General features: G+C 39.5%; 2 pseudogenes; both read right to left on the reverse strand.

The window, feature by feature from the left end:
- Nucleotides 1–36,688: 36,688 nt before the first annotated feature.
- Nucleotides 36,689–37,379, reverse strand: LOC129011664 (ferritin heavy chain-like; annotated as a pseudogene).
- Nucleotides 37,330–46,849, reverse strand: LOC129011939 (ATP-dependent RNA helicase DDX39A-like; annotated as a pseudogene).
- Between the last annotated feature and the right edge of the window lie 25,240 nt (nt 46,850–72,089).

A 72,089-nucleotide genomic window follows, 5' to 3' on the forward strand; every position in this document is an offset into this window, starting at 1 on the left:
CTTTCCTACAAAGGCTTTAGCTGTCACCTTAAATTATTACCTTAAGAGCCCTTAAAATGTCATGTTAATAACAGCAGAAATATAGGAGGAAAAGACCTGCACTGGAGAGTAAAATATATTTTGGAAAATTTGTATTTTCTAGAACCTTGTCTACTACTAGAGGTTTTGTAGAGAGGTGGTGAAGGTGGTATGTGGGGTTGCGGGGGAGGAATGGAGTATATCGCTGGGGCTCAATCAGTGAAAGAACAAGACTAATAGAACTTTAAGAAACAATGTGCCTGATTTTACAGATGACTTCTGTACAAGCATCCTCTTGATTTTTGGAAATGCAGTTGAAACTTGAACAACACAAGTTTGAACTGAACTGGTGACTTGTATGTGAATTTTCTTCAGTTTCTGCCATCTCTGAGACAGCAAGACCAACCTCCTCTTCCTCCTCCTCCTCAGCCTACTCCAGGTTAAGATGACAAGGATGAAGACCTTTACGATGATCCATTTCCGCTTAATGAAGAGTACGTATAGTTCCTCTTCCTTATGATTTTCTTAATAACATTTTCTTTTCTCTAGCTTATGTCATTGTAAGAATACAGTGTACAATACATATAACATACAAAATATGCGTTAATCAACTGTGTATGTTATCAGTAAGGCCAGCAGTAGGCTATTAGTAGTTATTTTGGGGAGCCACAAGTTATATGTGGATTTTTGACTGCTTAGGGCCAGAGCCCCTAAGCCTCGTACTGTTCATGGGTCAACGGTGCACCTTTTACTCATGCATGTCTTTTATTGTAAATAAAAGATGAAGGGCACGGTGGAGTGCACCTGTAGTCCCAGCGACTTGAGAGACTGAGGTGGGACCAGGAATTCAAAGCTACAATGAGCTGTGATTGTACCACTGCACTCCAGCCTGGGCCACAGAGCAAGACCTCATCTCTGTTAAAAAAAAAATGATTAATTAAAAAAAATTAAAGATAATGAATGCATCAGGAAAATAGGATGATTTATTCTAAAGCACATTATATGCCCCAAAATGGCCAAGATTCTGAGGCTGTTTAACTGATTTCCATTGAGCGAGTGCCTCTGAATAACTGAAGTCTAACTGAAGTCCAGAATTCAGCCTACCTAAAAACACTTTGAACATTGATATTTCAAAGGCTTGTATTCCCAAGAGTTTCTTTGAATTTGTAAGAAGTAAATTACTAAATCAGATTTATATGTATGAGGTGATTTTATTCCCACCTGAGGATGCTGAAAAACAGATATAAATATTTGTCTATAGAGAATGGTATGCATATTTATTGAGATCTTTAGTTTACTTTTAACATACGTGTTCAAAGAAATCACAGGCATGCTGCTGTCAGTTTTCCAGCAGTTCTAAACATCAGTAAAAGTAACCAAGCAGGGTGCATATTTTTATTGGAAGCCTGGTTTAGCAACTTTAGAAATATTTTTAGTAGGAAAATATCATAAAAGTATCACAGCCATTCTGTTACAAATTCGGCTAATATATTATCTAAGGGAAATAACCCAAATTTCTCTCCTACTCACAGAAATTCCATAGAAATTTGTGTGTGCGTGTGTGTGTGCACACATGTGTATGTGCACACATTTCAGGCTTATAAGCTCAATCTTATTTCACAGGAATGAACACTAGTTCTTTTAGATTTTAAAGCAGATTAATGATATTAATATTGAAGTTTACCAGAAGATTCCTGAAATTTTCTATAACTGATTACAGAATGTTTGAGATGGTACACTTGACTCATTAACTTATTTAAATACTGAGTGATCCCAATTCCTTTTTAAGACCAAGACAATGCTGGTTTTCTAATTTCTCAGTCAGGAAAGGAAATAGAACAAGACCGGCTTTGTGATTTACCTCCAGCAAACTGCATGGTGAAAAGAAGTTTTAGAAACCCCACTGTAGAAGACTGTATGGAGACACAGAGAAAAGGAAGGAGCATGTAAAACAAGCTGAGCGTTCCTACCCCTGCTTGCATCTCAGGGACTCATAGTGGAGACACGATCCGCAGATAGCGGCCCCCAGAGACCCCTTTTGTTTCAAGACTTTCTTGAGCTAAGATTACTGACCCGGCCTCATGGAGATAAGAGAGACCTAAGATACGTCTCGTCTCTTGTCTCCACTCATTTTATTACAATTTATTTTGTTACCGCTTGCTATATAACATGAGTCCTGTTCTTCCCCCTTAAATAGGGGAGATCTCTAGGTAACAATGTGAGAAAGTAGAACAGGCAGTTTTCATAATTCTGCTTGATAAACCTTTTCCTGAACAGAGTTTCAATGCAGAGGAAAGAAGTAGATGGCATTTGAATGTGGAATTCTTATTTTTAGGGACAATACGCAGGTTATGTTAGACTCCTATAAAATCAAGTAATTACCTTCTCTCTGGCTATTAGGTCCCTTTCTCATTTTTTCTTTCTTTCTTTTTGTTCAGTTAATCTTTCAGAGAGACTTCAAGGCCCTAACTGTCTTCCTAGAAAACCCCAAAACTAACGAGGAGTAAGCTTTTCAATCAACACTTTCATATAAAAGCCCAGGTCAAGGATCACATTACCTAGAGCTTTGCTGACAGACTGGCAAACTTTTCTCTAGGAAGTGTAGCAAGATTCATTTCCCCTGGTTCTGGGTCAACAGGTATAAAACAATATGATTCGCTTCTCTCTTCGTTCCTATAGTATTTCTCCTAAGACCTGATCCTCATGCTTCCAAACAGGAAACAGGAGGACTGTTGGGATTAGCCTGTCACCTGGTCACTTAACCTCACTTTCAGCGGCCTCTAGTTGTGACAGATGGACCAACCAGGAACACCCCACAAGCTCCCTTTCCAGGGCTTCTACCCCAAACCGTTGTCATGAAAGACAATCAAGTCCAACTGCACTTGTTTATCACAGCGCTCCTACCTCATTTGGAAAGAAAAATGAACAAGAATTAGTCAATTTTTATAAACTGATTCTGCAGGAGAAAAATTAAATAGATAAATTATTACCACTTTGTTTTGGAGTCTTCCATGATCCTTCAGATAACAAATTCCACGAAAGAAAGGAAAACTTTCTTAGCAAGTCATAATTTTATATTTTTTTAAATAAAATTTTCAAAAAAAAGTAACATGTATAAAGTGTAAAAGCTTAAAGAAATATATCTGGGCTTTGAGACTCCACTGAACATATCAACATATACTTTCTATTTTGTGAAATAGATATTATTAGAATTTAGATATCTAGGGGTGCCAAGACTACAGATGTTTCCTTCGAGACCTTTTAAAAACAGAAGTCTAATTTTATTAAAATCTAATGAAAATCATAATGGCAATTTAAAAGTTCCAGATGTTAGAGTCATCAACATTGTTCATCTTTTCTTTGTTTTTTTTTTTTTTTGGAGACGGAGTCTCGCTCTGTCGCCCAGGCTGGAGTGCAGGGGCGCGATCTCGGCTCCCTGCAAGCTCCGCCTCCCGGGTTCACGCCATTCTCCTGCCTCAGCCTCAGGAGTAGCTGGGACGACAGGCGCCCACCACCACACCCGGCTAATTTTTTGTATTTTTAGTAGAGACGGGGTTTCACCGTGTTAGCCAGGATGGTCTCCATCTCCTGAACTTGTGATCCGCCGGCCTCGGCCTCCCAAAGTGCTGGGATTACAGGCGTGAGCCCCCGCACCCGGCCTGTTCATCTTTTCTTTCACCTTTATCACTGTGAGTGACCTTGTGATGCACAGTGTGGTCAAGGGGTGAATTTAAACAAGTATTTCCCATTAGTGTACAATACAATACTCAGAATCATAAATCAAGTGCCACACATGGTCACATCATCAAAATTCATCCATTTTTTCTGCACATTTAATTTTAAAATCACTTACACAAAAATTTAAAAAATTCAAAATTGTTATTATTTTTATTTCTCCAATGTGTGACTGACAAGCTTTTTCCCTCAGTCACTCTCTCTCTCTCTACCCGCCACCTCTCTTTTTCTCTCTCTCTCCCCCCGCCCCACACACACACATATACGTACACACACGTATATATGTACATATATATGTACTATATATATATAGTGTCAAATGAACAAATGAAAGAAAATGGCTCCTCTAACTCCCTCCAGCTCAGTGCTTCTAAATAAGGATGTCGCTTTTTTCGCCCTACCCTCCTCTGGGACGCTGGGTGCCATTTGGATAGCATATCCATAGCTCTCACTTGAGAAAGCAGGAAAACTTAAAAATATTTGCTATTTTTCAACATTCTCTCCTTTCCTCTCCCTCTGCACATCTGGGGTAGATACACCAAGTACTCATGGTACTGCTATTAGGACTTTCTAAATGCTGCCTACACATTAGTACTTTCTAAATGCTGCCTACACAGAAAGATGCCTGGCTGTGTGCTCCAGAGCTTAGCTTAGACCCAAGCTTCCCTATCAGAGTACTAGCAAAGATCTACACTGAGGTGGCTTCAGGCTGCTAGCCTACCCTATTTCCTGCAACACTCTTCCTCAGCCAGAACTTGGTACTCTGTCATATTGTCTGAGGGACACATGCCCCAGCAAAATCACAATTTTTTTTTCATTTAGATACTGTTATTCTAAAAAGTGGCATTATGCTATGGAAACCAAAAGTAACAACAATGTATTGAAATCAGATGACATTAGAGATGTAATGAGGGACATTTGTCCCATGTGAACCTTCACGGCCATGTAATTACAGAAGACCAGCATGACTGGCGTGTCTGTGTGGCCACAGACAGCTGCAGGAGGAGTGCCATATGAGCTCCAATGCTTGCCCCACATGCATATCTTTTACAAAACAAGCATTTGTTATTTGATTTTTCTGAGATGTGCCTTTCCCTGACTATCTAATATGCCAAAGAACCAGTGCAGAAGTTCCTTCTTTTGACTACAAATATGGCCGTAGATTTACTGAGAGTTTGTCTAAAAAGTGTAGAATTACACCAAAACAACGTTGATCTAACCCAAGGTTCTCTTGGAGACAAAGTAGGAGAAGCTCCATATCTGCTTCCTTCCCACAGGAGCCACAGATCTGCAGAGCAGCTTCAAGAATCCTTTTTTTTGTTTTTTTGTTTTTTTGAGACGGAGTCCGGCTCTGTCACCCAGGCTGGAGTGCAGTGGTGCGATCTCGGCTCACTGCAAGCTCCGCCTCCCGGGTTCACGCCATTCTCCTGCCTCAGCCTCCCGAGTAGCTGGGACTACAGGCACCCGCCACCACGCCCGGGTAATTTTTTATATTTATAGTAGAGACGGGGTTTCACTATGTTAACCAGGATGGTCTCGATCTGCTGACCTCGTGATCCACCCGCCTCGGCCTCCCAAAGTGCTGGGATTACAGGCGTGAGCCACCACGCCTGCCTAAGAATCCTTAGAATGTTCATCCCATCTGCTCCGACCTCTTGCCTTGGTCATCTTGTGGATTTCCAATACTCTGTAGCCAATTCTCTGAACTACTTTCCTAACTTCTTCACACTTTGCCTTAGCACTAGTTTGGAACTAGTCCAGGAACACTGTGGATTCTTCTTACGCAGGCAGAGATCAGTGGGAAAAAAATGAGAGTAAGAAATGAGACATCCTTGGCCGGGCGCGGTGGCTCACCCCTGTAATCCCAGCACTTTGGGAGGCCGAGGCGGGCGGATCACGAGGTCAGAAGATCGAGAGCATTCTGGCTAACACGGTGAAACCCCGTCTCTACTAAAAATACAAAAAATTAGCTGGGCGTGGGGTGGGAGGCGGAGCTTGCAGTGAGCCAAGATCGCGCCACTGCACTCCAGCCTGGGCGACAGAGTGAGACTCCGTCTCAAAAAAGAAAAAAAGAAAAAAAAGAAATGAGACATCCTTGAGGGGCATTCCTCTCTGTAGAAGGGAGCTTAAGTTTCCATGTGACCACTTGTTCCAGGTGGTTTCTGTCCTCCAGGAGACCCTGTCCCATCTGAACTCAGAATCCCGGGAATGTCAGACAAAATTTCTTCCTTCTGAAGAAACTTGAGTAAGAGAGGGAGTGTTCTCTGTATCCAGAGCCCACCAGGGACACACCCCTGGTTAACAAGTTGGTTTTATACCAGTTGCTATGAGGGGGAACACACAACATTGGCAGGTGTCAGAATGGCTTGACCGTGGGACTTGGACTTGTTTGATGATTTTGGGGAGACGGTGAAGAGCTGGGGATTTCCTCTAGATCGGATGTTGTCAGGAAATGGAGATCCATGATTAGATATCTTAGTAAATTTTAACTGAGAGAGAAAACCATTCAAAGGTTGAATCTTTAATTGGTAAAAAGCAGTAGTCACTCCTAGTGGCCAGGCTAGGGGGATGTTGGCTCACTCTTGTGGCTTGGACAATGCTAGTGTCTACCTGGATTCAGACATGATTACAAAGTGATCTTGCTTTTGACTTATCTGCCGTGATCACAGTAGTCTGGCCTGAAGTTGAAGTGGTTTATGTTCAACCGAGGGACACCATTGCCCAGCTGTGCGTGCCAGGCCAGCTCCTGGATGCCAGGGGCTGCTTTTCTCTTCCTCAGTCCCCTTGATTTGGCCAAAAGCAAACAAGTTAGCCCACAGGGTCTTAATCACTCCCTTCGGATTTTCACCATGCCTGATATTTTTCTGAGCAGGAAGTTGTTTAGAGAACACAGTCTGTGGTTGGACTTGGATTAATTTCTCCTGCTTCAGGAGATTTGTGGGATCATCGGACATGGCAGTAGCTGCCTAGTAGCACTTTAGGGTCTGTACAGGACACTTCAACTGATTGCAACAAAAGCAGTTATCAGGGAAAAAAAAAAAACAAACAACTCTTAGTCCTTGAAACAAGTTTTGAAGCCAGGGGTCGAGATCTTAAAACCCAGTGAATCCAGCTGAATCTGTTTTAGAGAACTAGGTGACTTTCTTTTTTCTTAGTTTCATCATGAGCTTATTTGTCCTGCAGTATGTAGATGTAATGAAAAGTGTTCCCTGTAACATGGATTTCCTCTTGGCTAGTTAAGGGGAAAACAAGCGCTATGTGATTATCTGTAAGAACAGTGGTTTGTCGGATTTTTAGGCTTTTGTTAGAGTCGAGGAGAGATTTTCGACTAACTTTCCATTTCAGTATTTCCAACACGACAATTGCTGTTGACCATTGCATGCATATAGATTTATCACAGTTGTCACTTCTGGAAATTTTATAAATAGACTTGTATAGACCTCACTTTAAAAGTTTCTGGGTAATTTTTCAATGAAAATATTATCAACTGGAGGTGTGATAACTTTAAATATTTGCAGACCTCTAACAATTATCCTGAGCACACAGAATGCTTCTGTGTGTGATGGGCAGGTGTCAATCTGTTGTCAATATAGGAAAGAATGATCTGGTGATACACGGACTGCATTAGGAATGAAAGTATTGTTTACTGCAATAAGAAGGAGCCTGTTTTGTGTCCCTTTATGAAAACAAAAAAATTTTTTTTTTGAGACAAAGTCTCACTCTGTCACCCAGGCTGGAGTGCAGTGGCACTATCTTGGCTTACTGCAACCTCCCACTCCCAGGTTCCAGCAATTCTCCTGCCTCAGCCTCCTGAGCATCAGGGACTACAGGCACTCACCACCATGCCCAGCTAATTTTTGTATTTTTTTTAATAGAAACAGGGTTCCACCATCTTGGTCAGGCTGGTCTCAAACTCCTGACCTTGTGATCCACCCGCCTTCGCCTCCCAAAGTGCTGGGATTATAGACATTAAGACACCATGCCCGGCTGAAGACAAATTTTTTTTTTTTTTATATATATACTTTAGGTTTTATGGTACATGTGTGCAATGTGCAAGTAAGTTACATATGTATACATGTGCCATGCTGGTGCGCTGCACCCACTAACTCGTCATCTAGCATTAGGTATATCTCCCAATGCTATCCCTCCCCCCTCCCCCCACCCCACAACAGTCCCCGAAGTGTGATGTTCCCCTTCCTGTGTCCATGTGTTCTCATTGTTCAATTCCCACCTATGAGTGAGAATATGCGGTGTTCGGTTTTTTGTTCTTGCGATAGTTCACTGAGAATGATGATTTCCAATTTCATCCATGTCCCTACAAAGGATGTGAACTCATCATTTTTTATGGCTGCATAGTATTCCATGGTGTATATGTGCCACATTTTCTTAATCCAGTCTATCATTGTTGGACATTTGGGTTGGTTCCAAGTCTTTGCTATTGTGAATAATGCTGCAATAAACATACGTGTGCATGTGTCTTTATGGCAGCGTCTAGTTCTAGATCCCTGAGGAATCACCACACTGACTTCCACAAGGGTTGAACTAGTTTACAGTCCCACCAACAGTGTAAAAGTGTTCCTATTTCTCCACATCCTCTAGAGCACCTGTTGTTTCCTAACTTTTTAATGATTGCCATTCTAACTGGTGTGAGATGGTATCTCATTGTGGTTTTGATTTGCATTTCTCTGATGGCCCGTGATGGTGAGCATTTTTTCATGTGTTTTTTGGCTGCATAAATGTCTTCTTTTGAGAAGTGTCTGTTCATGTCCTTTGCCCACTTTTTGATGGGGTTGTTTGTTTTTTTCTTGTAAATTTGTTCGAGTTCATTGTAGATTCTGGATATTAGCCCTTTGTCAGATGATTAGGTTGCGAAAATTTTCTCCCATTTTGTAGGTTGCCTGTTCACTCGGATGGTAGTTTCTTTTGCTGTGCAGAAGCTCTTGAGTTTAATTAGATCCCATTTGTCAATTTTGGCTTTTGTTGCCATTGCTTTTGGTGTTTTAGACATGAAGTCCTTGCCCATGCCTATGTCCTGAATGGTAATGCCTAGGTTTTCTTCTAGGGTTTTTATGGTTTTAGGTCTAACATTTAAGTCTTTAATCCATCTTGAATTGAATTTTGTATAAGGTGTAAGGAAGGGATCCAGTTTCAGCTTTCTGCATATGGCTAGCCAGTTTTCCCAGCACCATTTATTAAATAGGGAATCCTTTCCCCATTTCTTGTTTTTCTCAGGTTTGTCAAAGATCAGATAGTTGTAGATATGTGGCATTATTTCTGACGGCTCTGTTCTGTTCCATTGATCTATATCTCTGTTTTGGTACCAGTACCATGCTGTTTTGGTTACTGTAGCCTTGTAGTATAGTTTGAAGTCAGGTAGCGTGATGCCTCCAGCTTTGTTCTTTTGGCTTAGGATTGACTTGGCGATGCGGGCTCTTTTTTGGTTCCATATGAACTTTAAAGTAGTTTTTTCCAATTCTGTGAAGAAAGTCATTGGTAGCTTGATGGGGATGGCATTGAATCTGTAAATTACCTTGGGAAGGATGGCCATTTTCACGATATTGATTCTTCCTACCCATGAGCATGGAATGTTCTTCCATTTGTTTGTATCCTCTTTTATTTCCTTGAGCAGTGGTTTGTAGTTCTCCTTGAAGAGGTCCTTCACATCCCTTATAAGTTGGATTCCTAGGTATTTTATTCTCTTTGAAGCAATTGTGAATGGGAGTTCACTCATGATTTGGCTCTCTGTTTGTCTGTTATTGATGTATAAGAATGCTTGTGATTTTTGTACATTGATTTTGTGTCCTGAGACTTTGCTGAAGTTGTTTATCAGCTTAAGGAGATTTTGGGCTGAGCCAATGGGGTTTTCTAGATATAAAATCATGTCATCCACAAACAGGGACAATTTGACTTCCTCTTTTCCTAATTGACTACCCTTTATTTCCTTCTCCTGCCTAATTGCCCTGGCCAGAACTTCCAACACTATGTTGAATAGAAGTGGTGAGAGAGGGCATCCCTGTCTTGTGCCAGTTTTCAAAGGGAATGCTTCCAGTTTTTGCCCATTCAGTATGATATTGGCTGTGGGTTTGTCATAGATAGCTCTTATTATTCTGAGATACGTCCCATCAATACCTAATTTATTGAGAGTTTTTAGCATGAAGGGTTGTTGAATTTTGTCAAAGGCCTTTTCTGCATCTATTGAGATAATCATGTGGTTTTTGTCTTTGGTTCTGTTTATATGCTGGATTACATTTATTGATTTGCGTATATTGAACCAGCCTTGCATCCCAGGGATGAAGCCCACTTGATCATGGTGGATAAGCTTTTTGATGTGCTGCTGTTTGCCAGTATTTTATTGAGGATTTTTGCATCAATGTTCATCAAGGATATTGGTCCAAAATTCTCTTTTTTTGTTGTGTCTCTGCCAGGCTTTGGTATCAGGATGATGCTGGCCTCATAAAATGAGTTAGGGAGGATTCCCTCTTTTTCTATTGATTGGAATAGTTTCAGAAGGAATGGTACCAGTTCCTCCTTGTACCTCTGGTAGAATTCGGCTGTGAACCCATCTGGTCCTGGACTTTTTTTGGTTGGTAAGCTATGATTATTGCCACAATTTCAGATCCTGTTATTGGTCTATTCAGAGATTCAACTTCTTCCTGGTTTAGTCTTGGGAGGGTGTATGTGTTGAGGAATTTATCCATTTCTTCTAGATTTTCTAGTTTATTTGCGTAGAGCTGTTTGTAGTATTCTCTGATGCTAGTTTGTATTTCTGTGGAATCAGTGGTGATATCCCCTTTATCATTTTTTATTGCATCTATTTGATTCTTCTCTCTTTTTTTCTTTATTAATCTTGCTAGCGCTCTATCAATTTTGTTGATCCTTTCAAAAAACCAGCTCCTGGATTCATTAATTTTTTGAAGGGTTTTTTGTGTCTCTATTTCCTTCAGTTCTGCTCTGATTTTAGTTATTTCTTGCCTTCTGCTAGCTTTTGAATGTGTTTGCTCTTGCTTTTCTAGTTCTTTTAATTGTGATGTTAGGGTGTCAATTTTGGATCTTTCTTGCTTTCTCTTGTGGGCATTTAGTGCTATAAATTTCCCTCTACACACTGCTTTGAATGCATCCCAGAGATTCTGGTATGTTGTGTCTTGGTTCTCGTTGGTTTCAAAGAACATCTTTATTTCTGCCTTCATTTCGTTATGCACCCAGTAATCATTCAGGAGCAGGTTGTTCAGTTTCCATGTAGTTGAGCGGTTTTGAGTGAGATTCTTAATCCTGAGTTCTAGCTTGATTGCACTGTGATCTGAGAGATAGTTTGTTATAATTTCTGTTCTTTTACATTTATTGAGGAGAGCTTTACTTCCAAGTATGTGGTCAATTTTGGAATAGGTGTGGTGTGGTGCTGAAAAAAATGTATATTCTGTTGATTTGGGGTGGAGAGTTCTATAGATGTCTATTAGGTCCGCTTGGTGCAGAGCTGAGTTCAATTCCTGGGTATCCTTGTTGACTTTCTGTCTCGTTGATCTGTCTAATGTTGACAGTGGGGTGTTAAAGTCTCCCATTATTAATGTGTGGGAGTCTAAGTCTCTTTGTAGGTCACTCAGGACTTGCTTTATGAATCTGGGTGCTCCTGTATTGGGTGCATATATATTTAGGATAGTTAGCTCTTCTTGTTGAATTAATCCCTTTACCATTATGTAATGGCCTTCTTTGTCTCTTTTGATCTTTGTTGGCTTAAAGTCTGTTTTATCAGAGACTAGGATTGCAACCCCTGCCTTTTTTTGTTTTCCATTTGCTTGGTAGATCTTCCTCCATCCTTTGATTTTGAGCCTATGTGTGTCTCTGCACGTGAGATGGGTTTCCTGAATACAGCACACTGATGGGTCTTGAGTCTTTATCCAATTTGCCAGTCTGTATCTTTTAATTGGAGCATTTAGTCCATTTACATTTAAAGTTAATATTGTTATGTGTGAATTTGATCCTGTCATTATGATGTTAGCTGGATATTTTGCTCGTTAGTTGATGCAGTCTCTTCCTAGTCTTGATGGTCTTTACATTTTGGCATGATTTTGCAGTGGCTGGTACCGGTTGTGCCTTTCCATGTTTAGCGCTTCCTTCAGGAGCTCTTTTAGGGCAGGCCTGGTGGTGACAAAATCCCTCAGCATTTGCTTGTCTGTAAAGTATTTTATTTCTCCTTCACTTATGAGCTTAGTTTGGCTGGATATGAAATTCTGGGTTGAAAATTCTTTTCTTTAAGAATGTTGAATATTGGCCCCCACTCTCTTCTGGCTTGTAGGGTTTCTGCCGAGAGATCCGCTGTTAGTCTGATGGGCTTCCCTTTGATGGTAACCCGACCTTTCTTTCTGGCTGCCCTTAACATTTTTTCCTTCATTTCAACTTTAGTGAATCTGACAATTATGTGTCTTGGAGTTGCTCTTCTCGAGGAGTATCTTTGTGGCGTTCTCTGTATTTCCTGAATCTGAATGTTGGCCTGCCTTGCTAGATTGGGGAAGTTCTCCTGGATAATATCCTGCAGAGTGTTTTCCAACTTGGTTCCATTCTCTCTGTCACTTTCAGGTACACCAATCAGACGTAGATTTGGTCTTTTCACATAGTCCCACGTTTCTTGGATGCTTTGCTCATTTCTTTTTATTCTTTTTTCTCTAAACTTCCCTTCTTGCTTCATTTCATTCATTTCATCTTCCAGGGCTGATACCCTTTCTTCCATTTGATCGCATCGGCTCCTGAGGCTTCTGCATTCTTCACATAGTTCTCGAGCCTTGGTTTTCAGCTCCATCAGCTCCTTTAAGCACTTCTCTGTATTGGTTATTCTAGTTATACATTCTTCTAAATTTTTTTCAAAGTTTTCAACTTCTTTGCCTTTGGTTTGAATATCCTCCCATAGCTCGGAGTAATTTGATCGTCTGAAGCCTTCTTCTCTCAGCTCGTCAAAGTCATTCTCCGTCCAGCTTTGTTCCGTTGCTGGTGAGGAACTGCGTTCCTTTGGAGGAGGAGAGGTACTCTGCTTTTTAGAGTTTCCAGTTTTTCTGCTCTGTTTTTTCCCCATCTTTGTGGTTTTATCTACTTTTGGTCTTTGATGATGGTGATGTACAGATGGGTTTTTGGTGTGGATGTCCTTTCTGTTAGTTTTCCTTCTAACAGACAGGACCCTCAGCTGCAGGTCTGCTGGAGTACCTGGCCGGCCGTGTGAGGTGTCAGTCTGCCCCTGCTGGGGGGTGCCTCCCAGTTAGGCTGCTCGGGGGTCAGGGGTCAGGGACCCACTTGAGGAGGCAGTCAGCCCATTCTCAGATCTCCAGCTGCGTGCTGGGAGAACCACTGCTCTCCTCAAAGCTGTCAGACAGGGACATTTAAGTCTGCAGAGGTTACTGCTGTCTTTTTGTTTGTCTGTGCCCTGCCCCCAGAGGTGGAGCCTACAGAGGCAGGCAGACCTCCTTGAGCTGTGGTGGGCTCCACCCAGTTCAAGCTTCCCGGCTGCTTTGTTTACCTAAGCGAGACTGGGCAATGGTGGGCGCCCCTCCCCCAGCCTCGCTGCCGCCTTGCAGTTTGATCTCAGACTGCTGTGCTAGCAATCAGCAAGACTCCGTGGGCGTAGGACCCTCTGAGCCAGGTGCGGGCTATAATCTCCTGGGGCACCGTTTCCTAAGCCTGTCGGAAAAGCACAGTATTCGGGTGGGAGTGGCCCGATTTTCCAGGTGCCGTCTGTCTGTCACCCCTGGAAAGGGAACTCCCTGACCCCTTGCACTTCCCGAGTGAGGCAATGCCTCGCCCCTGCTTCAGCTGGCACAGGGTGCACTCACCCACTGACCTGCGCCCACTGTCTGGCACTCCCTAGTGAGATGAACACGGTACCTCAGATGGAAACACAGAAATCACCCGTGAAGACAAATTTTTTTGAGTCAATTTTAAATAAAGTGTCTCAAAGAAAACAAATTCAGCAAAATGGTCATGGTAGCCCCAATATTAGTGTTCTCAGGATTGACCAGTCCTTGTTGATAGGACTGTAATGACCTCAGCAGAATCATTTTGATATCACGAATTAAGGTTCATATCTTAGAAGACTGAATGTTGGTAGTAGTAATGTGAAGGAAATTTAGGTATTAGATGGCAATATAAAAAGGGAATCTATTCTGTGAAGGATTTGAAAGAACACCTTTGGGAGTGTGGTCTCAGACCCAGCAAACAGTATTTAAGAACCCAGTTTTCCCCATAGGCTTATAAAAATGTTCAGAGCTTTGGGTTTCCTCGTGTCAAAGAAGAAAACCACAGAAATAAAATATAAATATATTTTTATATATTATTATATAAATTATATATTATTATATAAATACAGTTGTATAATTTATAAATGTATAATTTGTAAATATATTAATATTTATATAATCATATATTTATATAATGTATATTTACATTGTATATATTTATATTTTATATTATAAATATTTATATATTTATTTATATTTTAAAAAATTTGTATGTATATATGTGCAATAAAAAAGAATGATTATTATTAGTGCTCTAAAGGTGGCCAGATTAGTGGTAGAGCAAAGAGACAGAAAAGTGTGTGAATCAGAAATTAATCTTATTTTATATCTCAGGTGGAAAATATCTGTTTCTGCAGTCAGTGTCTTCTGAAAGCCTCCAAGGAATCCTTGCTCAGGAAGCAGTGAGGTATGTCTTTTATGTGAATCTGAAGATCAAAACCTTGAATTTTCCTGATACGTCAGTCATTCACAGTACCTTGTGAGATATTTTTCATTGAGGCTCAAGGGCAGCTTTTCTCTTGACACCTTCACAGTCTTGCCAGGGTCGTACCATTGGCGGGCAGTGTGTGCCTTGGAAACATTGTCTGCAATGCATCTTGCAGTGAGCCCACCAATGTCAGGCCATCAGTCTCTGCTCTTGTGAAAAATATTGTGAAACATCTTTGCTAAAATTCGATTTTCAGAATAGCCAACTTCTTAGATAATCTTAATGCATATCAAGGCTTTTTAATTGGCCATTTATTTTAGAGAGGTTGTTGGAGATGTTAGGCCATCTCTTGGTTTCTGAAGCAGGTTGAAGATACTGACACATCTAAAATCATGTACCTACTGGCCAGGTGCAGTGGCTCACACCTGTAATCCCAGCACTTTGGGAGGCTGAGGCGGGCAGATCACAAGGTCAGGAAATCGAGACCATCCTGGCTAACACAGTGAAACCCCGTCTCCACTAAAAATACAAAACAAAATTAGCCAGGCGTGGTGGCGGGTGCCTGCAGTCCCAGCTACTCGGGAGGCTGAGGCAGGAGAATGGCGTGAACCCAGGAGGCAGAGCTTGCAGTAAGCGGAGATCAGGCCACTGCACTCCAGCCTGGGCAACAGGGAGAGACTCCATATCAAAAAAATAAAATAAAATAAAATAAAATCATGTATCTACTATCAATATAAGTGTGTGTGTGTGTGTGTGTGTGTGTTTCAGGATGTCTGGAAAGTGGTGAGGACATTTTTGTGTGTTCATAGATTATTTAATGATTCTCCTTCAGTCAGTTGTTTTCTGTATTCAGTTACTTAATTCTTACCCATATATTCTGGTCTTACCTACGAAATCTGAGAAAAGGACAGGTTCTGGAAAGATTTCTTAACATATAGACATATTCAGTAAAGAAACAGTCTTGGGATGACCAGGCTGAAATGTTAATAAGACATGGAATGGCTAGCTTAAGAGCAAATATACGGAAGTTAATACTGAGGGGGGATAATAGGATTGGCTTTATTACTAGGGTAATATACCAGGGATATGAGTTGATGTCTCAATTTATCTAGTTTACTTGTTTTTTATTGTTTTCTTTAAATCTCTTGGTGGATTTCCTAGTTTCCCAAAGTATAACACTTCAGCATATCTTAAGAGACCTGTAGACATCCTTCTTTGAATGATATAACCACAAGAAGCAGCTGTGGATCTCAAGAAGCGATCTGCGATGGTCCAGAACTGCAAGAGTGGGCCCATTCCTGGGGATCGCAACGGAAAGGAAGGTTTCTATGAAGAGCTGGGCTTGCTTTGCGGAGCTGACATTTTGTTATTGAAGAAACCTTTTCAAACTGGAATTTGGAGAGGCATTTTCACTTCTTGTAGATCTTGAAGGCATTTTCATTTCTTGTAGAGTGCTCAGACACTAGATGTCTCATAAGCAGCATTTAAAACATGTTACATTTCAGAAAAGTTGACAAGAAGCATTCAGTTTTTGCCTGCCTGTTTTTAATACATCATGATGTGCTATTGGGATTTATGGTTTCACTTGTCATATTGGCACCTGCGATGGAGAAGATAATTAAAACTTTTTTCAAGTTTTCATTTATTGTACCCATAGAAAAATTATATTTCTATTAATTTTAGTTGGAAAATTTTGAAAAGTGTGTTGTAAGCCATTCCAGATAATATCTTTCTTGTTGTATAGCTATTACTCAGACCTATCTAAAGAAACAGTTGAGTGTGAATTACCTCAAAATCAAAGTAGTCACTTTAAAATTTGAAATGCATTATGCACCTGAGGTGCTGACAGCAAAGCCTGTGCCAAGCATTTGATCCACTGATACCCATTTTCCAAGTACTCCAGATCCTTAGATCTGCGTCTCTTCCATTTTTGCTATGGCCAACTTTCAAATAAGGGATCGGGAAACAGTTTAGTGATCATAAATCACACTGATGGTTGGAAAAATAAAAAGTGTTCCTTTGCTTCTTCAGATGTGGTTCCATACATTTTTACACATCTTTTGGCTAAATCAGAAATCCAGATGCAAAATGATGGTGCTTACAAATGCAGTGTCTATTTGTGACAACCCATGGAAGAACAGAGGGCCGGGAAACCAAATAAGGCTCTTCTCTGGCATAACAAAGGGTAGGTCAATACTGCAGAAAGCAACGGGCGACAGTTTGCTTAAAACTGGATGTGGGCCAGGCGCAGTGGCTCATGTCTGTAATCCCAGCACTTTGGGAGGCCAAGGCAGGCAGATCACGAGATCAGGAGTTTGAGACCAGTCTGGCAAACATAGTGAAACCCTGTCTCTACTACAAATACAAAAAATTAGCTGGGTCTGGCAGTGTGCACCTGTAATCCCAGCTACTTGGGAGGCTGAGGCAGGAGAATCACGTGAACCCAGGAGGCAGAAGTTGCAGTGAGCCAAGATCACACCACTGCACTCCAGCCCAGGTGACAGTGAGAGACTCCATCTAAAAAAAAAAAAAAAAAAAGTGGATGTGGTTGCCATTGCTGTGTCCCCCAGATGATTTATTCAGCCAAAATACTGCATTCGCTGCAGTGGATAATATTAAGGAAATATTTTGACCTACTATTAAATGGTACATAGTAACAGCTTCACTTTGACTTTTAAAAATTCCAATCTTTCTGACAGGACAATTGACGATTCTTTCCTTATTTCACCTTTTCTTTATTTCCCAATATATTTTTAAATAATGAAAGCATGTTACTTTTCTAGTCATAAAAATATATTTAAAAGTCCCTATCCTGTCTTGGAGATGCTATTTAAATCCTACTGTTGTCCCTGGTTCATCCCCTCATGACAACACCTTCTCCAGCTCCCCTCTAGCACATATTTCTGGTGGTGGGGACTCCTCATGTGATGCTCATGTGTTAAGTATCAATTTGAGCATAAGTCATTTTTTTCCCGATGTAATTGCAGGAGCATTGGCTGTCAAAATTTATGCAGGCTTTGGTATGTCTTGGAGTAGTAATACAATATTAGCACAAAGTAGATATTTGGTGCACACTAAGCTTTCTCTTCTGACATTTTTTCTCCCTGCTTTCCATAGCCCTCTTTCTATGCCTTTTTAAAGGAAAAAAAAAAAAGAAAATGTACCAAATTTCAAACCCTTAAACTCTGGCTTAGAACATTTCTATCAGGTTTAGTATCTTTATATTCCTACCACCCATTCTGAACTTCGTCTTGCGTTGAGTAAACACCTTCCTTCCTTCTTGTAGAATAAAGTCTCTATTTATTACCGCCAATCTCCAGATCTCTGTCCCCACCTCAACCTTAATCTGGGGAGAAAGATAGTACTTTTATTAACTTTATGTTGGATAATAATATAATGGTGGTTATTTTAACAGCTGAAATGTTCTAGTTTCTTAGGGTCTTACCTTTATTTTACTAAGCATATTTCCTTTATTTATACTTATAATTAATTGTGCTCATTTTGTTATTTTATTTTACTTTTATTTTTGCTTGTTGTGATGGTTAATACTGAGTGTCAACTTGATTGGATTGAAGGATACAAAGTATCGATCTTGGGTGTGTCTGTGAGGGTGTTGCCAAAGGAAATTAACATTTGAGTCAGTGGGCTGGGGAAGGCAGACCCGCAGACCCACCCTTAAACTGGGTGGCCACCATCTAATCAGCTCCCAGCAAAGCTAGAATATAAGCAGGCAGAAAAACGTGAAAACAGACTGGCCTAGCTTCCCAGCCTACATCTTTCTCCTGTACTGGATGCTTCCTGCCCTCGAACATCAGACTCCAAGTTCTTCAGTTTTGCAACTCAGACTGGCTCTCCTTGTTCCTCAGCCTGCAGATGGCCTGTTGTGGGACCTTGTGATCAAGTGAGTTAATACATAATAAACTCTCCTTTATATGTATGTATGTATGTGTGTGTGTGTGTGTGTATATATATATATATATATTCCATTAGTTCCACTTAACATTTCAACACCAACCCCTACCTATGCTGACATCCCTTCTCCTTATCTTGATGTGTTTGTTTATTGTTCTATAACGTGTCACCATTTTACGTACCCACTGTGTTTACTGTTAATGTTCTGCCTTCTCATGATAACATGTGAGCCTTAGGAGATCTGGGTCCCTTGTCTGTTTATACACAAATGTTACCTCAAACATGTATAACAGCAAGTGGCACATAGTAAAGTACAATAACTTTTTATAAAGTCTGAATAAACTCCACCAAAATTCCAATGCCACTAGACACCTCCTATTTCAGATGGTGAATCTCATGCTTCACTCCCAACTTGCCCAACTTTAAATCTGCGTTTTCCACCCTGCCCCAAACTCTGGGCTTTGGGCACTGAAGAAACACTCGCTCCAGAATCAGTATCAAGAACACATGTTCAGTAAGTATCTCTTAGAAATAAAATAACATTCTAGGCATTAGAATTCAAATAGTTTAAAATAAATCTCTTAAATGCCACAATATTATAATCTAAGTGAGAAGACCAGGCATGGTAGCAGAATATCCAGGGCCAAGGAAGAAGAGGCGGGCATGGGATGGGAGGAAGATAAAATACTGCTCCCGGTTTAAAACACACACTATACCACCACCACCACCATTACTATCAAGCACATCACCATTGCCTCCCACCACCGTCTGCACCACCACCACCACAAACACTACCCTCACCACCACCACCACCACCTTCACCACCACCACCACCACCACTAACATCATCACCACCACCACCACCACCATCACCACCACCACCACCATCACCACCATCACCACCACCACCACTAACATCATCACCCACCACCACCATCACCATCACCACCACCACCACCACCATCACCACCACCATCACCACCACCACCACCACCACCACCACCACCACCACCTTCACCACCACCACTACCACCACCATCATCACCACCACCACCACCACCATCACCACCACCACCATCACCACCACCATCACACCATCACCACCACCACCACCACAAACACTACCCTCACCACCACCACCACCATCACCACCATCACCACCACCACCACCACAAACACTACCCTCACCACCACCACCACCTTCACCACCACCATTACCACTACCACCACCATCACCACTAACATCACCACCACCACCATTATCACCATCAACACAACCACCACCTTCACTATCCCCATTACCACCACCACAATCACCTTCATCACACTACCTTTACAACCACCACAACTGCTAATCACCACCATCTTAACCACAACCACTATCATCACCACTACCATCTACCTTGGCAACCACAACCACCACCACCACCACCACCTTCACCACCAACACCAACACCACTACCACCTTCACCATCACCATCACAACCACCACCATTACTGCCACCACCATGACAACTATTACCACCACCAGCAGCATCACCACCATAACCACCACCACCACAATCGCCATCTGCACCACAAACTTTATCACCACCAACATCATCACCATTACCACCATCACCACCACTTTTACTACCATCACTATCATCACCACCACCACAATCCCACCTTTCACCATCACCATCACCACCACCCTCACTTCCACCACCTTCACCACCACCACAGCCTCTACAACTACCTTCACCATCACCACTATTACCACCACCACCACCACTACCACTGAAATCATCACCATCACCACCATCACTGTCACTACGACCATTATCATCACTACCATTATCATTACCACCACCATCACCTCCACCACTTTCACTGCCACCACTACCTTCACCATCACCACCATTACCACCAACACCAACACCGAAACCACCACCACTACAACCATTACCACCACCACCACTGAAACAATCACCACCACCCCCCTCACCACCACTCCCACCGCCCCATCACCTTCGCCACCACCACCATCACCATTACTACCGTCACCATCACCACCACCCTCACCAGCACCATCAGCACAACGTTAATCACCATTACCACCACTATCACCAACACCATCAGCACCATCACCACCACCACCATCACTGTCACCATCACCATCAAATGCATACATGCACAGTCTTTCCAACCCTCAGTTTCTATGAAAGAAAAAATTGAATCTGTCAGCAGGTGATAGAATAAATAATAATCCACAAACCTATTAGCTTACATAATACAATTTACATTGTGTTTGTATTGGGTTACAGTAGACATTTAAAATATTTCAGTAAGACAATAACTGAAAAGCTAATAGTAAGCAATAATTTGTATTGAGACCTCCACTGGAGGCAGGTTGTGCTCGCAATCTGAATGCCTTTGCTCGTGATGTTAGCAGAGGGAAGAGAGAAAGGATGTTACAATATGGTCTCTGACAATAAACTACTGCAGGGGCTATCAAATACAATGATTTTTTAAAATCCTAATAATATTGGATGTATACCATGTAGTTTGTGCAGACAGCAGATAACACAATGGTTCACAAGAAATAAAAGAATCTAAAATATAAAGCCAAGCAGGTCTCATAAGAACTTAAAATAGGCTATGAAAAAAATTGAATTTAGATGAGGTGAAATGAAAGAGTATTGTGGAGAAAATATATTTTTCAAAGTCACTGTACCCTAATATTTGTGGAATACAAGGTAAGGGTTCAGATGGAGACCCACATGCTAGGTGTCTAAATATTTTAAAATTATAAAACAACCTAACAAACTTTTATCATTCCACTCTGATAAATAGCTTTATAACAACAACTTGGAATCTGGGTTTAAATTCAGCAGTATCAGGCTCTCAAAAACTCTAAGCTGGAACATGGAGCAGCTCCTGTCCTTCTCTAACCTCCCTCTGCATCACCTCACCCTCCAAGGGATCTCTTTCCTGCACTTTTGGATACACTGGTCTAAACATCTAAATTCCAGCCATATTTGACCTCTGCAAATCCACCTTCTAGTTATCCCTGAGGCCTAAGGGGTCACATACCAGCTGCACAGTCTGCCCTCAGGAGGAGTGAACAATGAACACAGGAAAAGGCCACATAGATGCTGGAAGGTCCAGGATCCCAGATAACCTTGGTCTAAAAGGAGCATGCAGGCACCAATTAGCATGTCCTTAGCCCCATGGCTTTCTTGGCCTGGAGAGAGGTGCTTGGCCAAAGGAGACCAGAACAGGGACCTCTCTGAAACTCAGGGCCCAGGGCAAGTCTTTCTTGCCTGGGTTTAAGTGTAGTACTGAAAGGTGAAGCCAGCGGGACATCCTGGGTCTAGTGGGGACTTGGAGAACTTTTCTACAAAAGGTTTGTAAAATGCACCAATCAGTGCTCAGTAGCTAGCTAGAGATTTGTAAAATGCACCAATCAGCGCTCTGTAAAAATGCACCAATCAGCACCCTGTAGCTAGCTAGAGGTTTGTAAAATGCACCAATCAGCGCTCTGTAAAATGGACCAATCAGCATTCTGTAAAATGGACCAATCAACACTCTGTAAAATGGACCAATTAGCACTTTGTAAAATGGACCAATCAGCAGGACATGGGCTGGGACAAATAAGGGAATAAAAGCTGGCCACCTCCAGCCAACAACAGGAACCCGGTCAGATTTGCTTGAAATGTGTGGAAGCTTTGTTCTTTCACTCTTCACAATAAATTTTGCTGCTGCTGCTGCTGCTGCTGCTCAGTGTTTGGGTCCATGCCATCTTTAAGAGCTGTAACACTGGGCTGGGCATGGTGGCGCACACTTGTAATCCCAGCACTTAAGTAGGCTGAGGCAGGCGGATCACGAGGCCAGGAGATAGAGACCATCCTGGCTAACAGGGTGAAACCCCATTTCTACTAAAAATACAAAAAAAAATTAGGTAGGTATGGTGGTAGGTGCCTGTAGTCCCAGCTACTCAGGAGGCTGAGGCAGGAGAATGGCGTGAACCCGGGAGGCGGAGCTGGCAGTGAGCCAGGATCATGCCACTGCACTCTAGCCTGGGCGACAGAGCGAGACTCTGTCTCAAAAAACAAACAAATAAAAAGCTGTAATATTCACTGGGAAGGGGTGCAGCTCCATTCTTGAAGTCAGCGAGACCACGAACCCACCAGAAGGAACAACTCTGGACACAGTACTACTTCAAGTTAAATATCAGATAGAGCAATTTCATAAGAAAGGATAGGGTAAAACAGTACTGAACAGGTCCGTTCTCACGTCATTTTGAGTTCAGAACAAAGCAGTGATGCCTCTCGTTAAAAATTATTTTGATATATATTTTTATTTTATGTGAGAAATTGTATCTTTTTCTTAAAAACTAAAAAATCCTAAAACATTAAAATAATATTTTATGTAAATATTAAAAAGCAGTGGATTGTCACCTACAAGGGGTAAGATAATTTTGCTTACGCATACTGTTCAGAGACAGAGTCTCTAAATGTGTTAATTCAAAACTTAATTTAAAAAAATCTAAAGTTGAATATTTTAGGCTATATTCAACTGCCTGTATATAATTTTATTAAAGTAGTAATATCTCTCCATTTCACCAACAGATAAGGAACAAAGTGAACAAAATAAACTGTTTAATAGACGATTTTAATTACATAAAAGCAATAGAAGGAAGATGAAACAACGCTTCCCATTCTTACTCTATGGCTATGGAATTTGGAGTCTATGATGTCAAAAAGAAAAATTTTTATCATTTAAAGATATTTATATATTTACACATATCAAATTTCAGGGAGGACAGCATATAGGCATGTGGGTTCGGAATTGTGTTGGTTAAAGTGACATCAGTAAAGCAAGGGAAATGAAAGAGGGTCAGTCAAGAAGAATCTCTGAAAGATATCTTTCCAAGGTGTGTCCTAGTTGATCAATCGTGGGCTTGCAGATTGCTTTTAATAAGATAGTGTAACAATTGGTTCAAGTTTGTTTGGATAAATTTGGATGTTTTGTCTGTTTTTCTCATTTTGTTTTTGTTATTTCCTTGTTTGGAGGCATGGCTTGACCTGGTCCTCAGAACTGAGGTGCAAGTGTGCAGTATTTCATTAAAGAAGGAAAAATGTCTACTCACAGACTTGGTGGTATGCTTTTCCTATTAATTTCCTCATAGGATACTGGCTTGTTATGCTTGTTATATGCTGACAGATGGTTAGATATAGAATTTATCTTCAAACACAGCCACATTTTTTCATGAAGATTTTTGAAGCCTAATTTAACCTGTTTAGCAAATGACTATAATTATGTTCCCATTTATTTCATCATGAAAGAAAAAACAAAATGGATTATTCCGAAGAATTTGGTTTTTAGATTATATGAACTTTGGGCTGCATTTCCTTCTTAAAGGAAGACCTTTCAGACTGGATTTCTGTGGACAAGGACTGTTGGTGTTTCCTATAGTTCAGCTGATTACAGTTACTAAGTCAGTTCAAGTGTTTCCACAGAGCCTCACTGATGATTCGTTGAGATTGGCCTTGACTTTGCTTCGTTGAGTTGTTCATTGACTTTTTTTCTCTTTTGGTTATCATATACTTTGTTATTTTTTTCCCCAGTAGAATCTAAAAATCCAGCTAGACTTTATCAAAGGTTAACTTCATCCCAACAGAAAAATATAGTGTCTGCTGGAAAGAACACTACCTGCACTAGCTATTTATTTTTTTTAACCTCAGATATAGTGACATTCCACTTTGCTCCAATAATAAGAAGCTTTTAGAATTAGAGAATTTGGGTTTTTTAAAATTTCCAAAAATTTGGTCAGGCGCGGTGGCTCACGCTTGTAATCCCAGCACTTTGGGAGGCCAAGGCGGGCGGATCATGAGGTCAGGAGATCAAGACCATCCTGGCTAACACGGTGAAACCCTGTCTCTACTGAAAATACACAAACAAAATTAGCCAGGCGTGGTGGCCGGTGCCTGTAGTCCCAGCTACTTGGGAGGCTAAGGCAGGAGAATGGTGTGAACCCAGGAGGCGGAGCTTGCAGTGAGCCGAGATCGCACCGCTGCACTCCAGCCTGGACGACAGAGGGAGACTCTGTCTCAAAAAAAAAAAAAAAACCCCACAAATTTAGTTTTATTATAAAAAGAAATCAGTAAACTACAATAATCAAGGATCTATTTTTCAGAGAATTTAGAAAATCATTTTGATGACAATAAGAAGAAATTTTAAGTGAAAAAGAAAGCATGCGATTTCCTAGGTCCGTGACGAGGGGGATATAAACACATGAAATAAAGCAACAGGAATAAAAAGAAAAAAATAATTTTTTTCTTATTGTACTTTAAGTTCTGAGGTACATGTGCAGAACGTGCAGGTTTGTTACATAGATATACACATGCCATGTGGTTGGCTGCACCCATCAACCCGTCATCTACATTAGATATTTCTCCTAATGCTATCCCTCTGCCAGCCCCCCCAGCCCCTGACAGGCCCAGGTGTGTGATGCCCTTCCCCCACCCTGGTGTCCATGTGTTCCTTTTTTTTTTTTTTTTAAGACGGAGTCTCACTCTGTCACCCAGGTTGGAGTGCAGTGGCGCGATCTCGGCTCGCTGCAAGCTCTGCCTCCCGGGTTCATGCCATTCTCCTGCCTCAGCGTCCTGGGTAGCTGGAACTACAGACCCCCTCCACCACGCCCGGCTAATTTTTTTGTATTTTTTTTTTTCAGTAGAGACAGAGTTTCACCGTGTTAGCCAGGACGGTCTCCATCTCCTGACCTCATGATCTGCCGGCCTTGGCCTCCCAAACCCGTGTCCATGTGTTCTCATTGTTCAACTCCCACTTATAAGTGAGAACATGTGGTGTTTGGTTTTCTGTTCCTTTGTTAGTTTGCTGAGAATGATGATTTCCAGCTTCATCTATGTCCCTGCAACAGACATGAACTCATCCTTTTCTCTGGCTGCATAGTATTCCATGGTGTATACGTGCCACATTTTGTGTATCCAGTCTACCATTGATGGGCATTTGGGTTGGTTCCAAGTCTTTGCTATTGTGAATAGTGCCACAATAAACATACGTGTGCATGGGTCTTTATAGTAGAATGATTTATAATCTTTTGGGTATATACCCAGTAAAGAGATTGCTGGGTCAAATGGTATTTCTAGTTTTAGATCCTTGAGGAATAACCACACTGTCTTACACAATGGTTGAACTAATTTACACTCCCATAAACAGTGTAAAAACGTTCCTATTTCTCCACATCCTCTCCAGCATGTGTTGTTTCCTGACTTTTTAAAGATCGCTATTCTAACTGGTGTGAGATGGTATCTTGTGGTTTTGATTTGCATTTCTCTAATGACCAGTGATGATGAGCTTTTTTTCATGTTTGTTTGCCACATAAATGTCTTCTTTTGAGAAGTGTCTGTTCATATCCTTTCCCCACTTTTTGATGGGGTTGTGTTTTTCTTGTAAATTTGTTTAAGTTCTTTGTAGACTCTGGATATTAGCCCTTTGTCAGATAGATAGATTGCAAAAATGTTCTCCCATTCTGAAGTTTGCCTGTTCACTCGGATGAGAGTTTCTTTTGCCGTGCAGAAGCTCTTTAGTTTAATTAGATCCTATTTGTCTATTTTGGCTTTTGTTGCCATTGCTTTCTTCACAGAATTGGAAAAAAACTACTTTAAATTTCATATGGAACCCAAAAAGAGCCCACATAAACAAGACAATCCTAAGCAAAAAGAACAAAGCTGGAGGCATAACATAATTAAGTACATAGAGAATCCAAAGCAATCTCAAAAAAAAATAGAAAAAATAAAATTTCTACAATAAAGGTAAATTTACCAGGCTCACAGGATGCAATCAATATATAAAGACCAATTATATTTTTATATATGAGCAGCAAAAATTTAAAAATGAAATTAAAAAAGAATACCATTCATAGTAACATAAAGCATTAAAAATTGAATTCTTGAGAATGACATATTTAAATGTACAAGACTGTACCTATAGGAGACATACTGAGGGAAATCAAAGAAGATATAACTGAACGCTGACTATACTGTGTTCATGTTTTATAATATATAAACTTGTTAAGATGTCACTTCTTTCTAAATTAATCTATAGACTTAATGTAGTCCCAATCAAAATCCTAGCAGTCATTTTTTTTTTGTAGAAGTTAACAGGTTGACTCTAAAATATACAAGGAACCAAAAAGAAATAAAAATAGCCAAAGCAATTTAATAATTGGCTTTTACTATTTGATTTCAAAACTTGCTCTAAAGCTACAGTAATTAACAGTGATATTGGCATAAGGCTAGGCAAAATGATGAATGGAAAAGAATGGAGAGTCTAGAAATACTTCCTCTCCACCCCCACACACACATATTTATGGTTCATTTGTTTTCAACAAAGGAAACAAAGAAATTTAATGGGGAAAAGGATAGTCTTTTCAACAAATGGTTCTAGAATAGTAGCAGATCCCTATAAAGAAAATCTACCTTAACCTGTACTTTATATCATAGCTAAAAATTAACTCAATCTAGGTCATATACTTATATATAAAATTTAAAGTTATCAGGCAGCTAGGAAAGAAGTCAAAAGATAATATATTGTTATAAAGAGATTTATTAGAAAAGAAATAAAATTAACTAGCCATAAATAAAACATTGATAAATTAGACTTATTCAGAATTAAAAGTGCCCATCAAAAGGTACAGATAGACAGTTAGTAGGCAATGCAAAATACTTGAAATTTCTATATTTGAAACAGGACTTGTATCCAGAATACATTTTAAAACCCATCAAACTCAATAATAGTGACAATAATAATTATTTAATAATTAATTTTAAAATGGGCAAAAGATTTTACCAGATACCAAAAAAAGAGGACTACACAGTAAACAACTGAAAAGGCAATTAATATTAGTCATCTAGGAAATGCAAATCAGAGCCACAATCATTTCCATTTCACAATACCAAATTTGAATACTCACAATACCAAATGTTGAAATAACTGAATTCTAATATATGGTGATGATTGTGTAAAATGGTAAAACCTTCTTAAGAAACTGACAGTTTCTTACAAAGTTAGATGTATGTCTACCCTTTGACTTAACAGTTCTATTCCTAGTTATTCCCCCAAGAGAAATAAATGCAAATCTTCCAAGCAAGACACATATAATAACTTTTATAGTAACTTTATTCATAATAGATAAAACCTGGAAATAGCCTCCAGTTTCAGAAACAAAATGAGTAATCAAATTGTTGTATTTTTGCATGCACCTTTTTGTTTATTGTTTTCAAATTGATTTTATTTTTAGAATAGTTTTAGATTTATAGAAAAATTGAAAAGATAGTAAAGACAATTCCCATATACCCAATATCCAGCTTTCCCTGTTATCATCTTACATTGGTATGGCAGGTGTTACAATCAAGGAACCAAACTTGAGGCAGAAGAATAGGGTTTAGAAACAGGAAACCTAAGGCCAACCCATGGCTGCCTTCTTGGAAATGAACTGAGAGGAAAACCCCACCTCTCCATGACCACATAATATAAGGAGCCAAATGCCCCTCTCTCTCCAAACCTCCCCTCCCCTACCTAGTGAATGAGAATGTTTGTAACTGGTCCATTCTGGAACCTTCATTTGCATATACATCACAGGCAGGATGCCTCTGATTGGTCCTGGGCAGAATCCTGCCACTGACTGGTCCTGGGCAAAATCCTTCATTTGTATAGGAAGGATTGTATTTGTATTGTATTTGTATTGTAACTTATCAGAGACCTCTAAAGGGTACTGAGCGGTTTTACCATGTTTTTAAATTTCAATTAAAAACCCAAGGAACATTACAGCCAGGGCTCTTGAGCCACTTGCTTGGGCCTGCTCCCACTCTGTGGAGTGTACTTTTGCTTGAATAAATCTATGCCTTAATCTTCTGTTGTTTTGTTTGTGTGCTTTTTTCAATTTCTTTGTTAAATATGCCAAGAACTTGGACAACTTGCACTCAAGACTTCCATCCGGCAACAAACTAATACACTGTTATTAACCAAAGCTCATGGTTTACTCAGATCTTATTTTTACTTAATCTCCTTTTTCCCATCCAGGATACTGCATTACATTTAGACATCATGTCTCCTTAGGCTTCTCTTGCCTCTGACAGTTTCTCATTCTTTCCTTGTTGTTGATGACCTTGAGAGTTTTGAGGAGTATCAGCCATGTAATTTGTAGAATGTCCCTTAATTGAGGTTCATCTGATTATTTTCTCATGCATAGACTGGTGTTATGGTTTTGGGGAAGAAAGAGCTGTGTTGATCACATTATATCGAGAATATATATTCTATGAACTTGATCCATCACTGTTGATATTGACCTTGGTCACTTGGCTGAGGTGGCATTTCTCAGGTTTCTTTACTGCAGTTACTTTTTTTTTTTTTTTTTTTTTGCCCTTTCCACATTGTGCTTTTCGGGAGGAAGGCGCTCAGTTGAGCTCGCACTTAGGTGCAGGGAGTCATGCATCCCCTCCTTGAAGGTGAAGTAAATTCTAGTATTTTTATATTAATGAATACTCAGCAATAAAAAGGTAAAAAGGACAGAAAGAAAAGGGAAGGAGCACAACTGAGACAAGGAACAACATAGTTGAACATCACAAACATTAGGATGTGTGAAAGAATCCAGGTACAAACGTGTACATACTGTAAGATTTATTCATGTCAAAAACAGACAAAAATAATCTATGGCAATTAGAAGCAGAACAATGCTTGCATCAAGGGGCAGATGATTGAACTAAAAAGGGGTACCAGGGAAATTTCTGTGGTTGATAAAATGTTCTATGTCTTGATTAGGATGTATTCACAACATTCAGTTAGCTGTAAACTTAAGGTCTTCGTTTTCACTTATGTAAATCATTTCTTAATTGAATTTTTTTTCAAAAAAGAGTCTTCTGCATGTAATGTCAAAGAAGTCATTAACAATTCTGGTTAAAAGCAATTTCAGTACAAGCGTTGTTGCAGATGGTTTTTTGGGAGCTTTTAGTTAAATTTCCCTAAAAGACCTTCACAATGAAATGGAGTGAGTGAAAGAACAGCACTTACTGAAGAAGATCACTAATTATACTTGAAAATTAGTGACATTATACTTGAAAATTAGAAGACAGAAACAGAGGACTAAAGATCTACAAAGAACAAAAATCAAACTGCAGGAATATACAGTAACAGTGCTGACCTCATAAAGGAACTAAAAATAGTTTATTGAGCACCTAACTGCTACAGCAATCCAATTGGGAGAAACAAAATGCGAGATGACTAATGTCTGCCAACGCGCTTACCTCTAGACACCAGTCTAGCAATGTAAAAATCTTACATCCTTTTACAGTGATCTTTGGAGATTTGCTAAATCCTTGAAGCACTCTAGTAAGAAATGACCCCTTAAGTGTTATGGCTTTTCAAGGACACTCATAGGTAGTATGGAACTATAATTTTTAAAGCATGTGTAAAAAGACATATAAAACAATATATTGTATAGCACAAAAAATCAGGGCGCAATTCTCACGGTCACTATTTATCAAATGAGTCGGTGGCTGCATCTCATTTTGTCTTCTGTAATTTGAGAAAATCTCTAGAAAACTAACAAGAAAACAGAGAAAATAGTTAAAATAGTTAACAAACTAAACTTCTCTGAGAATATATAAGGAAAATTATCCAGCTTGCTGAAGAAAGGTAAATCACAAAACTTCTTCCTGTTGAAATACAAAAAAGATAGTCTATTCTTCATGGAAATTGGAGTTCTCAGAAAAACTAACCACTCTGGGATTTAGCACTGACCATGAAGCAAAAAATAAAAAAAAAATTGGTGCCTTTACTTTGTATATTTGTCTTTGGATGGGAGAGGATCAGGATGGTTATACAAATTTTTTTTTTCACTACTTCATTTACGTTAAGTCTAGAACTATAAAAAAGAGCTCGGAACAGGGAGTTTGAGGTTCAGAGACTTTAAAAACCACATTTAAAAAATGGTGGGACTAAGTATTTAATTATTAAAGCAAAAACCAGCCTCTGAAGTTTTGAATTAAATGAAAAGAAGTATTAAAATATTAATGCAGAAAATCACATATTCTAGTGGAAAACAAGAAAAATACAGACTTTAATCACACCAACTTTAATTAAATCTTCCTTCTAGCACATCTAGACTTTAAGCAATCACTTATTCTACCAACATTAATTGAGGACACATATTGTTCTCAACACTTGGTTTTCTGTGATGAACAAACGAAATTCCAGCTGTCAAATAATTCATTGTTTGCATTTTTTTGGATTTTTTTTTTGCCTTGTTTTTTGGAATAGTATTATTTCAAGACTGGGAGAGAGATAAGATCTCTCAGAATTCCTTCTAATCTCATAATTTTATTAAACATCTTGTTGCCAACTCAAGAGATCAGCATCATAACTCATACACATTGGTAAGAGCTTAAATAAATATATAGTTATTGTTGGGCTTTGAGAAAGGATATTAAATTACATACCAAGGGAGCTAAAGCCAACATAAAGGAACACTTACATCTCTGTTTTCACATTGCATGGGGTTTTTATTCCAAAGAACTCCTGAGCTTAAGCTATTTATTTAAGCATTTCTCCAATATCACAATATCAACTGGTTATTGCATTCTATGTACCTTGATTTTTTCACTATTTAATGAGTATTTTAAGTTGTTTCATGTTAAACTCAACGTGTTTAGATAATTGAACACGTTGTACTCATTTGTACTCAGACAAATGAGGGTTAGTTTTCCTTATATCTCTGTATATATAAGTAAAAATAGAGATAGATGTTTCCTACTAAGAAATGGTAGTGGGGCCTCATCAATCCATAAAATCAGGGAATAATTTTCATTGTAGAAATACATATTGCCTCTAGCTATGAGTCCTCACTTTAATGTGTGAAGTAGAATTTCTATATGGGGAATAAAGAATTGCTGGATCAGATCTTTCCATGAGACTCAAGGATTGAATTTTGTCATAATTCTTTCTGAATCTGCCATTCTTATTTTAGCTAAAATTGTTTTGCCTTGAGTGGAACAGAGCTGGGGAGGCTTAACACATTTTCTGGCACCGTTATTTGGGATTCACTGAAATTCTTCATTTTGATTTTAAATTGTTTCCAAAAATAACTTCAGAGACCATTAGGTAAAATCATCAAAATATTCAATAAGGAAATAATTGCCAGAGTTAAAAGTCAAAGTTCATGTACCCTGGGTCTGGGATGGAAGGTTTTACACACATGCACACACACACACACACACACACACACACACACGTGCATATTTGAAAATACTTCCATGATTGGTCATTGCTATCACATAACAGAAAACAGCTGCATTGAGTAAAGTAACAACTGGACAGCCATTGTAACCTTAGCTTTCCATTTGATACTCAGGAGAGAAACCTTCCTCTACATATGATAAAAATTATGACCACTACCATGATTAGTAAAGCAGTGAAGCAGCAAAACAACTCATTTCTCATCTCACAATCTCCATCCTCTGCCCCTTTTGGTCAGTTTTCTCAAGGCCAATATTGCCTATCTCCACAGGGCAATTGGACTATTACATAATAGGCGCTAATACTTGTTGAAGAAAAAAAGTATATGATCTTTTAAAATGCTCATCCCCAGGAAGCCTAACGACTTTAAAATTAAAACAAGGCAGCCATGGAAAAGCTATTATTGGTAGAACTACACAAGTTGACTTTTTTCTTAACTGTATTTATATTCTGGGGTCGATTTGGTAGCCTTAGTCCAAGTGCTCCAATGATAGTTTCAGGGATATTTTCATCTCTCCTCCTCTCTTGCACTGGCTTTTATTTTCAGTACTTCAGTCGGCTTTAGATGACACTTTTATCTGTTAGGGTTTCAAAATACAACAGCTGGCCGGGCGCGGTGGCTCACGCCTGTAACCCCAGCACTTTGGGAGGCGGAGGCGGGCGGATCACGAGGTCAGGAGATCGAGACCATCCTGGCTAACACGGTGAAACCCCGTCTCTACTGAAAATACAAAAGATTAGCCGGGCGTTGTGGCGGGCGCCTGCAGTCCCAGCTACTCTGGAGGCTGAGGCAGGAGCATAGCGTGAACCCAGGAGGCGGAGCTTGCAGTGAGCCAAGATCGCGCCACTGCACTCCAGCCTGGGCGACAGAGCGATACTCCGTCTCAAAAACAAACAAACAAACAAAAAACACTATTGTGATTTCTAATACCGAAGACTAATTTTATTTTTAAAGTTTGTATAAATAGAAATTATATAGCATGTATTTTCTTTCACGCCTGGCTTCTTTCAGTCATTATTCTGCTTTTGGCATTTATCCGTGTTACTGCTTTTAGTTGTAGTGTATTTATTATCCTTACTATATAGTATTCTATTATATGAATATAACAATATTCTTTTCTTAATTCTATTGTTGATAAAGCTTTTTAGGGTTATTTTCCATTTGGGGATATTGCAAGTAGTGCTATGATGAACTTCCCTCTATTTTTGCTTTTCACTTTTTGCACACAGGTGAACATTTCACTGGATAAACACATAGTAGTAGAATTCTAGATCATAGAGTATGTAATTGTTTAGCTTTAATAGATATCAGCAGCCATTTGTTTACATTGGTCATTGTAATTTACCCTCTTACCAACAGTGAATGAGAATATCAATTGCTCCATTTACTTGCCTACTTTTGGTATTTTGGGTCTCGTTTTGTTTTGTCCTGGTTGTTTGGCTTTGAATTCTAGTAGGCATGAAGTGTTATCTCATTGTGCTTTTATTTGCATTAGGCTAATGATTAATGAAGAGATCATGCTTTCATATGTTCATTGGATGATAAAATTTCCTTTTTATGCTAAATATCTGTTAAATGTCTTGGTATTTATATTACCAATTCTGATTGTCAGTTGTTTTCTTATTGCTCTTTAGGAGTTATTTATATATTCTTGGACATAAGCCTTTCATTGCATTATGTGTATTGCTAAATCTCATGCTCTGTGATTTGTAATTTCACTCAATTAATAATGTCTTCCGATAAATAATTTTTATATTTATAAAACTTCATCAATCTTCATTGTCAGTGTTTTTATTTTCTCTTTAAGAAAATTTTGCTTACACAATGGTTACAGAATATTTTCCTACATGCAAAGTTTTTTATTTTTTTACTTTCCTCATGTGTATTTAAAATCTATCTGAAATTGACTTTTAAGTATAGTCCAGTATATACTATAGAGATTGTGTATACATGGTAGGAGTCAAGACCATTCTGTTCTCTAAAGCTGTTCTACCCATTTATTCATGTATTTTATTATGAATAATGAATAGTAAATTTCTTTATTGAGAATAATTACATTTATTCAAACTGCATTCTTCCCCTATTTCACAGCATATCATAAAACAATCAACCTTGTGTATATCATCTATATCTAAATTATGTATTATTCCATTAGTATGTAATCCATTTTTAAGTGTCATGTGGTTTAATATTAAGTCTTACTATTTGATGTTGTAAGATTTCAATTTTGTTTTCTTCTTCAAGATTAGTCTTGGTTACTTGGGACCCTTCATCAGTACTCTATAAACATTTGAAAGTTCTTAGCCAGGCCTGGTGGCTTGTGCCTATAATCTCACCTACATGAGAGGATTGATTGAGCCTAGGGGGTTCAAGTCTGCAATAAGCTACGATTGCGCTACTGCACTCCAGCCTCAGTGATAGAGCAAGAACGTCATCTGTAACAAAAAAAAGATATTTCTGGTTATTATCTACAAAAGAAATAACAGAAAACTTGCTAGAATTTAGATTAGAATTTGATTGGTTTTACAGATAAATTTTAGAACAAACTGATAGCTTTACATGTTGAAACTTTTAATCCATAAACAGCAGAACACAGCATTTATTCCTCATTATTTCTAGACATTTGATTTTCTTGTTATTATAAACTGTTCTTGTAAACTTTCATTAATAAAGGATTATATTTATTTGACAGATACAGAATATTCAGATTTTCTATTTCTTCTGAGTTTATTTAGTATTATAAAAATTGCAATCTTTCTCACTGTATTACTGATATTGCCTGATATTAACTGACTATACTAATTCCTTTAAAAAATAGTGTTTGTTACATTTTTATCCATTCCTCTATTTTCCTTTCAAATCATTATATATAGGGTCTGTATCTTAAAATTTAAGGGTTTATGGCTATGTAAGCCACATATAGGGGTTGTTATTGTTTATTGCTACTGTTTTCATCCAGACTGTTAATCTTTTTTTTAATTGGATAATTTAGGCCATTTATATTTAATGTAATACTGATATATTTAAGTTATAGCTCACATTTTACTATTTGATATGTATTTTCTCATCTTTTTTCTGTTTAATCTTCTTATTTTATTTTTATTTTTAATTAATACATTTATTTTAAAACTAACCCATAAAAATTGCATATATTTATCATGTAAAACATCATGTTTTGAAATATGTACACATTATGGAATGACTAAATTGAGCTAATTAACATATGCATTACCATATGTATTTATTTTGTGTGTGTATGTGGTGAGAACACATAAAATCTCTCTTAGTAATTTTCAAGAATACAATACATTGTTGTTAACTATCATCAACATGTTGTACAATCAATCTCTCAAACTTACTGCTCTAACTGAACTAAAATTTTGTATCTTTTGACCATCTTCCCAAACACTTCTGCCCCCAGCCCTCGATGTCCACCATTTTACTCTCTGCTTCTATTAGTTCAACTTTTAAAAATTCCCCATAAAAGTGATATCATGTGGTATTTGTCTTTCCTTCTGGCTTATTTCAGTTAACATAATGTCCTCCAGGTTCATTCATGTTGTTGCAAATTACAAGATTTCCTTTGTTTTAAAGGCTAAACAGTACTCCATTGTGGATATATTATTATTTCTTGTTTAATTGCTCAATATTGATATTGACATTGAATATTTTTCAAGATTGACTTGCATTATTTTTACTATTTTCAGTGATTTCCCCAAAGATTAAAACATAATTTTTATTTATTATAGGTCAATGCATCAGTTATTTTACTAATCTATATTTAGTTATATTATTTATAATATACTAATGTATATCAATCATTTTGCTTCCCACACAACTCTTTAGAACTCAAAAAACCTTGTAACTGCATTTAACACCTCATTTTTGGTGTTAATGTTAGTTGTTCATATATTTAAATCATCATAACAGATTATATTTTTATTGTTTTATAGTAAATATTAGTTTATATTTTCTCATGTTTACATCTTCTCTTACTCTTCATTCCCTCTTACATTTTCATGTTTCCATCATGTTTTGTCATTTTTGTGAATGGCTCTTATTTTTATTCTGTCTAAAACAAATCTTAATGAGAATAATTATTTTGATTTTTGTTAACCATATCCCTTTTATTTTTAGTTCTTTTCTTTTTATTTTCCACTCATTTTTTAGTCTGGAAATTTTTCAGTGATTTATTTTTCAGTTCACCAATTCCCTCTTCTACTACATCCTAGCTACTGTGAGCTCATCTTTTAACTTCTTAATTTCCATTATTACATTTTTCAATTCTAAGATTTGTATTGTTATTTCCTGAATTCTACATTATGGAGCATACTAGTCTTGGTTATTTTTGTATCTGTTTTTCATACTTCTATTAACTGGATCATTGGTAACAAGTTTGCTTCTTATTTAATTTTTTCTTGAGTATTAAATATTACATATGAAAAATCAGGGAGACTCTGGATTGTTCTCCTCCTCCAGAAAGGTTGCAACATGTCCTCTGATGGTGAGATTCAGTCAAGGCATATCATCTTAATCTAATTTAGGACAAGGCTAACTTAAGCTAGGTTAGAATGTGTTTAAGGCTCTGTCTCCTTGTAGCTTACACTCATTCCTAGGACACTGCCCTCCAGTTGGTCGACCTGAAATCCTGAGGTTTCTTCCGTAACGGTTCTTGATCATGATTATTGTCTCTAAATATTTCCAGAAAATTCCATTATGTTTTTCAGTGGCTTTCTGATGAGCTTCTTATCCCTGTTTAGAATTCAGCAAACGCCTCTAGGGGAGAAAGAAATGTCCTAATTCTTTATCTCTCTTTTCTCAACAATAACTTGATTTCACATATCAGCTGTTTTGAAGTCACAAACTTTAGCTTATTCCTCTTTAGTCCTGTGAGATTAACAAATAGTCTGCTGATTTCTCTGCTTCTTTTCTTTTTTTGCAGGGGTGTACAAATCAAAGGAAGGAATGGTACAAATCAAAGAACTTAAGTGGATTGTTTTGGTACAACTTATAGAAAAGGTAAAGGAAACCCCAACATGCATACACTGCCTTGGTGACCAGGAAGTCACCCCACGGCTATGGGGAAATTAGCCTGATGCTTAGCTTTCATTATCACTGTCTCCCAGGGTGTGCTTGTCAAAGAGACATTCTGCCAAGCCAGATTCGGGTGTTCCCATCTTGCGCAAGTTGGTCACGTGGTCACCCGATTCTTTGATGGCTTTCACCTGCTCATTCACGTAATGTGTCTCAATGAAGTCACATAAATGGGAGTCATTTTTGTCAGTGGCCAGTTTGTGCAGTTCCAGCAGTGACTGATTCACATTTTTTTTCCAAATGTAATGCACACTCCATCGCATTCAGCCTGCTCTCCCAGTCATCACAGTCTGGTTTCTTGATATCCTGAAGGAAGATTCGGCCACCTCATTGGTTCTGCAGCTTCATCAGTTTCTCAGCATGTTCCCTCTCCTCATGAGATTGGTGAAGAAAGTATTTGGCAAAGTTCTTCAAAGCCACATCATCGCGGTCAAAGTAGTAAGACATGGACAGGTAAACGTAGGAGGCGTAGAGCTCCAAGTTGATCTGGCGGTTGATGGCGGCCTCTGAGTCCTGGTGGCAGTTCTGGCGCACCTGCGAGGTGGACGCGGTCGTCATGGCGGCGACTAAGGAGAGGCGGCGGCGGCGGCGGCGGAGGCTGCGCGGCGCTGGAGCGGCGGCAGGGGCCTTGGGGCAGTCCCAGGGCGCGGTGAAGAGGTGATGGAGGGCTGGCTGTGGGCGGGCGGCCGGCCGGGTGGGGGACGAGCGCCGGGTTCCGTCCAAGCACTGTTGAAGCAGGAAACCCCGACGACTCTCGGCGAAGAACGTCTCTCTCTGCTTCTTATTTGTATTTCTCTACTTAAAACGTTGGCTTCTAATTTGTGGACCAATTAAAAAATGCCCAAAGGAGGGTGACTCTTAGAGTGACCCTGTAAGTCTCTGAGTTTTTTTTTTTTTCTGCAAACCCCTCATCTTTCAATTTCTAGTTGCTTTGGCAGCTCTCCGCTGTATTCAAACAAATGGTTTAGTCAAATTTTTCTCTGTTTTCAAGTTGGCTTATTGGTCTTCTGTAAGCTACTCCATAATGAATGGAAGCTGAAATTTCAAGGAATAGTTGATAAATAAAAATGTTGTATAATTGTTGCAATTATTACTGTTGTTGATGCATTATTATTTTTTTAATTCCATGGAACCAAAGCTTCTACACTGTTTTCACTAGGCAAGAGTAAGTGGCAATTGACTACCAAAAGTTGAAAACCCTTATCTGTTACAGGTGTTCTGGTATTTGAGGTGGGCATTAGCTTTTAGTAGGGCATGCAGCATATCTCAAATACAATAGCTTCCTGTGAATACCTCATCACCAGTCACCAGTATTGCCATAAAATCTAAAAAATTCAGCTTTTTTGTTTTTTTAATGTAGCTAATATTTGGCCGTCTATAAAAGTCAGATGTATAATCTTTGCACATCCCCAAAACATTTTATGCTGTATTTATCAATATGAAATATATAATTTTTAATTAAAAATACAAATCTCATACTCCTCAATTAATCTATATTTAAAACTTTATTTTTTCACAGATTGATAGAGAAAACTTTTTGCCCTTTAGTCCATGTGCCAAAATACTTTTGGGTATAAAAATAGTTCTATTTCATCAGTGATTAACATATACAGTATATTATAGAAAAATCTTTTCTATATTTTACCTGGCATGTGTATTTACATAATATCCAAAACTTTTCACTGGGACAATTTTTTTGTCATCTTGAGAATGTGTGTAAATATCACTGAGTGAAATCAATTGCTTTAAACTATAATGTGATGCAACTATGTGAAGTGGCTGATTTAGTAAAATGCAGTTTTAATATGAATTAATAGAAGTAGAGTGCCAGAACAAGAGATGTGCAGATCCTGGCTATGTTCTGTTGCGATCAGGACTTACTTCAATTTTGGTATTCTGCTTTAAACATCATACATTAAAGGAAATATCAATTATAACATTGCACACAGAGTCACTAGGATAGTGAAAGGCTCTTAAACACTGTTTGAGAAGAATAATTCACAGGACTGAAATGAAGACAAGATTTGTCAAGTAACACATTTTCTAATATTTAGAAGTCTATAACACACAGGCTTAAGAGACATCCTGGGTCATTATGGAGGAAAAAATCCCAACTGGTCAACATATGAGTGAAAAACATTTTAATAACTGGAATTGTACGTCACAGATAAATTAATATAGGAAGTAAAAAATGTACAAACAATTAAAAATATTTGATGATTTCATAGAGATGGTATCAAGGGGATAAAAACATCCTACCAGGAATAATCTAGGTGATTTCTAAGACTTCTTCCAATTCTAAAACTCTGAGATTAAACAACGTTGTATAAAGTCAGATCTCTGCTTTTCTTTCTCATTTAATATCTTAAAATTCATTTATGTGGAACATCAAACATTGAACTGATTTGTCTCTTACGATTTGGGGGAAGGATTGAAATTTGAAAAAGGATAATATGTATAATTTTATTATATCATAGTATTTAGCTCAAAAAATTTCTGCTGTACAATAATTTCTGTAACTAGCAATAATAAAGGAGATAGGACCCATGGTTCAAGATCTTAAATCAAGCTAAATTTCCTGTCACAAGGCTGGCTTTTCCTTCTGTGCCTAATAATATGTTCATCATTTCCTTCTGAGACCTCACCAGGGGCATGTTTAACATTCATATTTCTGCCAAGCTGTCATGTTTTATCTCAGATGCTGTAAGCTTTCTCTACCGTGTTCCTCACAGCCATCTGAATTCTCACCAGAATTGCTTTTCACTCCACATTGCCACAAATCATTACTTTGAGGCAATCTGGGTTTTCTCTATCATGGTCCCCAAAATTCTTCCAGCCTCTGCCCATTAATCAGTCTCAAAACCACTTCCATATTTTTAAGCATTTGTTACAGCAGCACCTCATTTCCTGGTACCCAAACCTGTCGTTTCTTGGGGCTGCCATAGCTAAGTACCACAAACAGGGTGGCTTAAAGCAACAGGAACTTACTCTTTCACAGTTCTGGAGGCCAAAAGTCTGAAGCCAGGGTGTTGGCAGGGTCATTTTCCATCTGGAGACTCTGACGGAGAATCTGTTCCATGCCTTTTGGGTTACAATGCCTCTGTTCCAAGGCGTTTCTTGGTTTGCAAATCTATCGCTCCAATTTCTGCCTTCACGGCCTTCTTCCCTGTGTGTCTTTGTCTCTGTGAACGTCTCCTCTTAAAAGAACACAAATCATTGAATTTGAGGCCCATCTAATCCAGTATGACCTCATCTGAATTAATTATATCTGCAAAGACCTTATTTCCAAATAAGGTCACATTCTGAGGTTCCAGGTAGATGTGAATTTGGGAAGGACACTATTCAATCCACTGTATAGGTTCTGTGTTCCTTAAGGTCTGTACCATGTGTGGTTCTAGAAGTCAACACAGTGCCTGGCACCTAGAATGAATGAATGATTTAGTGAATTTCCTCCATCACTAACTCTGTCAAATAAGAACAGTTAAGTGTCAAAGTTGAGGTGGATACATTAAATAATGCCCACTTTATTTGAGCAAGATTTAAGAGTCAGCCTTGACTTTCAATTCTCTTACGGGCCACATAAGCGTTGCACGTCACACTGGGGTCTAATCTCACTTGTCTGATTGTTCCCAAATAAGCTTGCTTGAGAAAAACATCCACTCCATCTACTGAGATAGAAGTTTGCCATTTGCAGTTGAATCTATGCTATTCCGGAAAGATCTGTATCACATTCTTTACTCTGGTCCCTCCTACAAGAGAGGATCCTACTAGATCATCAACATTTCTGTATATTAGGGATGTAGCTGTGTGACCTCAGTAAGCCACTTAATCTTTTTTGGCTCTGTTGTTTTGTAAAATGGGATTATTAATGGTACCTACTTTGTAAGGTTGCCATAAGCATGAAATAAGTTAATTTCATAAAGTACTCAAAACTGTGTCTGGCACAGAGTAAATACATGTTTGTTTAATAAATAGTATTTAATGTCAATCAATCAAAATCAATGAAGTTTCTCCATAAACAAAGTATTAAGCAGCTACCAAGTTCTCAAAAGGGGTTGGCTGTTTTTATAATTTTCTTAGAGACATAGCAACTTAGAACTGGTTTCATCAAGGTAGTTACTAAATTCAGCGACATGAAGGAAAATTTTCTGAGAAGCATTTTCCTGGCTAAGCTTAAAGGTCTGCCTCTCAAACACTTCTGTTTTGGAGATATGACATTTTATAGCATGAATGGAAAAAATTGTCTGGGAGTTATAGTGTTTTTTTAACATAACACTCACTATTGTACCTCACATTTTACGGTTTACAGAATGTTTGTTTTAATTTGTCAGTAGGGTTGCAGAAAGTATAACCAACGTGCATCCTGATTTGTGAATCGCGTGTAATCTGAGAGCATCTGAAAGCCTGTTGGTGTCCTTTTCTTGGCTCATGGCTCACACACTCCCTTGAAGGGCTGTCAAAGTTGGCATGGCTTAAATGTCATTTTTTAAATTACTAAGGATTTAAAGTCAGGCTAAGGTTTTGTGTGTGTGTGTGTGTGTGCATGCATGTGTGTATGTGTTGAAGATGAAAGAGTTTAGCAAATATCAGTTTATTGACTATGAAAATGTACCCAGACTTCACTTAAACCACTTTTCTCACCCGCCCATAGAACTGTTTCAATCAAGTTCAATCAAGGTGACACTAATGAGCTAACAGTCTTCCAGGTAGGAGTGACATTGACATCAGAAACATTCTATAGATCTTAGCCTCACCTTCTTATATGCATCCCCTCCCCCATCTTTTGTCTCTTTCCAGAGCCTGAAATCTGTTATTATTCCTCTTGGGAGGTCCGTTTACATTGAACACACATCTGGCTTAATTAGGTTGACAGCTGCTACAGGTACCGTTGGACAAGGTCCAGCCATCTCAGTGCATTCCCATTTACTTGACAGCTTAACCTTTCACAATCTCATCTTCAGAGTGCAAATGAACTTGAGAGATGTGCTTTTATTATTTGTTAATACATGCTCATTTTCTACCTTGCCACCAAAATCGTAATCAACAGAGACCACACTAAAAAGTAAAGGGTGTTTCCCTAATGCCAACTGGTGAACTGCAAAGACCAAACTACCCAAACCTATGAAAACTTGGCAAAAAAGCATAATAAGAAGTGGTCCAGGGCAGTTGGAGAAAAGGCTGAGAAAACAATCCCACTTTCAAGGCTTATGGCTTGAGTTTGCTTATATAAAATCTTTAGGCAGTAAAAAGTGATTATAGTTATTTCTGCCTTCAGCCACAGCCAACAAAGAAGGTGGTCTTCAGATTCCCCACATACACTGATGTTTTTCATCTACACTGTTGTACTTCTAGCAATGGAGTGACCAAACATTTTGCACGTGCATACAGGAGTAATCTGTTTGTTGCAAAGCCACTTGGTCTGTGTTTTAAACCACCTGCCTTAAATGCCTTTGCAGTTGTTTTAATTAATTCATGCATAATTTTTTTCCACTAGAGCTTCATGTAGAAACAGCATTGAGAATAACAACTACTCTTAGCTGCCTCAACCCAAGCCCGAGCCCAAATTAATAAAAGTAAAGTCAATTCCAAAAGTCCCTTCCAAAGAAAGGTGGTTAGCTTTTTCATACCATATTTACTTAGAGCAGGAAAGTCCTTTATTTAACAAATCACTATTTGACTTCCTGGAAGTTTAGATGTTTGATTATCTGTGGCGATTGTGTTTTCCCAAGAAGCAACACCTTTGGGAGTCCAGAGGACAAAAGGAAACTGAGGGTCATTCCGTTTTCCTGGACCATGATTTTCCTTTGGTTATTATTTTGAATCATTATAGCTAAATTGTTTTTCTTCTCCAAGAACTAAAAGTAGATCTACCATTCAATCTAGCAATCTTACTAGTATCTGCCCAAAGAAAAAGACATCATTATATCAAAAGAACACCTGCATGCATATGTTCATTACAGCACAGTACACAATTGCAAAGACATGGAACCAACATAAGTGTACATCAAATGATTTTTGAATAAAGAAAATATGATATGTACACCATGGAATACTACACAGCCATAAAAAAGAATAAAATAATGTCTTTTGCAGCAACTTAGATAGAGCTGTAGGCCATTATTCTAAGTGGAGTAACTGAGTAAGAGAAAAACCAAATATGTTCTCATAAGTGAGAGCTAAGCTATGGGTGGGCAAAGGCAAACAGAGTGGTACAATACATACAGAGTGGTATAATACATACAGAGTGGTATAATGGACATTGCAGACTGCAGACTCAGAAGGGAGGCAGTGGAGGGGCATGAGGGAACATTTACACTGGCATCCTTCTCCTTCAGTGCTAACTTTCAGTCACAATAGAACACCTTGAGCTCAGGGAAACTGAGGGCACTCTTCCTCAAAGCAGCCAGAGTTGCAAGGTCTGAATGGTCATCAGATTCACCTTTCTGGGTAAATAGATGGCACCTCGTAACTATGAAATGATGATGTTTATTAAGAAGAGGTGGAGGTGCAGTGTGAAGCTCTCCTGAGTGCACCATGGTTTTTGGCAGCACTTCAGAGGCGAGGATGGCTGCCCTAGGTCAACCTGGCTGGTGTCAGAATAGGTTTTGCCTTTAGGACAGACTAGGATACCTTCAAGGCAGCCAGGAGTGAAGCTGTCTCCCTCTTGCTTTCAAGTGACTGACGGGAACGATTTGGGGCCCTATACTGAACTCCCACCCAGCCATCTGCCCACACCAAGCCCTGGTGCTGGGAACAGCATCTCCTGGCCTCCTGGAGCAAACTTACCCAGAGAAAATAAGGGCTAGGGCTCCTGGGATACCAACAAAATCCCAAAGATAAAATATTCAGGCACTTAATTCTGGTATATAGTATGTATAAATAATCATATTTCTTAGAGATGCTTATCTGCAATAAGGAAAAAAACTTACTTTTGTACAAAACCATTTTACCTACCACTACGATGTTTCTCACAATGTATTGGTAGATGTCAAACAATAAAGAAGCAAGATTAGAAAAAGTTTTATCATCTTTGCTGCCCCACCAGTGCATTAAACAAACAAGAACATTTAGCATATTTAAGAAGTGTATTAGCAATTAACTATTGTGTGTGCTTTGATCCATTTCCTAAAATCAAACAAAAAATCAGATATGCAGTTGAGCAAGCAAGAAATCGATTTGTGCTGCTTCAAATTTCATGGAGATGGTCATCAAATTTGTGCTCTTGATCAAACACTACAAAATAAGTACTTTTTCTTTTTTCTTTTACAAATCTGTATACCACTCAGGTCAAATGCCTGTTTAATTTATAGAAATATAAATAAATAACCATACAATAAAATTTTATGATCTAATCACACCGTGCTCTGGATGTTAGTCATAGGCCACTGTGCTTTCTGCCCACTGTAAATCACTCAGCACAACGGCTGACTTATTTACCACAAACCGTTTTAACAAATGTAGTCCTGTCTTTCCCTCCATATTAATTAATACACATAACAAAGGATAACGCTATCCCTAGGACAACAAAACCCTTTTGTTCCCTGAAGCCTCCAGGCGTCCACCGAGGCCCCTTTGTAGGTGCTTTCTCCTCGCTGATTAAAGGAGATATTTTGTGTGTTCCAGTAAGAACTGGGAGAGTAATCCTGCACCTGTTGGAGGCTTAGGAAACTGGTGAGTAAACCTCTCAAACCTCCATGGCTGACTCAGTTTTCTCAGCCTGGAGGACTGGCAGAGAGCTGCCCAAAACTGAAAAGATGTTTCTTGAAGCTTTCCTCATGTCACCTAGAGCCACTCCCGTTGCACTTCTGAGAGCTTCGTCCTAATTTTCGGTTACTCATTTTTTTAAAAAGGCTTTGACAGTCAGATCCAACAAGTAAGTAGAAAGCATCCAATTTCAGTGTGAAAAATACAGCAAAAAAATGAGGCTATTTGATTTATTTTAGATCAAACATCCAGTTATTTGGAAATATCTATTTTTGACTAAATTTTTATTCTCATCCAGATGTTTGGCATTTTTGTAGACATGGATTAAGTGCCTGCATTGTATTAAAAAGACCCATTTCAAAAGGAAAAATGATATAATATTCTTGTAAATTCAAGTAAACCAACAGATTGGCTTCTTTCTTAGCACAATCAAAACAAACTTTCCTCACCTCCCTTATAACCTCACATCCTAAAGGGAAGGGGGAGATATCTATAAACTATCTGGGGTTTTTTCCCATGATAATATTCTTACACAAATCTGCAGCTTTTGGACAGTCCAAAGAGAGACCCACCTGGCACACAGAAAGCCACACACGGACAGCAGGACCACTCCAGGCCGTCGAGGCCCATGGTTGGGACTCTGCTCACCATACGTGGAGATGTTTGTTTCCTCCAGAAGCTCTGTCGCATTAACTTCAAACCGGTCTTGGATGTCATTGAGGACTTTGGCATCATTCTCCTCAGACACAAAAGTGATGGCCACGTCTTTAGTGCCAAAGCAACCTGCACAGGCCACTGGGTGGAGGTAGGTGTCCGAGTCTTCAGGCATGCCATAGTTAAGACGATGTTGAATCACTCAATTCCTACAATGGTTAGGAAGTGATTGAAAGTGAACACAGGGACTCTGAGCAAACCTGCTGAGATACAGGCTTGGGGCTGCCTCAGTAAATTCCTCCAGTGAAGTGGATGGGATCATGGTGTGGATGATGACAAAAGAGTAGAAGAGAAGTTATCGACAGATTTGCACAGAAGCCATCAAAGATTTTATAAATAAAGAAAAATGTCTGCAGCCAGTGGTTTATGCCAAATATCTTCCCAAGCCTCCATATCCCTGTGGATGCTGCAACTGACTGCAAACAGATTGATGTCCACCAGGATCCACTGCTGGAAATCCTTGGACTGCTGATAGCATGACAGGCATTCATCCTGGGCATGGCCAGGAAGTTCTGCTCCATGAGGAGCTGGGCCGGGGACATGCAGGGCTGCACCGGCTTGATGAAGATTGCCACCTGTTTAAATCCCAGCATGTCCAGGAGATAGAAAAGTTTGCGGTTCTTCTCAGTGTCCTTGAGCTTGAGGTAGTACTGCTGCAGTGTGTGCAGCGTGCACTTGGTCTCATCATCCACAAACACCTCCATGGGATCCTGCGTGGACTCCCTGCACACAGGCCAGATCTCCTTGCTCAGGGTGGCACTGAACGTGATTCACTGCTTCTGCTGGCACATCAGGTGGGAGGCCTCCCACATGTCCCACCACATGTCCAGCCACCCCAGTATCTCACCCAGCACAAAGTGCTTCACATTCTTCAGGTTGAGGCTCCTGTTCTGCACAAGTGCCACGATCTGACCTGGGGTCCCCACCATGACATGAGGACAGTTTGTCAACAATTCTTCATTCTTCTTGATGAATGAAGCCTCCGAAAAACATGGACACCTTGACACTGGGCATCTACTTGGAGAAGTGCTCATTCATACTCCTTGCTGATCTGGAAGGCCAGCTCCCCTGTGTGGCACAGATCAGGACTGTCACCTGTCAGCTGACAGGCCGGATCTGCTGCACAGTGGCCGGCACAAAGACCGCCGTCTTGCCCTTCCCAGATTTGGCCTGGCACTGGATGTCCATACCCAGGGTGGCCTGGAGAATGCACTCATGCTGGACCTCAGGAGCTCCAGTTTCAGCAGAAAGTCCCAGAAACCAGAGCTGTGGATGGAAACATAGGATCCCTTGACATCTTTCTTATGGAGGACCAGAGTGCTCCCTGGAGAAGCATGGGGCTCTTCTTCATAATCCAAAAGCTCATTTTCCACATCCTGTTCTGCCATCTTGCTGAGAGCAGAGAGAGGCAGGGCCCTGGTTCCTCATTCTCCTCCACATGCCACAAGGGGATGCAGTTGCTAATTGTTTGTATCTATTATAAGAATTACCAGCTAATGGCCAGGCACTGTGACTCTTGCCTGTAATCCCACCACTTTGGGAGGTTGAGGCGGGTGCATCATGAGGTCAGGAGATGGAGACCATCCTGACTAATGCGGTGAAACCCCGTCTCTACTAAAAATACAAAAAATTAGCCGGGCCTGGTGGCGGGTGCCTGTAGTCCCAGCTACTCGGGAGGCTGAGGCAGGAGAATGGTGTGAACCCAGGAGGCGGAGCTTGCAGTGAGCCCAGATCGCGCCACTGCACTCCAGCCTGGGCGACAGAGCAAGACTCTGCCTCAAAAAAAAAAAAAAAAAAAAAAAAAAAGAATTACCAGCTAATTAAAAAAAATAAAATAAACAACCAGACTGAGAAGTTAGGCAGGGATGGAGCTGGCGAGACTCCTCAGAAAGCAGCCCCTGTCAACAGGAACCATCCTGCAAGCCCTCCTACTTTGGCTGTGAATTGAGGGGATGCAATTCCCAAGGTCATTGCCATACCAATGAGTAGAGGGTGCAGATGGAATCTGGCTACTAGCTCTGCAGGGGTTAGAGGACAAAGCTTGAACCCTGTGGCAACAACATCACACAGGCAGACCTTTAAAAGACTATTAAGGTATTTCACTCTGGGGACTGGGTGTCTGAATTGGGGTGGTGCTGACGGACACAGTGAGAAGTGATCTGTTTAAAACATAAGCCGGGCAAAGAGTTAGGAGTGTTTTCTAGGCATTTTGGCCTAAGCAGCATTGTAAATGGTGTCAACTTGGGAATACAAGAGGAGGAACAAGAATGTGAGTAAAAAACAAACAAAACCAAAGGTCAGCTTGGCACAGGCTTAATTTGGGTTACCTGCAGACATCTACAGAGGACTTGAGCAGGTGAAACTCTGAGGCTCCACACCAAGGGTGACGGCAGAGCTGAGATGTGAGTGTGGTGCATGAATGCAATTTAAAATGATAGGTCTTCATTCAGCCTTAGGTTATAAGGATAGAAAAGGGAAGAGAAACAAAAGATTGGGTGCCACAGTGCTCTGACATTTCAAAGTCAGGAAGAAGAGTAGGAATCCCACATGGGGACTGAGTCAGACATGATCTTCTCTGAGTGGTTTTCCTTACCTCATCATTTCCCAAATCCTGAGTTAGACTGTGATTCTACAGAAGTCTGTGCTTGTCCACCATAGCATTTATCAAGTTATATCACAAATATTTTACACTGGATAGTATATTCATTCTGTGAAGGAAGGGACTGTGTCTTGCTACATCTTGAAATTGACTCAGGCAAATGGTAGACTGTAAAACCACCACTTATGGAATAAAGGAAGAAAATTTAAACCCCAAAACCTATATAGATAGCCTAAAATGTTATCCCATTTCACAAGTAACTTGCGTTAGTAGCAGCTTCAATCCTACAATAGATGGGCTTTGAGTAGATGCTATTCTATCAACATAGGTGGCCCTTGGTGTATCTGGAATGTGTCATTCTACTCAAGTATGCCAAGGGAAGAAAAAATCTTAGTATCTCTCTCTCTTCCCTCCTTCCAGTTTTGGAGAGCTGTAGCTAGAAGGAAGTCCTCTAAAGATGAAGACTACTAATTACAACATTTCACATTTTGGGTCATTCTTTATTCACAAAACATCACTGTAGCCACCACCTCAGCCTCTCCACTTCCAGCAAGGAGATCTGGCCTGTGTGCAGGGAGTCTATGCAGGATCCCATGGAGGTGTTTGTGGATGACGAGACCAAGTGCACGCTGCACACACCCGCAGCAGTACTACCTCAAGCTCAAGGACTGAGAAGAACTGCAAGCTTATTTCCTGGCCCACTGCACCCCAGCCCTGCCTTATGCTAGGTCTCCATGTCAGAGGATGACATATACATATACGCGTGCACATGCGTATTCACCATCTGGCCCTTGTTCTATTCGGGTGATTTATTTCTTGCATCTTGCATCTCCTTATTGAGTTTATAAGAAGATGCATGATAATTCATTTTCTTTGTCAATTCCCTGCTCCTCATTTTGCTAATTCAATGCCACACTAACACTTCTATTAATTTGGCACTTGGAACTGATAGATTTACTGTGTGGCATTCCATCTCTAACTAAACAAAAATAAAACCGCAGACTTGGAGCTCTTTCCAGTGTCAAAGTTTTGCTGCTGCTGCTGCTGCTGCTGCTGTTTTGGCCACTGCTGCATTGTATGAAGCTTATCCACATCCTTTAATCATATACTCATATTCTCTTGAACTGAGATATATGGGGATAATACCTGAAGTTTTTCCACTTCGTGGAGGCATTGTAAATATTCCTGAAGTGAAGAATTCTGTGGTTAAAGAAGTCATCTTCCTTATAAATCACAGGGCTTACCTGAGTCATAAGGCAACCTGCTCTTCTATAGCAAATGCTTGCTTGCTGCAAAGGCCTGGACTAGGAGTCTCAACAATGATCACCCGCACCTTGTCCATGATATCCACATATGTAGATGACATCTCTGGAGACAATTAACTCTGTAAAATTTTAGGACAATCAGTTGCCTGTGAATCTGAATAACATCTGCAGTTACAGCAGGGAGGATAAAATTAGCAGAGTGATCAATTCTTATCCTTCAGGATGTAAACTAACAGCTGGATTGAAAAAGAAAGTTCCACAATCAAATTTCATCAGTGATCTGTTGCAAAATGAGTGGTTGGCCACTACTAAAACTCTTAGCCCAGGCCTTTGTTGTAAACAAACATTGGCTACACATGAGCAGATCCTCCTTTTCACCCAGGCACACTCTGTGATTTCTAAGGACATTTGCAAGGTTTGCAATCCAGAAGCCCATTTAAACATCAGGTATCTATCGGGGTTTGGAGAGAAGTGCATCACCAATTCAAATGCCAACCAGCCTAATGGATGCTGGGAACATGCCCCAGGGTAACCACTGCTAGGGTGACTGATCTATCTGAAGTTCAATTAAGGAAAAATGCTTGTCCTCACTTCCAAGTTTTGAAAACAGTTGGGCATTTTTGAACATTTTGAACTCTCTTTCTCCCCTGTAACCACTTCTTTTCCGCCCTGAAATCTGTAGTGGGAAAGAAACGTATTTAGTAATTTAAGCTCTCATCTTAAGAAAAGTTCAAAGTAGGTGTGGAGTAAATGTTGTGAGAGGGAAACCTGAACCTAGAGTTAGTGTAATAAGCCCAAGTCCCAGACATATCAAGAAAGTTAGCAATGCCAGAAATAAACACAGTCGAGCATAAATCAACAGAGACTGTGGATGGAAATTTCACTGCGGGTATCACTGGGAACAGGAATAAAACAAGCAGATGGTAATATTGGAGAGAAAAGGGGAAACATAAGAAGAAAACATAAAAAGTGGAAATATTTGACTTTTTCATAAAGTAAAAGAAATTTTAATTTTTTTTTCTACTTAGCAAGTTCTGAGTAAGAATTAAGCATCATGATGAAAATAAATAACCCTCAAGAAAAGGATTATAAAAAGGCATAGAAGAGCTTTCAGATTTAAAATGGAGTCCAGGCAATTCTAGAAACCAGGTCCATTTGTATTTGCCTAGATTAAGCCAGTATTACCCAATATTAGTAGCAAAACTGCTCATATCAAAATCCAACTTAGCTTTGAGGAAATACAAATCAGTCTACAGACATGTTAAGTTTCAACAAATCCAGTAAATCAGAAACATAGTGCAAAACAAAACTGAAAAATAAGATTTTTCAAAAATCATGCTCTTAGGCCGGCACAGTGGCTCACACCTGTAATCCCAGCACTTTGGCAGGCCGAGACGGGTGGATCACGAGGTCAGGAGATCGAGACCATCCTGGCTAACACGGTGAAACCCCGTCTCTACTTAAAAAAAAAAAATTAGCAGGCATGGTGGCGGGCGCCTGTAGTCCCAGCTACTCGGGAGGCTGAGGCAGGAGAACGGTGTGAACCCAGGAGGTGGGGCTTGCAGCAAGCCGAGATCACGCCACTGCACTCCAGCCTGGGTGACAGAGGGAGACTCCATCTCAAAAAAACAAAAAATACTTTATTGATAATTGAAAATATGTGTTACCTAATTGGCATGTTTTGCAAAAGCAACAAACTGGGCAGTGCTTTTGTTTATTTATGAATTATTTCAATAGTATGTACTGTGTGTGCACCACACTCTTGGCAGACTGCTGTGTGCCAAAAACACAAAGACACACAGCACATGGTCCCGCCCTCAAGGGATCTGGGCTAGTTGGTTGTTAACTTACGCTGGTCACATAAATGTCTTCAGATTTACACCAAGACATTTCACGTGGAAATCCACAAGTGATTCCATTTCAAATGTGAAACAATCTCATCCATTTATACTTAAACATGTTTTCCTCGGAGACCTCCCTCCCTGACCTTCTGAATTGGCTTAATTCCATTCATGAGTTCCCGTGGAAGTGCACAAGGCATTTCCTTGTGCTTCCTCTACCAAAATACTCAAGGTACTCTATGGCAGTTTTGCCTACTCTTTACTCGCTACTGTCCTCGTTACTGTCCCCCAAGGAATTAGTAAGTAACTTATGAATGAATGATTACATGATAGAAGAGCTGAATAAATAAACGAACTGATCATTAAACTGAACTGTCCCTGAACAACTGGACAAAATAAGTGAGTCTATTTGCCTGGCCCTATTTTTTTATATTTTCTCTGAAATTATGAATGCTAGTTTGGACTATAAATTCCTTTTTAATTGGAATGGCAGGTCCAAATTTCTCTGCTTCTCTCTTGCACTTTACTGGATAATCCACGGGTCATAGGTTTTTTGGCTGATTTAATTCCTACAGCACTCTTAGAAAACGAAGTGCACAGCTTTTACAATGATAATTACTGTTTTAAAAATTGCTTACAACACATAATTAGACAGGTGAATATGGTATAAGCATGATGCAGATATTTTAAATGTGTAATAGTGCCATCAGAAGTACTGATAAAAGATAACTTTGTTCTGGTATATGTGAACAAGTTTATACATCTTGAATACTTCTTGCAGGTTTATTATGAAAATATTTTCTATCTTGAACAATGGATTCATTGTCAGAAATCTGATATGTTCAGCAACAGAAAGAACCTTGCTTTTCTGATGGAGGCGGATTTTCTGTACAGGATTAGTTCAAACTAGTTCCTATAAAAACACACAAGAAAGGATAAGACACATTCTTCCATAATTTTGCAAGAAAGTGAGTTCAGAATTTAAAGATTACCTCATAGTTTTATTAATATACTGTAATTAACTGAGCTTCTCCGTTTAAATTACTAATTGGGGGATTCCTATCACAAACTTAAGCTGCTTTTCCTCTCAAGAATGTTCCCTTCTAAACTTGTTGTAACATTCTGGTCTCATTAAGTTACCAATTCATCTGCTATATACAGCTGTCTTCACACTCTCTTCCTTCATAAGAATCGCAGCCAACAGAAGCATTTTCTATGTTTTACAATTACTGACTACTACAAGGGAGACCAAAGAAGCTGACAATAGCTCAACTCCATGACTGCCTGGACTTAGTAACTGTAAAGTGTGTTTGACAAAATGTAGACATATATAGGATTAATGGAATGAGTTGTATTTCAGAAGTAGGAAACCTTGTTAACATCAGTTATAGTTTCTCTTTTAAAGCTAACTACGTAACAGAATATATTTTATTCCTTTTAAAGTTACTTTTAATGCATCCAATCTTCTGGTTTTTTACCTTGGTTAAACTCTCATTAAATTCAGTGGTTTTATCTTTAATTTAGGTGTTTATTTCTATTTTTCAAAAACTCATTCTGCTTTCAAACAAGAGAAACATAAGCACAGGTATTTTAAATATCTAATAGTGCTATCACGACTACCAATGAAAGAGCTGTGTTGAAAAATAAAAACAAAACACAAAATGTTGTTTTTACTCAAGAGTTTAACAATAAATTCATTGGTCTGTGACAATAAAATGTATTTATCTGTTAGCAATTGACTCAAGAATTGAAGCAGAATATTAAGCTTAGTAGCAAGGTCAATGTTAGGATTTCATTTATGAAGGTGCCACACTGGTAAATAAGGAAAGATAAAGGGTACTCTCATACTCGAGAAATGTATAGCTATATTCTCCCTCAAGAGATTTTGAAATAATGTTAAATTTGGGGAAGGCTTGGTTTTAGACAGCCACGATTTTATTCCATAAAGTTTCTAAACACTCTTTACCTCTATAGAATCATCAACATAAGAGAAATAACAGAAAGTGGACCAAGGACAATATTGTTCTTAACTGCATGTTTATGAAAACCCAAGCCTCAAGTGACCAAGAATACTCCTGCATCTTGCTTTATAATGCAATAATAATCAAGCTCAATTCGGATACACAAGTTACAATGTGTAGTTCACCATTGGACACCAGGCACCTGGGAAATGTGGTCCAAAAGAGGCACATCTTAGTGGCCCCTTGGTGCACAAATAGTGGCCCCTTAGTGGTCTACTAGCTTCTCATTGGCATCTTTAGCTTCTGCACTATCTAGAAATGCTTGAGGATCCTAAATACAAAATTAAAAGATTCTGGTGTTTCCTCAACTCTTAATTCTAATTTAGAATTAGACTTCTAAGTTCTAATTAGTTTAGCAGTTGTGTTCCCTCATACTGGAGTTCTATTTATCCTTCCAGACCTTTTCTCCAAAGCAGTGTCTCTGTAGGTGTTCTAGATTACAAAGTTTGTGATAAATCAGTGGATGGGTAAAAGCAATGCCTTTGTCCTGTGTACTAAGCTAAGCTGGATAGCACCACACTTCTGACTATGGGGAGACATCTGAATATCTCTGGGAAACTCAGAATCCAAAACAAGAGCCTTAAAACAGCAGCAACAAGAAGAACAAAATAAACTTTCTTGCTTTGACCAGGAAATGGAAAGCATTCCACACGCCATCAAATCCAGCCCCATTCAGATTTAATCTCAGGAGAGACTCTACTCCTCTCTTTACACCAACTCTCTCACCAAGTCCTGACCAGAGCTCCAGAATTCGTGTCTCCAGTTTTTGTTTTTGTTTTTTACCTGGAGTCTCGCTCTGTCGTCCAGGCTGGAGTGCAGTGGTGCGATCTCGGCTCACTGCAAGCTCCGCCTCCCGGGTTCACGCCATTCTCCCGCCTCAGCCTCCCGAGTAGCTGGGACTACAGGCGCCCGCCACCATGCCCGGCTAATTTTTTAATATTTTTAGTAGAGACGGGGTTTCACCGTGTTAGCCAGGATGGTCTCGATCTTCTGACCTCGTGATTTGCCCGCCTCCGCCTCCCAAAGTGCTGGGATTACAGGCGTGAGCCACCACGCCCAGCCTCCTGTCTCCAGTTTTTACATGAGTTCATGGTGCAGATTTTTGTTGTTGTTGTCGTTGTTCTGTAGAAGTCCCCATATATAATAAGCACAAGGTCTGGGGCATAAACATTTGTTTGGAAGAAATTTAAAAAATTGTTTTTAAATAACGTAACTTGATTTTTATCTCCTGGCGTGCCCCAATTTCAGTAAATGGCAGGAAGTTCATGTTAATCACATCCCTGTGACCCCGTCTTCCGAGGGCATCCTTAACACCAGGGCATCTTCAACACCAGGGTATCCTCAACACCAGGGCTTTGGTGGGCACAGGTGGCTGGCCCCGTTCCTGGAGATCCTGCTACCTTATCCTCAGCAGGGCTGGCTGGGTCCCCTCAGCAAGGCCACCTCCCAGCAAGCTCCCTTCAGGTCTGTTGCTTCTTTCCTCAGGCACTTCTGACTCCATTCTGGGGTGAGGTGACACGGAAGCATCGAGTGGTTTTTGCACAGCCTCTGCAGTTTCAAGGAACACTCCAGGGCAGCTTCAGGGCCTCACTGTCTTCAGCATCACCGGCAGCAATTAACTGGGTTCTCCAGTGCTGGGTGATGGGATGCTGGCTGCTTTCACAGGCTTCACGCAGTAAGTAAAACCCTCACCTGCTGAATTTTCGGATGTTGTGGAAACTGGGAGTTTTTGTCTATCTCCACACACTAGTTAGCAATAAAACAGAGTCTACCCTATGCCTTTTGAGAAATGCATTAACATGTAATGGATATTAGATACAGGATGTTCTAAAAATTCCAAATAAAAAGTTTAACCCCTCTGGGGCAGACAAAACCGACTTATAATTGAATTGTTCCAATCTTTGATAATTCCATAAGCCTTATGCACCAAGTTCTTTGAAACCTAACAGGCCAGGCACAGTGGCTCACACCTGTAATCCCAACATATTTGGAGTCCAAGACAGGTAGATTGCTTGAGCCCAGGAGTTCGAGACCAGAATGGGCAACACAATGAGACCTCTGTCTCTACAAAAATACAAAAATTAGCCAGAAGTTGTGGCGTGTACCTGTAGACCCAGCCACTTGGGAGGCTGAAGTGGGAAGATGGCTTGAGCCTAAGAGGTTGAGGCTGCAGTGAGCTACGAAGGGTCCACTGCACTGGAGGCTGGGCAACAGAGCAAGACACTTCCTCTAAGGAAAAAAAATTAATAGAGAGAGATCCCAGATACCCTTTACCCAGTTTCCTTCAATGGTAACATCTGGCAAAATTATAGTAGAATAACACAACTAGGAAATTGGTATTGATACAGTCCAGATACAGGACATGTCCAGGACCACAGGGATCTCTTCCTTTTATCCTTCCCCTTTTTAACGCCTAGGGATCACTAATATATTAGAGTTTTGTGATTTCAAGAATTTTATATAAATGGAATCTCAGATATATATTAATATATATTTATATTTTACAGATGTTAATATATATTTGTATTTAATATATATTTCTATTTTATATATAAATAGACATATATATATATAATACATAACCTTTTTTGATTGTCCTTTTTCACCGAGCATAATTCTCTGCCAGTTCATCCAGATAAATGGATGAATCCTTTTTACCACTGGGTAGTCTTCCGTGATATGGATGCACCAGTGGGTTTAGCCATTCACCCATTGAAGGACATCTGCTTTTTTTCCAGATTTCAGCCTTTATTAATAAAACTGCTGTAGACTGGGTATGGTGGTTCACACCTGTAATCCCAGCACTTTGGGAGGCCAAGGCAGGAGGATCACTTGAGCCTAGGAGTTCAACACCAGCCTGGGCAACATAGGAAGACCCCATCTCTCCAAAAAGTAGATTTAAAAACTTAATCCAACTATAGTGGTGCACACCTGTAGTCTCAGATACTCAGGAGGCTGAGGTAGGAGGATCTTTTGAGGCCAGGAGTTTGAGGCTGTAGTGAGCTAGGATCACACCACTGCACTCCAGCCTGGACAACAAAGCAAGATCCTATCTCAAACAAATAAATAAATAAATAAATCTGCTATAACTATTTATTTATAGGATTTTGTGTGAATACATCTCTTCACTTCTCTAGAATAAATGCTCAGAAGTGCAATTGCTGTGTTGAGTTGTAGTTGTATGTTTAGCTTTTAAAGCAACTGCCAAACTATTTTCCAGAGTGGCCATACCATTTTACATCCCCACCAGCAACATCTGAGTGACCCAGTTTCCCTGTATTCTTGTCAGCATTTGGTGATGTCATTATTTTATTTTAGCCATTTTAATAGGTGTGCAGTGACACCTCATTATGTCTTTAATTTGCATTTCCCTAATGACTAATGATGTTGAACATCTTTTCATTTTTCAATATGCCATCTGTAAATGTATTTTAACTCCTTCCTTCCTTCCTCTCTCTTCCTTCTCTCTTTCTTTCTTTCTCTTTCTTTCTTTTTTTCTTTCTTTCTCTCTCTTTCTTTCTTTCTCTTCCATTCCTTTCCTCTTTCTTTCTTTGTTTTTTTGGACAGGATCTTGCTCTGTTGCTCGGGCTGGAGTACAGTGATATAATCATGGCTTACTGTGGCCTCAAACTCCAGGTCTCAAGAGATTCTCTGGCCTCAGCCTCCCAAAGTTCTAGAATGACACGGTGAGCCACCATGCCCGGCCTTCGCTATTTTCTGATGGAATTGTTTCTGTTTTTGCTGTTCAGTTTTGAGATTTCTCTATATGTTATAGACACCTGTCCTTTGTCAGACTTTTAGTTTGCAAATTTTTTCTCCCAATCTGTAACTTGCCTTTTCACCCTCCTAAAGGATCCTTTGCAAAGCAAAAGTTTTTAATTTTAGCAAAGCGTAATTTGTCAGTTTTTCCTCCAAGAATTCTTTGCCTAGCTTAGATCTCAAAGATTTCCTCCTATTTTTTTTCTGAAAGTTTCAAATGAAATGATTAGTTAGATATAATTTTTTGTATGAGGTGTGAAGTTTCGGTCTGTGAATGTTTGATTGTCCCAGCATCATTTGATGAAAGACTATCTTTCCTCCAATGAATTGCTCTTTGCACCTTTGTCGAAGACCGGTGAGGCATATCTGTGTAGGTCTTTCTGAGGTCTCTCCTCTGTTCCATTAGTCTATGTATCTAACTCTGCCAATACCACACTGTCGTTGAATAATAAATTTTGAAACCAGGCAGCCTTATGCCTTTTATTTCATTTTTCTTTTTCAAAATTGCTTTAGCCCTTCTAGCTCCTTTGCCTTTCCACTACACACCTATTAAAACATCTAAAATAAAAAATTGTGACATTGCCAAATACTGGTGAGGATGCAGAGAAAACGGGTCATGCAGACATTGCTAGTGGGAAAGTAGAATGGGACAGGCACTCGGGCAAACAATTCGGCAGCTTCTTAAATTAACTCAACATGTAACTACCATACCAAAACTCCAGAGAGGGATTGTGTAGAATAATATCAAAACCACTGTGGCTATCAGACTCTCATTTCAGAAAAAGGATATTTATATTGGCTTATCTCAAGAAGAGTTCTTATTTACATTCCTGAGCCTACTTTACATTTGAGTTCTGCATTCAGCCAGACTATCAGAGAAGCGGCGCTTGCCCCTCCTGCTGTTGGTCCTCAGTCTGCTGTGTACTGTAACAATGCCAGTGAGCACAGGGTTTCCGCTTTTCAGTGAGTCTCTGCTGGAAGCCCCGACAGTTCTTTCTGCAGAGGCTGCGAGTCCTGCCACACTGCACCCTTCAGGACAACAAGTCCTTAATGTTTGTTTCCAAGCTGTTATTCTTCCATTCTCTTGAGCAAATCATTTCTTTTTCAATGCTTCTACTACTCAACTGTGTTATCATCTCCCTCCCCTTGCTTCTGGGAGTGACCAGTCTCCTGGCTACATCTTTCATTCATCAAAGACATGGCCACACGGATTATGGCCTCCCCTCCTTCCGCTCCAGGCTTTGTGAGTGGCTTGAGCCTCTTGGCCTTATGTTCACCCTACTCAGGGAAACCACGGCCTGGCCTGGCTCTGGCCATCACCCTGATTGCCCAACTCCACCAAACTCCCTGTGGCCACAGTTTCTTTTCCCTCCCACTTTCTCTTTGTTCCTCCCTTCTGCATTTTCACACCAATTCTCTGACTATGTGAAATCTTCCGTCTCTCAATGACTCCATAAGCCTCTGTCTCGCTCCCATGTGTTTCTTACTGTATTCACTTCTTTCCCTATTCAGTGCAAACTCCAAGTCTTACTACTTCAACCATACGCATGCCAATACCCAAACCCTGTAGCCATTGTCCATCTCTTTCCCTCTACGTGGTGAATCCATATTTTGGGATCAGTTCAGCTGTACCTCTTCCCTGCACACTCTTGGTATGGGAGCGTGATTGGAGAAAAATCACACAAACACACAGGAAGATATTTTTTCAGATCCACAGTCCTATTCCTCCTCTGGGCCCTTGATTCCATTTGGAATTCCTAGTCATCATTTCCTCCCATGCTCAAGGGGAACTCTCCACACCTATAAGCCTCTGATCAATTCCTCTTCCCTTATCATTCCCACAGATGGCCTTACCTCTTCACAGAGAAAACGGAAGTGAGATGGAAACCATTGCAGCTTCCTGTTTGTAAATTAACAGACTTGGCCCACACCAGTGCTTTCTTGCTTTACTCCTCCGAACATGCAGGAGATGAGCCTTCTTCTAAGCAAGACTCCTCTACCTGCTCTGCATTAGACTCTCCTACCTCCTTCAGGACTCTCCCTCTACCAAGTACTTCCTCCATCGCCTCTGGATTTTCACCTGTCCCTCTCCACTCACCATGTCCTGTGCACATGTTAGTATGTTGTATGCCTCTGTCATCTTGAGAAACAAAAACAAACTTTTCTTTGGCCCAACATTCCCCTTCCACCATTGGCCTATCTCTGTCCTTTCCTTCACAGCCAAGCCAATTTAAATGCATTTGACAGTTGCTCTCTCCATCTATTACATTCACACCCCCAGCTGACTCCTCGATCTGATGCAATTTTACTTTGGTTTCCAGTGCTCCACTAAAACAGTTATTCCCCAAAGTTCCCACATATCTTTTAGATGCTAATCTAATGACTTAATCATTCACTGCATGGCTTAGCCATCTCTGTAGACTGTTGACCAGGCCCTCCTCAGAGAACAATTCTCTTCTCTTGGCATCCATGGTACCATGCTCTCTCGGTTGTCTTCCTTCCGTGGTGAGTGTCATTACCTGTTACCTTACAGGTTCTCTTCCTCTGCCAATCCCTGAAATGTCAATGTTCTCAAGTTTCCCACTGTAGGCGCTCTGCTCGTCCCCCTCTACTCCAGGGGAATATTTGCACCACAATTCACCTACTTTCCAAGACACAGACCAAGTACTATCATATCCCTTCTGTTTTCTGCACCAGGGCTGGCTTCACAAGCATGTGACCCGTGGAGTCACACAGGGACCACCCTTGCTTAGAAAGCCCTCGTGCTTGGCTTAATGCTTGGCTATTGCCATTTTGAACTTTTAATTTTTTTTTTAGAGAGAGAGAGATTGACTTTTTTATTTTTTATCCTTGTGGGTACCTAGGAGGTTTGTATATTTTTGAGTACTTAAGATCTTGTGATAGAGGCATGCAATGAGTAACAATCACATCACAGAGAATGGGATACCCATCCCCTCAAGCATTTATCCTTTGTATTACAAACAATCCAATTACACTCTTCTAGTTATTTTTAAATTTGCAATTAAATTATTATTGACTATCGTCACCCTATTATGCTATCAAATCACAGGCCTTATTCATTCTTTCTATTTTTTTGTACCCTAAACTTTTAAATTCTTGAACAAGGGGCCTCACATTTTCATTTTTGCACTAAGCCCTGCAACTTGTGTACCTAAGCTTGCCTACAGGCTATGTATTCAACATCATTCTCCTCCTACTCCTCTGACTGGCCATCTTCATCCATTGCTAAGATGGCTATAGCAGTGTTTTACCTGGGCCCCTGTTTCTACTGTTACTTCCTTCCAGTGTAATCCCAAGAAATAAAATAGGTGCAGGAAAATTTAAAGCTATGTGTAAGATTAATACATAAAAGGCAAAACACAGAATATTTTAAATTTTTTTAAGGCTAGATATTTGGTTATGAGTTTTCTTGCAACCAATGTAAAATGAATAACTCTATTTTCCACTTTTTCACTGTTATATAGTATCACATCTTATAGACACACCAAAATATGTTCTCTAGATTATAGACACTTAGGTGTTTTCCAATATTTGCCATTGCAGATAATGCTACAGTAAATGTAGGTAGGTAGGTAGGTAGGCAGATAGATAGATAGATAGATACATGATAGATAGATAGATAGATAGATAGATATAGATAGATAGATAATCTCCCTGTGTACTACGTACACAAGTTTTTGCAAATGGAATTGCTGGGTAAAATGCTTTGAATAGTTTCAACTCTGCTTCAGAGTCAAATAACTTTCACAGTAGTTGGACCAATTTATAGTCCCCCAAGCAGTGTATGAAAAACAGTGTGGCTCATTTCTTTGCTAGGTTTGGTATTGTCAGGGCCAATCTGATGGATGCACATGATCTACCATTTTGCTCTGTTTTACATGTTTCTGATTATTAATGAGGACGAGCAACTTTTCACATATTTATCAGAGTGTTGGGTTTCCTCTAATTATATATCCATTTGTCTATTATTTTCTACTTACATATGTAAAAGTGTTCTGTATATTCTTTTACAACTATATGTATATTATATAATTCTCTCTATATATGCATTTTCAATTATATGTCTTGCAAATACATTGTTCTAGATATTTGTCTTTGCACTTTGTTTATAGTATCTTTGGTTATACACAATTTTAAGAACATTCTGTAAAATTTATTATATTAATTTTTTTCTTTTAGGTGTTTGCTTTTTGTGTCTTAATATAACAAAACAAACAAAAAAAAGTGGAAAAAAACCTTCCCTAATCCAAGGTCATAGAAATACACTTCTACTCTATCATCTAAATATTTGAAGATTTGCTTTTCTTACTTAAACTTTAACCATATAGAATTAATTTTATAAGGTCCTGATGTAAGCTCTTATTTATTGAATAGTCCATTATTCCCCAGATGATTGATAGTGTCACTAGTATCACATATTATGCTCACAAATTTACATGGCTTCTGATCCTCTCCTTATCAATTTCCTTCCCCGGAAAATATTATTTTAATTACCATTTATGCTTTTAGCTTTATAAAAACTATTAGATCTGGTAAGGTGACTTCATCTTCTCTATTTTCTCCTTTTCTTCCTCTTTTATCTTATTTAGAATTCTCTTGGATATTTTTCTCTTCCATGTGAAGTAGGGTCACCTTTTATATTCAAATGCCCATTACTAACTTGAGTAGAATGACATTGAATCTTTAATCTGAGTACAATTGACATTTTTTGTATTTGCTTTTCCCATTTAGCAAAAGGATGTATATCTCCATTTATTCTGATTTTCTATGTCCTTTTTATAAACTTTGTATAGTTTTTTCCTAAAAAGATCTTGAACAACTTATGTTAAATGTATTCCCAATATCATATAGGGTTTTTGTTAATATGAATGATATCTATTGTTTTACTATATTATTTTTCTTCATCTTACAAAAATTCTCTACTATTTTCCAATACCAAAAGTTTTGCATCTTTCCAATTCAAATGTCTTAGATTTGATTAAAACCTCTAGAGCAATACTAAGTGCTAGGGATGATTCCTAAATAGAATGAGAATGCATCTAATTTTTTACCACAAAATAGCTACTTGTAATAGACATTAAAGTTAAAAAAAAAAATTTCTATCCACTTTGCTAAGGATTATTACCATAAATATGAACCAAATTTTGGAATGCTTTTTCTGCATTTATTGTGCTGAACATATTATTTGTCATTCATCCTACTAATGTGAACAATCTCAAGCATATGTTTTCTACAGCGATACCAATTTTGCATTCCTGTGACAACTTTCACCTGCCCATGCTGTATTTTCTTTAAATACTACTATATTGCTATTCTTTCCTGTGTTTCTGGTGAGTTTTTAAAAATATATTCATAAGTAAAATTGATTTACATTTTAATTTGCCTTGTCTAAAGTTGTTAATAGAATTGCATTCACTTTATAAAATAGATTGCATTTTTTTTTTTTTTGCTATATTCTCTGAATAATTTGCCTTGATGTTTTGTTAGAAGTTACCTGTAAAAATCTCTAGTCTTGTCATTTGGAGGAATCAAAGGAGAGACTAGAATAAAAATTTATTTGCTTTAAAAGTTGTTGGTTTACGTTTTTTTTAAAAAAAGAAAACTTTTTCTTAAGATAATGCATGGAAGTTATGTTTTTCTACATATCTCTTATTTCATCGGTAGTTTCAAAGTTTTCTTGTTTTAAAATATCTCTCTGCTCATTATAGTTATGCCTACTTTATAATTCTTACCATTGTTCATTTGTTCATTTCCTGTTACTGATTTCCTCCTGCTCATTCTGTTCATAGGATAGTTTATTTATTAAACCTCTCAGAGAAAAGTTCGAGCTTTTCTCTAAGAGAAATATGTATTAATTATATGTTTTTATAATTTGTATAAATTTTATAATTATATAATTATAATATTTATAATTATATAATTATAATATTTATAATTATATGTTTATAATAGTTATAATTATATGTTTATAATAGTTATAATTAAATATAATTTATAATTTTATAATTTATATAAATATGTATTAATTATATATTTTGCTAACAAAATATGACAATATTCAATATCTGTAAACTTCTGCCAAAACTACAAGGATCTTGGGGGAGTTTTTTTGTTTGTTTTTCAGACGAGTCTTATTCTGTCGCCCAGGCTGGAATGCAGTGGTGTGGTCACCTTCAGGACTCACTGCAGCCTCTGCCTCCTGCGCTCATAGCTCACAGCAGCCTTGAACTCCTAGGCTCAAGCAGTCCTCCCACCCCAGCCTCTCAAGTAGCTGGGACCACAGATGATTTTCTTAAAAGTGCTCTTATATATTTTCAAAACATCTCTTTGTCTTTTGGGGACACATTCTGAGTAAATGCCATGGGATTGTCTTTAAGGTCTCTAATTTTCTATGGAATTAGAATGTTTAGAATTTGGATTGATAGGCACACTTTTTCTATAGATGAAAATCTCCATCTTTCTCAGTTTGTCTGTCTCTTTCTACCATACACACACATACACACACACATGCCATACTTACCTTTCTAAAAATTGCAGTTGTATATATCTGCCCCAGGAGCCCCACTCCTGAGTCCTGTCTTCTGAAGGTCCAGGTCTCCTGCTCTGAGTTAGCTGTTCAAATACTGCATAGCGATCAGTCACTGTGGCTGTCCATTTTGTTTTACTTCCTAGAAGAGAGGCTAAGGCAGGGTTCCATGACTTCTTAGACACGTGGGTTAGTATAACACATAAGTTAGAATAAGTCACAACCCTAGCCAGCATAACTTAAACTAAATTAACAAGCCTCGATCAGTCCCTCATTATCCATTTAACCAATGTGAACTGCAGCTATTTAGGGACATACTGTGCCAGAAGGACCCTCCAGCCCTTGGCCATGCCACACTTGCCACCACATTTCTGTTGGCCCTTTATCAAGCACCTCAGCAGGACTCCATTTCCCCCTTTGACTTTAAGGAAGTCATATTCTATTGTGGGAGAAAGACAATAAATTGACAACTATGGAAATAACAAACGTGAAAAAGCAATGTTAGAGGTACGCACTGAAGACTAGACAGTGAACCTAGCTCAGGGGTAAGTTTGAGGAGTGCTTAATGGAATGGCCCACTATATTAGCCATTCAGCATTGACTACTTCACTTCTGTGCTCTATATTAAAGTTGCTGCTTCTCTCACACACGAATTCCTCAAACGTGGAGACCAAGGAGTCATCCTAACTCAGTCTCTGCCTCACTTTTTAAATCAGTCATTCAATAAACCTAACATTATCTCATATATATATATATATATATATTTTATTTATTTTTTTTTTTTTTTGAGTTGGAGTCTCGCTCTATCGCCCAGGCTACAGTACAGTGGTGCAATCTCAGCACACTACAAGCCCTGCCTCCCAGGTTCACGCCATTCTCCTGCCTCAGCCTGCTGAGCAGCTGGGATTACAGGTGCCCGTCACCACGCCTGGCTAATTTTTTTGTATTTTTAGTAGAGACAGGATTTCACAGTGTTAGCCAGGATGGTCTCAATCTCCTGACTTTGTGATCCACCCACCTCGGCCTCCCAAAGTGCTGGGATTACAGGCGTGAGCCACCGCACCCAGCCTTTTTTTTTTTTTTTTTTTTTTTGAGATGAAGTCTTTCTCTGCTGCCCAGGCTGGAGTGAAATGGCACAATCTTGGCTCACTGCAACCTTTGCTTCCCAGGTTCAAGTGATTCTCCTGCCTCAACCCCCCAAGTAGCTGAGGTTATGGGTACGTGCCACCACACCTGGCTAATTTTTGTATTTTTAGTAGAGATGGGGTTTCACCACGTTGGCCAGGCTGGTCTCAAACTCCTGACCTCAAGTGATCCACCCACCTCGGCCTCCCAAAGTCCTGTGATTACAGGCTTGAGCCACTGCGCCTGGCCAGAATTTTGCTTTTTATATCCCATGTAACAACTTTTTTCTGATCTTTATTATCATAACCATTGCATAATCCCCTCGCTAGTCATCCTGATTTAATATTTAAGTAAAAATTAAGTCCTATTTTTTCTTTTTTTTTTGAGAGGGAGTCTCACTCTGTCGCCCAGGCTGGAGTGCAGTGGTGCGATCTCAGCTCACTGCAAGCTCCGCCTCCCAGGTTCAGGCCATTCTCCTGCCTCAGCCTCCCAAGTAGCTGGGACTACAGGTGCTCACCATCACACCCGGCTAATTTTTTTGTATTTTTAGTAGAGACGGGGTTTCACCGTGGTAGCCAGGACGGTCTCGAGCTCCTGAACTCGTGATCCGCCCGCCTCTGCCTCCCAAAGTGCTGGGTTTACAGGCGTAGGCCACCGCACCCGGCCAACTCCTATTTTTTTTTAATGCTGTTAAAATTTACTATTATCCATGCATAATGAGTTTATCTTCTTCAAAAAAACATCAAAATGTTTAGGCTTTTTATTTTTTAAAAAATAATACAACATTTAGTATGGGGCACTGTTCTACATGCTTTACAATATTTACTCATTTAATTTTCACATAACCCATGATGCAGATGTTATATTGTGCTTATTTTGCAGTTGAGCAAACTAAAACACAAAAAGTGAAGTAATCTTCTGAAGTCCTACAGCTAGTATGTATCACTCTTGTTCTAAAGACCAGGCTTTTAACCACAGCATTTCAGCCACTATCTCTAGCTCATACAATTTTGCCTCTTAGGGATATTCTTAGGGATACTTAGGTCTGTAAAGTCTAATTGGAACACAACCAGCTCACTCCTTTGCATATTGTCCATGGCTGCTTGTGAGCTACAGCAGCAGAACTGAGTCGTTTTGCCAGAGACCTTATGGCCCTCAAAGCTAAAGTATTTACTATTCTGACCCTTTATAGAAAAACAAACAAAGTTGGCAATTCCTGCTATAGAGTCATGGTTGAGTCCCTAAAAGCAGTCCTCTTCTGCAGGATGTTTTCCAGGCATTTGCACATGTGTTTGCCCCTGCTTGTGCGCGTCGCTATGTGGAGCTGCTGACACAAACAGAGGCACAAGACACTGACACTCAGCTTCCCTCTGATTTCACATAATCCTATACCTAAGACGTCAGAATTAAGAGGGACCTTGGAGACTGCCTTTATTCTGTGACTGGTAGTACAACGAATCCAGAGTAGAATATACCCAAGCTAGCAGAGGAGCCAATACTAGAAGCTCTTCACTCTTCCAAACATTGGCTCAGGGCCGGGCAAGGTGGCTCACGCCTGTAATCCCAGCACTTTGGGAGGCCGAGGCGGGCGGATCACGATGTCAGAAGATCAAGACCATCCTGGCTAACACGGTGAAACCCCGTCTCTACTAAAAAAAAATACAAAAAATATTAGCCGGGCGAGGTGGCAGGCGCCTGTAGTCCCAGCTACTTGGGAGGCTGAGGCAGGAGAATGGCGTGAACCCGGGAGGCGGAGCTTGCAGTGAGCTGAGATCGTGCCACTGCACTCCAGCCTGGGCTACAGAGCGAGACTCCGTCAAAAAAAAAAAAAAAAAGCATTGGCTCAGTAGGGTAAGCTTAAGGAATTATAGTGCAGATCTAAAACTGACATTTAACACCTTGAGTTTAAATATCTACTGGATTAAATGCAGAGCCTGGAAATGGCTAGTTTTCACATGAGCATGTAAGTAGATGACCACTCAGAATCACCCTGCTTTCCATGCATTTAAACAGCAAACTGCTGCGGCAGGTGTGTGCTTGCCTGCTGCCTGCTTGGTGTGTGTATCCTGTAAAGATGACAAAGCCATGGATTTCACCTGCCTGCAGTACATCTGCAGATTTTACCTGCAGATCATTGGGGCTAGTTTACAATTTCACTAAACTGCCCCAAGGGACTATCAAATCTTTATCGCAGATAAGTTTTGGAATGTAATGACAATAGTTTCAGGCAGGGCGCGGTGGCTCACGCCTGTAATCCCAGCACTTTGGGAGCCGAGGCGGGTGGATCACGAGGTCAGGAGATCAAGACCATCCTGGCTAACACGGTGAAATCCCGTCTCTACTACAAATACAAATAATTAGCCAGGCACGGTGGCGGGCACCTGTTGTCCCAGCTACTCGGGAGGCTAAGGCAAGAGAATGGCGTGGACCCGGGAGGCGGAGCTTGCAGTGAGCCGAGATCGCTCCACTGCACTCCAGCCTGGGCGACAGAGCGAGACTCCGTCTCAAAAAAAAAAAAAAAAAAAAGTGGCACAAAAAGGATGATACCATGACAAGTTACCAGTGTAAAACTATGAACGCCACGTCTATTAGCAAACTACAGGTCTATTCTTCCCAACGTTTGATCAGAGTGAAAGAAACCATCCCTGAACTTATGAGACAAAGAACCACACTCAAAATGTTTTTAATAAACTTTCCAGAGGTATCTTGTAATGTTTCATTTTGAATTCTTTCAAGCCACGTTCACTCTACTAAGATATTGTCGTCCTATATTTCTATAGCTCAAATTTAATTTCAGTATCGTATCACATGATTTATATTCATTACATTAATAGTCTGTCTTCTTAAATTTATTTGTAGGTCACTATAAAATCTGTCTCATCATCTTAGTTCCTATTTTTGGCTAAAGTGGCTCATTCTGAATATGTTCATCCTTTTGATCAGCTAATGCCCTTTAAAGTTCTATTTAATAATTCAATCCATCAAGCATCCCTTAAATTTCTAGGATGAGGAAAAATATATGTTAGTTAAGGACTGCACTAACTTCTTCATCTCTTTAAAAGCTAAGACAAAATTATGTGCACATACAGAGTGAACTTATCATAACATAAAATGAACGCTGTGCTTTGCATTTTTTGCTCTGTCGTGCATAAATCTGCAGATTCCAAGAGGAAGTATCATGGTGGTAAACTGAAATGGCAGTCCCCACTGGCATTTCCTTTTCCTTTGTATACACAGTAGGCAGATGTCATGATTAGACCTGACAGCTTGAATTTCGAACTCTAAAGGGAAAAGCCAAAAGACAAGAAGTCAGTGAGGTGGAAAGGAGAAATGGAGCTAAGGGAACATAGGAAGAGGTAGGGCCTGTGTGGGATGAGTTGGACTAGCTCCAGTAACTACTGTCAGGGCTTGGGTCCAAGGAAATCTGGCAATGTTCTTTCTCCTGTATCTGGCCTCCTATTGAATTGAAGAGACATGAACGATAGTGTGTGCATTGCTATATTAATATCTCAGCAGTGTCTGTTTGCTTTTTGTTTGTTTTAATGACAATAATTGGGGTTACCTAGAATGTAAGTTCTGGGACACAAGATTTATACCAAGGGGAGACTGAAATTCAGAAGCTATATGCCACATTTTCACTTGGCCCTCATATGAAGTGCAGATAGCTTCAGATGGAATATGGACACAGTAAATACGTGTGTGTGTGTGTGTGTGTGTGTGTGTGTGTGTACCTAACCTTACAAACACACAGAGAGAGAGAGGGAGTTAGTTTTGAAAGCCATATATTTTCTGAATTTAAAACATTTCTAGAATTGGAATACATCAAGCCTCAAAGTTTATAAAAATTTAAAAAATTCAAATCAAAACTTTAATGTGATACTGCCTTACTCCTGCAAGAATGGCCATAATAAAAAAAAATAGATGTTAGCATGGACGCGGTGATTACGGAACACATCTACACTGCTGGTGGGAATGTAAACTAGTACAACCACTACGGAAAACAGTGTGGAGATTCCTTAAAGAACTAAAAGTAGATTGATTCAGCAATCGCACTAGTGGGTATCTACCCAGAGGAAAAGAAGTGACTATACGAAAAAGATACTTGTACATGCATGTTTATAGCAGCACAATTCACAATTCCGAAAATATGGAACCAGCCCAAATGCCCACCAATCAACAAGTGGATAAAGAAATTGTGGTGTGTACACACACACACACACACACACACACACACTAGAATACTACTCAGCCATGGTCAGGATATAGAGACCATCCTGGCTAACAGGGTGAAGCCCCGTCTCTACTAAATATACAAAAAATTAGCCAGGCAAGGTGGCGGGCGCCTGTAGTCCCAGCTACTTGGGAGGCTGAGGCAGGAGAATGGTGTGAACTGGGAGGTGGAGCTTGCAGTGAGCCAAGATCGTGCCACTGCATTCCAGCCTGGGCAACAGAGCAAGACTCAGTCTCAAAAAAAAAAAAAAACAAAACAAAAAAAACCACTACTACTCAGCCATAAAAAGGAATGAATTAATGGCATTTGCAGCAACCTGGATGGAACTGGAGACTATTATTCTAAGTGAAGTAACTCAGGAATAGAAAACCAAATATTGTGTGTTCTCATTCATCATTGGGAGCTAAGCTATGAGGATGCAAAGGCATAAGAGCGATACTGTGTCCAGAATTGGTTCCTTCCAGCGGGTTCCTGATCTCTCTGACTTCAAGAATGAAGCCACTGAAGTGAGTGTTACAGTTCTTAAATATGGTGTGTCTGGAGTTTGTTCTTTCAAATGTGTCTGGAGTTTCTTCCTTCCCATGGATTCGTGGTCTTGCTGACTTCAGGAGCAAAGTAGCGGACCTTCGCAGTGAGTGTTACAGCTCTTAAAGGTGGCGGGTCCAGAGTTGTTTGTTCCTCCGGTGGTTCACAGTCTCGCTAACTTCTGGAGCGAAGCCGCAGCAGACCTTCGTAGTGAATGTTACAGCTCTTAAAGTTAGTGAGGACCCAGAGTGAGCAGCAGCAAGATTTATCAGGAAGAGCAAAACAACAAAGCTTCCACACAGCGGAAGGGGACCCAAGCAGGTTGTCCTGCTGGCTGTGGGGCGGGAGGAACCACCTTTTATTCCCTTATTTGGCCCCACCCACATCCATTGGTGCGTTTACAAACCTTTAGCTAGACACACAGCGCTAATTGGTGTGTTTACAATCTTTTAGCCAGACAGAAAAGTTCTCCAAGTCCGGCTGGGCAGGTGGCTCACGCCTGTAATCCCAGCACTTTGGGAGGCCGAGGCAGGTGGATCATGAGGTCAGGAGATTGAGACCATCCTGGCTAACACAGTGAAACCCCGTCTCTACTAAAAATAGAAAAAAAATTACCCGGGAGTGGTGGCGGGCACCTGTAGTCCCAGCTACTTGGGAGGCTGAGGCAAGAGAATGGTGTGAACCCAGGAGGCGGAGCTTACAGTGAGCCGAGATCGTGCCACTGCACTCCAGCCTGGGTGACAGAGAGAAACTCCGTCACACACAAAAAAAGAAAAGTTCTCCAAGTCCCCACCTGACCCAGAAGCCCAGCCAGCTTCACCTCTCAATACAATGGTCTTTGGAGACTGGGGGAAAGGGTGGGAGAGGGGTGAGGGATAAAAGACTACAAATTGGGTTCAGTGTATGCTGCTCAGGTGATGGGTGCACCAAAATCTCACAAATCACCGCTAAAGAACTGACTTATGCAACCAAATATCACCTGTTCCCCAAAAACCTATGGAAATAAAATTTTTTTTTAAATATTAAAACAAAATTACCTAGTAAGGTACGGTAGAAAAATGTAATTTAAAATCCGTAAGAAATAAACAATTTTTAAAGTTGGAGTGTCAGAAAATCTTTAATTCAATATAAATATATCATAGGATCATATGTATTTATTAAGTAGATGTCATTTTCAGTCATTTGAAAACATCTGGGTTTATCTAATAGGATAAGTTAATACAATAAATCAGAGACTATACACAACCAATATATTTTAATCAATTTTAATTGCCAATTATTGCAGTGGAATCAGTAGTTTCATTGGACACTCATTTCAGTAAATATATTTATAAAAAAATACAAGAATTTTTAAATGGGCATTTGTTTGTTAGCAGTGAATATTTTGATATACAGGTGGGCTATGGTAAATTCAGACATCAGGACTGGAATCTTCGGAAACCAAAGGAAGTGAATTAAAGAGCTCTTTAGAAGAGATTCCTCTATGCTATCAGCTTCCTATTGCTATGCTTTTCTCTTCCTAACCTATATTTATGTACATGTGCAAAATATTCCTCGATGGCAAATATCTATGAAATTGATTAGATAATTTTAAAATAAAGTTAATTTAACCCATTTATTATTATCTTCACAACTCTGAATGTTACATACAGGGCTGGTACCCAGTCATTTATAGCCAACCATTTATAGTCATTCACAGCACTGAATGACTATGTCAGCAATGAATGTATTTTCACACTACCAGCACCAATCATCACTGCAACCCCAACCAACACTGCACCACCAGTCACAATACATCATCACACCATTACAGCATTACCAACCGTAACAGCATTTCCATACTTCCAGAAAGTCACAACACCAGCAGAACATAGCCATATCATCGACATTTTTTTTTTTTTCTTTTTTTTTTTTTATTATTATTATTATTATTATACTTTAGGTTTTATGGTACATGTGCGCAATGTGCAGGTAAGTTACATATGTATACATGTGCCATGCTGGTGCGCTGCACCCACCAACTCGTCATCATCATCGACATTTTTAATAGAAAAAGGGTGACTGTAAAACATATATTTTAAGAATAGACCACATGAGGAAATATGTATGAAAAATATGCATTTTTCCTGGGATTTTAGGTTAAGACAAATGATCTATTCTCTAAGAAGTTGTAATAGAAATTATGGTCTGATAGTTTAGATTTAGTTAATACTTTAAAAAGGATTAATAGGAATGGGATATGCAAAAGAGAAGATCAGCAAGAGAGCATGTCAGATAATTAGAAAACATCATTGAAAGAGGAAAATAGATTCACAAGAAAGGCAGAATCTCACCAATAGTAAGTATTGCCCATTTCCTAGTTTTATCAGTCTGAGGACCTAACATGCCTCTCTTTACAATCCAGCCATTGCTGCTAAATCCAGTCTCTCAGACCAGCTGTCAGCATGTGCTACATGAGTGGCTCTTTCTGTATCCACACCGCTTCCTAAAGTGAGTCACTTTCATTAAGTTATTCTAGTATCTGCTGAAGTATTTTCCTCAAGTTTGATCCAGCTGTTGAGCCCTAAAAGATCCTAAGACCAAGTCTGTTGGTGATACAACTACCCTGGAGCTGAATCATGTAGGAAATTCTAGGCCTTAATCTAGACATTGTAAGCTAGCTTTCATATCCAACAAGTGAATTTTTCAGAATTTGATCATTGTAAATATTGGTGTGCATCAGGAATTAGGTGTCCATCATTTATGAACTATATTTGTCATCAGGAATCTGAGTAAAAAATAAACTAATCTAGGGTTATGGCTATGATACTGATTTTAATCTCTAATAGGAGTATATTTAAAGAAACCAAGACACTATCACCAAATTTGAAATCTTAATATATATGTGTATATATATATTAATTTTCAAACTGCTAGAAAAATAAAAAATAATTAGACCAGCCAGGCGCAATGGTTCACGCCTGTAATCCCAGCACTTTGGGAGGCCGAGGTGGGC

The sequence above is a fragment of the Pongo pygmaeus genome, chromosome 14 (genome assembly GCF_028885625.2).
Source record: "Pongo pygmaeus isolate AG05252 chromosome 14, NHGRI_mPonPyg2-v2.0_pri, whole genome shotgun sequence".
Classification (NCBI taxonomy): Eukaryota; Metazoa; Chordata; class Mammalia; order Primates; family Hominidae; genus Pongo; species Pongo pygmaeus.